Here is a 70133-nt window from a genome sequence, read left to right as displayed (position 1 = left end):
AGGCGACGACATGGGGAGAAGGCGGCCATGGCGGTTTTGGCTTGGGAGGCTGGAGGTAGGGGAAGAGCTGACAGGTGGGACCGCCGGTCCCACGTGTCAGCGAGGGGAGGAAGGAGGAGGAGGGAGGCAAAATAGACTTTGCGCGGGGAGGCAAAAGGGCCGAGCCGAGGGAGAGGGATAGGCCGGCCTGAGGGAGAGAGAGGGGGTGCGCGGCTGCGGGAGGTGAAGGGGGATTGGGCCAAAAGCGGCCCAAAAAGGAGGAAGGGGAAGTTTTAGTTTGTTTTACAATTTAATTTAATTGATTAAATGGTGTTTGTATTATTATAATTACTTCTTGAGCTCTAAAAATTCACGGGAAATTTCAGAGAGTTTATTAGGGCACAGAGAATATTACAAAATATTCCCGGACAAGATTTTTAAAGGAATTTTTAATTTCCTCTATAATTTCACTTGATTAAATTGCTTTAACTTTTATTTAATTTCTACAAAATGTATTATTTAATGATTTTTAATTCCGAATGAAAATTGGGGCGTTACAGCTAGGACGCGCATGAGCACCAATGCGGCACAACCATTATTGCCCAAGCCTAGATGGATTAGGGTTCCCTACCAGGGTGGACCAGTGGGGGTTGGAGGGGCAGCCAGAGGAACAGGGAAGGGGGGAGGCTGTGTTTAGAGAGATGGTTGTGGAAGTGTCTTACTGGGAACTGAGTGATGGTGAGATGGCAGTGGCACTGCTAGCTGTGGTCGGGAAAAGGCGATGGGCGGGGTCAACACAGCGGGAAACGGGTGTCAACCAACAGTGGCGCATGCAATGGGGTACATGGGGTACATCACGTGTAGAGGATAGGAGGAGGGTTTTGTTGTGGAAGAGGATAAGGTGGAGGAGTGTACATGTGAGTTTTGGCTTACTCACGTCAACTCACGTATTTGGAGGCCCCATTGGGAAGTTACCTGGTTGAGTGCGCTAGCCAAGCTGAATGCGTGCAAATTGTAGGGCCATGACCTAATCGGCTGATCCTATGGTGTACGCTAGATTGTACCTAGCAGACAAATGATAAGGATTTATACTAGTTCGGGACCTTCTTGTTATTTATTACGAACGTTACCAGCGTTGTCTCTTCTTCAAACATGTTCGTTTGACTCTAACAACAGCAAGATGCACCGACACTACTTCCTCTATGCCGCTCTATGCACTGCGACCGTCTCTGAGGCTTTCTTTGCTAGTCCCCTTCGACACTAGTGCAATACTCAAGTTGGTCGACAACCTCGCGCGCACAGTATTGGCAACACCATTGTGTGCATCTTCCCGAGTTGTCCCTAGGCTTGGCAAACCTGGTGTGATACCTTGTTCTCCAGTGTCACCATCTTTGTCTTCAGCACATCATTTTACACCTTGGTCCTTGGAGCCATCCTGCGCACGCATGACCACTCTACGATGCCCCTTGTGCGTCCTGTGACTCGGCTACCTCGTCATCAGCACCACCGACTTCAGCTACATCGACCGCAGCTACTCTATGCATGGCTTCATCGACCATGGCTACTTTTTACCCTTCACTTTAGCTACATCGATTACAACACAAAAGGCTATCATCTGTGTTGAGCACTCTCCTGGGATTTTTCTCTAATATAAGCGTCTGTGCTGCTCACGCTTGTATTGTGGGGGATGTTAGAGTATATGGTAGTAAAAGATATCTTATGATAGAATTGATTTGAATAGACTCGTTCCTTATATACCTCCTCTACCCCTGAGGTTTAATATAACGTGTCTAATATTTATATATTCTTCTCACCCGACACTATTCAACACGTTGGACTAACAAAATAGTATAACAAGACAAAAATAAGGGAACGAATGAATGCTTTGCTTGTTTCTTCAAAATGTTCCTTTGCTGCTTGATCTACAGATCAATTTTGCAAGTCGGGTGCCGATCTAGATCATTGAGGAATTTATAACAACGAACCAAAATCAATCGATGCGATTTAGCTAGCTAATTAGCTAGACGGGCGGCCATGAGCAGTGCAGGTAGGCGCAGAGGTCCATGGAGGAGACGCCAACGTAGGCAGCAACCTGCTCCATCTCGTTGGCGTCGCACAGGTGGAGATTCATGCCCGCGCCGCCACACATCTCATCCCTGGCCAATGACGCCTGCATTTCCGGCCACCACTCCGGCACACTTCTTGTTGGGATGATTGCAGCAGCAGCAGCACCATCGCTGAGATTGACAAGCGACGGCAGCAGCTCATGTGCAGGTGCATTATTATCGTTGCCGCCGGAGCTGGAGACGAAGCGGCCCTTCACCCTCGCCCTCTCGTCCGCAAGCCTCTTCCGGCAAGCGTACTGATCAATGAATACCAAATATTAATGCACGTACACATGATCAGCTTTGCAATGTTACAATTAAGAATACTTAATGCAGTACTAATTACGGAATTCCTAAATCATGTTATAATAAAAATTGGGACCAAAATCTTGCACATTTCTAACCTTCTGATATGCTTCACATTTCGTGCCAGGCCTCCTCCTCTTAGGCATAGGCGGGGCCTGGTCAAGCAACGAACTTCAACGACTAACACTAACCCAACGAGTTAGGGTTTAGGTTTCTAGATGAGGTTAGGGGTGGAGGGAGGGCGAAGAGGGATAAAAATCTGATCCGGTCTTAGAGGGATGACTGTGGGAGGTACCAAGTGGCAACTCGTTGACAAGGCGGCGATGGCACCGCTGAAGCCCTAGAATCGGTGGCGGGCGGTGGGCCAATAATGTTGCTAGTGAGGACAAAGTGGAGCAAGTCATTAGAAGACGGGGACGGTGGTGGTGTTTCATATAGCGGGAAGCCACCGAAAACGGGAAAGATGACGAGATAGGGACACCTTACCGCCAGCAGCTTGAGAAAAAGAAGAGGCGGGGAGGAGGGGAGGTTCAACCGGCGCCATCGAGGTGAGTGGAGGAGATGGGGGAGGATTGGAGGAGGAATGGCAGTGGCGGCGGCAGTGGGAGTGAGGAGGAAGGAAGAAGGGTTAGGGTTTAAGGTGTTGGCACGAATCTTAAAGCAATCTAAAGGTCCACAATTATCTGAGATATATATTAGGAGGTTTTTCTATCAAATAATATACACTAGGTAGTGGTGTCAGCAAAAACCCCTCGCTTAGCTCTCGATCAGTGGCTAACCTACAATCTCTGAATATTTTTCAGACGTGAACAGTAACTGAAGAACTGAAACGAAGAACAGAGTTTTTTTTTTTTGGTGCTGCGTAACCACCTGCAGCTTTTCTGATTTCTCTTCAATTTTATTCCCTCATCTTGTGAGGTTGTTACATGCATAACAAACACTGATTTCACCGGATCCAAACGACTGAACGCGCCATCCCACGCTCCAGATCCAGTTCCATCGCTATTAACAGAAAAAGGGGAAAAGCTCAGCTGCCCAAGACTGAAACTTCCTGGGACAGCCGTTACAATGCATGCAGCATCCTATGCCTAAGAATTCAAACTTACTAACTGAAAGCAAACAAATTATTGCAAATGCACAAGATTATCTTTAGGCTAACAAATCACCCCCTAATCTTGATGCATTCATACTTCAACCATTCCCAATTTCCTTCTCAGTTCTAGAAAACGATTCTTGCCGAGAGGTTTTGTCAGCACATCTGCAATCTGCTCCTCAGTTCTGATGTAATCCACTTCAATCCGTTTCTGATCTACACATTCCCGAATGAAGTGAAACCTTGTGTCAATGTGCTTGCTACGATCATGAAGCACAGGATTTTTACAAAGATTGATAGCAGATTTATTGTCAACCTTCAGAATTACACACTGAGGATCACAAGCTCGCAGCTCGCCAATTAGCCGTGCTAGCCACACACCCTGATAGGCTCCAGTTGTGGCTGCCACATACTCTGCTTCACATGAAGACAGGGCTACAATTTTTTGCTTCTGTGACTGCCAGCTGAGTAAACTTTCACCCAATTTGAACAGCACACCCGATGTACTCTTCCTATCATTGATATCCCCAGCCATATCACTATCACTATAGCCAATAAGCTGAGGAATTTCTTGTTTCTTCCTGCTAAACTGAATTCCAAAATTCTGTGTACCAGCCACATACTGCAATACATGCTTCATCGCAGCCCAGTGTTTAGAAGTGGGATTCTCCATAAAACGGCTGACGTATCCAACTGAATAGCACAAATCTGGTCTGGTATTTACCAAGTAGCGAAGACTCCCAATCAAGCTTCTGAATTCTGTTGCATCTACACACTCCCCAGGTTCTCCCTTGCTAAGCTTGAGTCTAGGTTCCATAGGAACTTGACAAGGATTACAACCTTCCATTCCAGCCTTCTCAAGGATTCTCCTTGCATAACCAGCTTTAGTCATCATGATCCCATCATCACCTTGTTTCACTTCCATGCCAAGATAGTAGGATAGCAACCCGAGATCACTCATGCTGAATAATGTCTTCATCTGCTCCTTGAACCTGATTATTTCACTCAAGCTTGGCCCAGAAATGATAAGATCATCCACATATACACCCACTACCAGTCTTGAATCACCATGCCCTCTAGTGTATACTGCATTCTCAGTTGCACTCTTGACAAAATTCAGACCTGCAAGACTAGAATCTAACTTGGCATACCAAGCTCGGGGTGCCTGCCTTAGACCATAGAGAGCTTTCTTCGGTTTCAGCACCTTTCCTTCCTCACCCTCAACAACAAACCCAAGTGGCTACTGCACATAAACATCCTCTTCCAAATCACCATTCAGAAACGCTGATTTGACATCCATGTGGTGAACCTGCCACCCCTCCTGAAAAGCCATTGCAATAAGCAGTCTCACTGTCTCCATTCTAGCCACCGGAGCAAACACTTCAACAAAATCTACTCCTTGTTGTTGTACATATCCTTTTGCCACCAATCTTGCTTTATACTTCAGAATTTCGCCCTTAGCATCACGCTTGACTTTAAACACCCATTTCAGACCAATGGCTTTGTGGCTTGGTGGCAGATCACTCAGTGACCACGTATGATTTCCTTCAATGGATTTCATCTCTTCGATCATCGCTTTTCTCCAGCAACCCTTCTTCTCAGCCTCCAGAAAGCTCGCTGGTTCCTCAACAGCCATCATCAGTTCATCACTGTAGTCAAAATCGAGGATGGGCGTCGTAGTGGCGAGCGTGTTCGCCACCGTCCTGTATCGTCTAGGCGCCTCATCAGTGCCCTCGCTTGCATTGCTTGGAGGAGAGCAGAATTCAATTCCATTAGGCAGACTTACTGCTGTTTCTTGGGAATCCAGTGCATTTTCAGATGTCACCGTCGCCACCGAATTGGGCGAGATCGACGATGGATCCTCGGTAGCTTGAGATGTCGCCGCATCTGAACTGTGGTTCACATCAACCAGCGTTGTGTAGTTTTCAACCGAGAACTCCACATAAGCGTCTGCATCCCCTTCATGCTCCTCGCAGCCGCTCCAGCTCCAGAACGTCGTCTCGTCAAACACGACATCTCGCGACACGCACACGCGCCGCGCCACCGGATCGTACATCCGGTAGGCCTTCGACCCCTGCTCATAACCAATGAAGACCATCCTTGTGCCACGGTCGTCGAGCTTCCTCAAGATTGGCTTGGCCGTCTTAACATAGCCCACACACCCAAACACACGCAGGTGTTCGACAGTAGGTCGGCGACCATGCCACGCTTCATACGGCGTCACCCCATCAAGACTTTTAGTCAATGATCGATTGAGTACGTACACCGCCGCCACCACTGCCTCTCCCCAGAAGTGAGCTGGCATTCCGGCAGCCTTCATCATGGAACGCGCCGTGGCCACCACAGTTTGATTTCGGCGCTCCACGACACCGTTCTGCTATGGCGAGTAAGGCACCGTGAGCTGGCGCTTCACACCACGATCGGCACAATACTCCATGAACTCCACGGAGGTGAATTCACCCCCGCGATCAGTACGCAGCGCCATCAGCTTACGACCGGTCTCCGTCTCCACACCGGCCTGAAACTGTTTGATCGCTGTCGCTGCCTCGTGCTTGGAAGTGAGGAGCCGAATCCACATGTGACGACTCATGTCATCAACCAGCAGGAGAAAATATTTCCGACCGCCCGGCGTCGCCGGCGAGATCGGACCACAGAGGTCACCATGCACTAGTTCGAGCACCGTCTGCGCTCTGAACTTCGACTCCGCCGGGAATGACGCGCGACGCTGCTTGCCTGCAAGGCACCCGTCGCATAGCTCGTCCGCATGATCAATCCGTGGGAGCCCACGAACCATGTCACCGTGCGCCATCCTCCTAAGTGCCTGGAAGTTCAGGTGTCCGAGACGTGCGTGCCAGCGCCACGCCGCCTCGCCACCACTTGTTGCCATACAAATCAGACTAGCCATGTTCAGCTTAAGTACGTATAGATAGCTGGAATCCCGATTTACCTTGGCCAGGAGCAAACCATCCGGGTCGCGCAGCGTGAAGACGCCGTGCCTTATGTGTGAGTCGTAGCCGCGCTCGTCGAGCCGGCCGACACTCACAATGTTCTTGCGCGGTTTAGGGATGTAGTACACCCCCTCCAGCGAACGATGATCTCCATTCTTACACCTGAACACCACTGTCCCGTGTCCCCGGATTTCAATTACTGAGCCATTTCCAAACCTCACCGTGCCGACGACGCCGGTGTCGAGTTCGGCGAACGCCGTGCGTGCCCCGGTCATATGGTTTGTGGCTCCCGTGTCCAGGAACCAGTCACCGGCCTTGTCTTCCTCACCGGCATCATCATGGTCAAGATTGACCTTCTTCTCAGTGAGGTGTACCTCTTGCACACTAGGTGTTCGGTCTAGTGTCGCTTCCCCGGCGAGCGACACCCCCATGACATGCGCCATGAGCAGAGTTGGATCTTCTTCTCCCTGCACCAAGTTTGCCTCTGCACGACGTTGGCGTCGCGGCTTGCGACATTGCCGTGAATAGTGACCAAATTCATCACAATTGAAACATTTCACCTTTGAAATATCCCGGCTACCGCTTCCGCCAGTGGCCGCCTCCTTGCCCTTGGACAGTCCGGCAGCTTTCGTCTTTCGGTTTTGCCCACCAGTCCCGCCGCGGCCCTTGCCACCACTGCCAGAGCCCTCCTGCTCCCGCTGCTTCACGCGTGCCTCCCACTGCTCTTCGGTGAGGTACAGCTTGCCGCCGCCGCTCACCTCCTCGTCGTCGCTGTACGAATCGATCATGGACAACCGCCCGACGAGCTCCTCCAAGGCCATGGTCTTGATATCGAGGAGTTGCTCGAGTGAGATTGCCACCGGCTTGTACTTCTTAGGGACAACACGCAGCAACTTCTTGTTAACATGTTCGTCCTCCATGACTCCGCCCATGTCGCGGATGTCCGCGACGACGGCAGTGAGCCGCATCGCAAACTCCTTCGGCCTCTCTCCCTCCTTAAACCGCATCGATTCAAATTGTCGGCGAAACCCTTGCTCCTTGGCCTCATGCACGCGGTCGACACCGACCCGCATGGTCTTGATGGCATCCCACGCCGCCTTCGCCGTGTCGTGCTTCTCCAGCCCGCGCAACATCTCGCGCGGAGCGGCCTGGAGTATGGCAAAGAGAACCGCGTGATCCTCGCGGTACTCCGCGTAGCCGGGGTCAATGGCCGTCCACAGCCCTTGTGCCTGAAGACTCACTCGCATCAGCAGTGCCCAGTCGGGGTAGTTCGTCCTCGTCAGCATCGGCAGCCTCGCAGTTGCGCCGCCATCTCTAGACAGCGGCACCAGCGGCATCGTCGCGCCGTTTGCGCTGCCGCTCCCCTACTCGCCGCCGCTTCCGCCACTTCCACCACGCCTCGGTGGCGGAGTGTAGCGCCCATCCGACGACATCAAAAACGGAACCGGAACCTCGCTCTAATACCAATTGTCAGCAAAAACCCCTCGCTTAGCTCTCGATCAGTGGCTAACCTACAATCTCTGAATATTTTTCAGACGTGAACAGTAACTGAAGAACTGAAACGAAGAACAGAGTTTTTTTTTTTTGGTGCTGCGTAACCACCTGCAGCTTTTCTGATTTCTCTTCAATTTTATTCCCTCATCTTGTGAGGTTGTTACATGCATAACAAACACCGATTTCACCGGATCCAAACGACTGAACGCGCCATCCCACGCTCCAGATCCAGTTCCATCTACTAACAGAAAAAGGGGAAAAGCTCAGCTGCCCAAGACTGAAACTTCCTGGGACAGCCGTTACAATGCATGCAGCATCCTATGCCTAAGAATTCAAACTTACTAACTGAAAGCAAACAAATTATTGCAAATGCACAAGATTATCTTCAGGCTAACAAGTGGAACTGCTAAACCAGTAGTAATGAAATACTTACGGTGATCCTCTTGCCGAAGTTGCGGTGGCTGCGCTTGCTCCGGTACCTTTCGATGCGCTCCCGCCGCTCCTCCGCGCTGTACCTCCCCTGCAGCTGCAGGAAATGGAATGGCGGCGAGCTGATGATGCCATGCCAAGATGAAGACCGGCTCGAATGGTGCATGCTGCTGTTCTCTCTCGATCGATCGATCGATCTCTTTGCTTCAATTCATTACTTGTGTGTCTACTGTTGGCTTTGGCAAGCTTTTATAGACATATATAAAATGGAAAATGCTAAAACCAGCTGCTTAGTACGTTTCTCGTGAATAATCATGCATGTAGCTGGCTAGTTCAATTGTCACCGAGGTAATAAGTTTAAATCTTGTTTGTTTTTTAGCCACGTACACGTTGCCGAGCTCGAATTCGATAGTCTGTTGCCAGCCCACCATGCATATACTCCTATAAGTATATATGATGAGAGAGAGAGACTAGCTGGCTCCATTTGGCATTACAGGTGTAAGCAGCTAATTAACAGTTGTGCTTGCTAAAACGTACCACATGTTCCATTCTTGTGCAGTTACTGTACAGCTAGTTGTACACACGTCACTGCAAGTAATTACCCCAAACTTCACTGCATATTTGTTGTATTAATTTGAGTTTGTAACGACTCGATCATGCCATAAGATCAACAAGAGCTCCAGGGATGAAAGAGCATGCATGAAATGTAGCATCTCATATATTATGTTTGGGAATTGGCTAATGGGTGTTGGGTGTTGATAAAAAAAATTATGAAACTTATTTTTGTTGGAGCATCCGCTATATGTTAGGCTCTTTGGTTTAGTAGGAATGATATTATTCTTGATAAATCACCATCAAAATCTTATTTGCAAGTACTTTTCAGGATAACGTATTGGCTCTGGTGTTGGGCTCAAATACAATGGTGTAAATAAGATATCAAGCTAATTAATGATGCATGTCGTAAAATTGACTCAACGATTATGCAGCTCTTCCCTAACTTTGGGTGGAGGTTCACAGATAGAATTCAGCAGTTATGGGATCTCTATTTTGTATTGGTGTCTGTTGGTTTGTGTTTGCTTAATGTTTTGTTACTTTGGTTTTAAACTCACAGTGTGAGTTTGCTTTTGTGTGAATAGCAATTTTTTTACAAACGGACCTCTTAAGTGACAGCCAGCGAAAATCAATTTTCATTGACAACTGCTGAAGAGGTACCAGCGAAAAACATCACCCCACTGAAAAAATTGAAGACATTTAAAACCACCACCTACTGCCACCTAGCTACCTCCTCTCCAGACCCACCCACCGCCTCCTCCTCTCCAGCCACCACCGCTTCCCTCTTCTCCTCCCTCCTGCCCCACCGGTGGCGGCGGGGGTTGTAGTGGCGGTGATGGGGGTCAGCAGTGGGGAGGATAGCGGCTCGGCTGAGCCCGACGAGGAGGGTAACGACTTGATAGGGGAGGAGCTGCGACGACTTCTCCATGGCAGCGTTCGAAGGCGGAGCTGGCAGTGGTGACTCCATTCGATGGCGGATCCACCGCCGCCTAGTCCCAGCTCCCTCTCCCCACTCCTCCCTCCTCCCTTTTCCCCGCCGCCACCACCCCCTCTCCCTCTCTCAGATCCGATACGCGGGGAGCGGTGGAGGCTGCGACGGGGCTCGGTAGTGGTGGTGACGACCACCACACCGCGAGCCATCTCCTCCTTGAATGACGCTATCAGCCACCGCCTCCATGATGAGCTCTAGGCACGCTGTTGAGGAGAGAGCGGAAGAGATACGAGGGAGAGAGAGCCACGGAGGGAGAAGGGTTGAGGGATCAATTGGATCTGAGCTTATATGTTGAGAGAGCGGAAGAGAGATGAGGAAGAGGAAGTAGCACGCTACTTGGTGACTTACATGGAGGTGATGTCAGTGTTGGACCTCCTTTTAGTGATGTCGACTGTTTTTGCAGGCAGCCCTGTTAGGTGACCGTCTATGAAAATTCGATTTTCACGGGTTGTCACCTAAGAGAAGCACCTGCATAAACTAATTTTCACACGCGATCCTTCTTAGATATTTTTTTTTTTTGCATATTGTGCGTTAGACCACAGGAGCTTCTCATTATCTTTACAAGTGAAATTTTAATGACCCACTTGTTAAATAAAACATGGTGTTTGCGAAAATCGTTTTTTAAGTGAAAATATACTGACATGTGGAGGGTCATTAATATCAATTTATATGGGTTCATTAATTTTCAATACCAGATAGGCTTAAACCACCTCTATATTGACTGAGGGTGTAAATTGAACCGTTTTGCGAGTCAGGGGTAAAATATCTATGGAGTAGATAGCAGAGTAAATTGAACCGTTTTAAGAGGTAGGAGTAGGTAGCAGAGTAGCAGTGATGATTGAATGGATCGATCAGTGGCCGCGGGGTGAGTAGAGATCGATGGAGGAGACGCCGAGGTAGGCGGCCAGCAGGTCATCGTCGGCGGTGTCGCAGAGATGGAGGCCAGCCGCCTCCTGCTCCTGCCTGGCCAGCGCCTCCTGCACTGCCGGCCACCACTCCGGCACATTATTATTCGTCGCCGGCGACACCTCGACTTGAGCTGCAGCAGCAGCAGCAGCGTCGTCGGAGGAGTTACGGGCGAAGCGGCCCTTCACCCTCGGCCGGCTGTCCGCGAGCGTCTTCCGGCAAGCGTACTGCAATTAATTAAAGCAACCATGCACATTAATTAGCTAAGTAATGAGAGAGAAGGATCTGTGTTAATTGATGATTAAAATGAAAGAGTTACGGTGATCTTCTTGTCGAAATTGCGTTGATTGCGCTTGCTCCGGTACTTGTCAATGCGCTCCCGCCGCTCCTCCTCCACCAGGCCTCCTCCGGTGCTCAACACCCGGCGGAGCGACGACGACGAAGATGATGATGAGCTCCAGCCCTGATGATGATACATTGTGGTAGTTAGTCCAGGTACGTACGTGAAGGTAGATACATTGATCAGGCCATTTATATATGGCCGCCTTGGCCTCCACTTCCACTGGCACTATAGCTTCTCTTCAATTTGATCTGATCTCTTCAAAGGAGTCAACTCTTAATTTTGGTTAAGCCCTGATTTGACATGAGCTGCTCCACTTTGTGATAGGGTATGATTTGATGATCGTGCATGTATATAGCATATCCCTGTATTTCCTTGCAATGTTGAGAAGGAAGCTGGCATGTCAAAGGTATGCAGGCTAGTAAGGTACTAGTACAAGCATCAAAACGACTGATAGCCACCACTGCCACTAGCATACTCCTACATGACAGACAGAATGGAAGCTCGCTGTTGCGCACAACACATACATCAGCCCAACAGCAACTAATCAATACAAGTTTTCTCGTAAAGAGAATCTATCTCATCAATCGATTAGTATAAAAAGTGCCACAATCAACAAGCTACCCGGCAATCTCAACACCAACACTACGGCCAAGGCAGCCAGTACAGACCATTCAAGGAGACATGGACAAGTTGGGTATATCTCCTACCTCTTCCACTCACATCCTTCAACCATGCATATTCCCTGCTGTACACCAGGGGATATGCCATTGTTCAACACTGGCACTATTGCTCAAATTGCTATTCACCACAAATTAACATCAGGCCCTACCACTTTGCTGCAAGAATCCAAACTCACTATTCTGGGGTTGGATATGCCAATTTGGCTGATTCCAAGGTTTTGTCATCCCTGATCATTAACGATAGGATGCTCGGATACAGTCATAAAGGCAAGGATATGCAAAATTGGATAAATGAAAATAAAGATGCGCAGGAAGCTCACTGAATGCTGATCATGATTAGATACAAGTATAAAAGACGGTCCTCGATAAGATTCTCCCTCCAAAGTCCGCAGCAATCCTATGGTAAGCTTTTTCAAAAGTGACATCTCCCAAGATTTTGGTGAGGAACAATCATGTCCCCTTTGAACATTGCAGCCTACAAGATAGAGATCCACAGGAATCTGTGTTGTTTTTCAACCATCTATTGGACAGAAGTTTGCTGCTCTAGATCCAGGACGCAGTTTTCAATTGGCAATTTGTTGGTGAGGTAACTGGAAGTGTCCTAAATCCACCACAGGTCTGCCTTCTGCTATGGCACAGCTTCTGATTAATCCCTACAGTAGCCCACTTAAGAATCGCGTGTTGAGTTGTTGACTTATCCTGACAACTGAGCTCGACCAACCTCAAGTAGGCCTAGCCAACCCGACAGGATAAAGTCAAAGGGCACCACGGAGTAACCTTGCATATAGATTCATTTTCCTTTCATGTGCAGCAAAATTCTTAAATTGTAAGTTCTTACAGTTGCTATGATTTCCTTTTGGATGTAACCTGCATTGGTTTCAATTAAGAGCACCATCACTATCAGATGAATTAAGCATTGATAATTAGGTGCACAGAAAAAGAAATTACAAGAATCAGTAGATGGGAATTATGAAATTCAAAAGGCGAGAGGGAAAGAGGAAAGGTGGGGGTAAAGATAGTGAAAACAAGTGGGACTATTATGATAGTGTGCAGTTTTTGTAGATATTACTTTTTCTTCTTGTAGGTCAACTCTAAGAATAGTCGCACCACTATAGCATGAGTGGAAAGCAATAATTGTTATGTTGATATGTATAAAGAATTTACAGAATTGAGTAACAGACTAGACAGAAATGCAATTGTACCAAGAATTGGCATTAAGAGACAAAAAGTCAGCAATTTCACTAATTTACTCCTACAGGTATCTTAAGGTACAACACTATTCGTATGTAGTGTGAAGTTAGGAACACCCAATGAGTCAATTCAAATGTCATGATCTTAGGCAAATGAGACCCGACATTGATGAAGGCTGGTAAGACCTCAGTCTAGTGGCATGAATGATATAATTATTTGTTCAGTCTCCACATCTTCATTTGGGTGCATCTGTGGGGGTGAGGCCTTCTATTGCTTTCATGGTCTCTAAAACCTTTTCCATATCAAATCTGAAAGATTGAAACTGCATACTGAATTCATGCTTCTATTTCTTTTGGCATTAAATCAAAAAAAAAAACCTTGATCAAGGGGGAAGGACGACCCCCTTGACTTAGCTTTTAAGAAGGGGTCCCATCAAAACCTAGCCAGGCAGGAACCTCACCAGCACATGCTCTTGCTAGCCTGGGACCCTCTGCAACTGTAGCACAGGGAGGTGAGCACAAATGTGGCTCCCAGGATTCAATCCCTAGGCGGGTGGCACTTCTACTGGGTGCTCTACCAGCTACATGTTCACCCGCTTCGGCCTTAAATAAAAATTATCTTTATTCTAAACAAGCCACACCAGGTCTACACTGTCTTGAAAACTGCATCCATAAAAATTAGCAGAAGGGAGGGAAAAAGTAGTGAGATCACGAGATTCATATTATGATCCAGATGCCATATTTTCAGCATCATCAGAGCTTTTTTTTCTAAGATTTCGCGTACTAGAATCCAATTTTGTAGGTAACAATAGGGCAGTACCACGTCCATAATCAATACGTGATAAAATATGATTTGTCAGTCCCTGGAACAAAGAACACAGCACATAGTTGTGGTCTCTTGACATGATGAGCAAGGACCAGGTTGCATCGGTCTTGTCGGCTGTGGCTAGGAAATCATGGGAGGGACAGTATAAGGAACAGGGAGACATAATTGTCTGATTAACCTTATACTTAAGATTAAGCAAACACCACCCTTTGAACACTAAATAAAGGATGACTTAACTGGAACTTTAATGCTACTAATCTGATATGGTCCGGTTAAACTTTTGGTTAAATAAAGGATGCATTCCTCTTGGGCAGGGCTGTCAAATGAGCGTTCAGACTTCACAAGCATTGCGAGCTTGACTCAGACTCAGTGGAGCTGAGCTTGAGCCCAAAACAGGCTCAAGCACTCATTGAGCTAAGCATGCAGTTCGCTCAATAAGTCTTCAATCACATGTTTATACCATAACACTAATATATACTACCTCTGTCCCAAAATATAAGGGATTTTACCCAAGTAATTATATGGGAAAAATCCCTTATTTTTGGACGGAGGTAGTACTGTTTTATAGCCTTGTGATATGCTCATGCATGTGTGTTTAAAGTTGAACTATCCTTACAGAGCTGAACTCAAGCCTATGTATGCTGGAGTACCTAAAACTTTATAGTTATCAAGTCTCATCTAGTCCACCTCAGGCTTATGTAAGCTCAAACCTCAACTTAGGCTTGTTCAACTCTAGATTGGCTCAAGCCTGCACAGAGCTAGAGCTAAGGTTACCTAGTCTTAGCCAAACCTGACTTTCGAGAGGCCTACCTAAGCAGACTGGCTATGGTTGTAGAACAGCTCCCACGTGACATCATGGCACATTAAACTTATAACTACATGAGTTTGTAATTATCTAAATAAAGAGTATCCTGTCACACAGTTCAAGCAACAATATCTCTATCAATACAATATAAAAAGAAGTCAAGTACCAACTCTTGTTTTTCATTATTCATATCACACTGATAACAGACAAGGAATTCGTGTTTAGCGGTATCCTCAAAAAACCATACCTGATACAGGATTCAGCGTGCACATATGTTAGCAATATCCCTCATAACTCAACATAATCTATAATCTGGTATAAAAAAACGAACAGGCTTCTTACCTTGGATGCTTTCTTCTTAAAGGACACAGACTTGAGGAAGCCCAAGAAAGGAACATAAATCGGATGTTGCGACCTTAATTTTTTGGTTCGCTTTTCTGCAAAACCAACAAAACTTCAGATATGCTTAAAAGATATGCATAAATCTCAATTTTCTTTGATTGTCTTCATACTAAAATCAATGCTCAATACTTCTAATATAAACTAATACATGTTAAGCTAAGTTCAAACACAATGAAACAATAGATCCCTTAAATTGATCTTCCTCAAAACCTAGTGAATCATTTCACTGTTGACTTGATACTAGCTGCAAGCATGAAAGGACATGACAGAGAACAAAATAGCCTTCGTAATTAGAAAAATCTCAAGAATAGTCACCAGTAAACACAAAAGGTTACAAATTCAAACTGTTTAACAATGCCTACTTCATATCTTACCTGATCTAGTTAGGGATATCTCCACCTCACCACTAGCATAAGAATAGTTTAGTAGTTGTTCATGTATTTTAGCAACATCTCCCTCCAGAGAGTTTGAGTTTTGCTTTGCCAACTCATCAGTTTTACTGGTTGTATCAATGGATCCTTTATCATAAAGAAAAGCAGTCAAGGCAGTCTCTGGACCACAGGGAGTATGTTCCACTAAAATAGTTGCTCCTCTGTCAACTGGCTCTACTTCATCGCTTATAACTTGCGGTGGCATCATAACATCCTTGCATGAATTACAGTGCAATTGAGCTGCAAGATCTGGTGGCGCCTCATCATCTTTCCCACATGGAGGCAACTCTAGCGGTTCTGCAAAATCTTTGTGAGTCTCAGAAAAAACTGAGATGTCACTGTAAGAGTAGAGGTCCTTATTCTTAGAGTAAATACTGGAACCAGAAAGAATGTCATGATCCTGTGATATCCTATCAACCCTCTCACAGGAGGTCAACCCAGAGTCACATTCTGTACAAGCTTTAGCATAATCTGGGAAGCCAGTAGACTGGTGAGGGCACTTATTCACGACACTCGTGTCAGAAAGTTCCATACTACATGGAATAGCATAACACACCAAGCTATCATCAGAAGATAAGGGAGCGGTAAAATCTGCAATGAGGTTCATTTTACTTGACTCTGTACCATCTAGTTCCATAGCATCATGCAGAGATTCAACATGTTTCTCAATGCCTTTCAGATCAAAGGAAGAGACAGCAGCAGTCTGCACATCATGAGCCATAACAGTTTCATTGTTTCCAGGATTATCCAAATTGGTAGCAACACTATGCTGCTCACAAGATGCCGGCAAGGTAGACAATACACAAGTCATAAGACTTTCACCTCTGCTAACTTGCACAGGCCCTTCTTGAGTTTCAACTGGGAATAGGATTTCGTTGCCATGGCTTAACTGCTCTTGCTGCTCGACAAAGAGGGACTCATCACCATCATAAGGTACATGACTTGATGCTTCGGTGAGAGCATTTATGGGTAAATACAGTAGTTCATCTTTATTGGCAGAAGGTTCTGGATTTATATCAAGAGATTGCGGTTCTCCTTTGTAAGATAGCAATTCATATTTGTCGGAAGAAGGTTCTGGATTAACGTCCAAAGATAGCAGATCTACTTCATGAGGCATAGGATCCCAACCAATCCAGTCAGCAAGCTTGAAGTTTGCTGAATTCAACTGCTTATTTGGTAACAGCCTGTCGATTCTAATGGTTTTCTTGTAGAAGTGCTTTTTCCTCAGAGCCTTGGAAATCAGTGACCTGAGAATGAACAAATGGCTTAGAATACATGGCACAGCATCATGATTCAGACTAAACTGCCTAGCTTTCTAAAATAAGCTCCGGATATCATATAAGAGATGTGCAAGTGACCTGCAGTTGCCGGATAGAGCAGCTTTGGCTCGTTGGGTAGAAAGGCCAAGCAAATAAGAAGATAAATTTATGGCATCATAGGGTCCTCTAATTTCAGAAGCAGTGTGAGCAGCACTTGAGATGATGAGATTCTTTCCTTTAGTCCACTCCACCAAGAGCTGAAAAAAGATGAAAAGGCTTTGGTTACTAAGGAACTAAGTATTAGTGTTACGATATAGAGAGATATGCGAAGATAATAAGGAAGAGCAAGAGATGGCCAACCTTGGCTTCGGCTACGGCCTGTCTCCTTGAAGCAGCATCGGCGATTAGGGGAGAATAGGCGATCTCCAAGTGCAGGCCCCTCTGCAGCGCAAGCTTGAGCATGGGGAGCTTGAGGCGAAAGGGCAGCTTGTGGGAGAAGTCGATGGAGACGATATCAAGGTGGTCAAATGTGGCCTGACAGAGGTGGTCGAAGGCGGCTTGGGTGAGCGGCCGCGCGGCAACGATGTCATAGGTGCGAAGGAGGCGGGCGGCGGAGGGGGCTAGGGCAGAGGTGCAGGCGGCGGCGGAGTCGAGGGAGAGGGTGATGCGCGTGTACTGTAGGAAGGGATGTCGGCGGTGGTGGAGGGAGGCAGAGGGCGGCAGCAGGAGAGAGGAGGCAATGGGTGCATGGGAGTCAGCGAGGAGGCCACGGTGAGGGTGATCGAGCGCGACGGCGGAGTAGCCGAGGTCAAGGGCACGGGCGACTATGCTAGTGTTGGTGGTGGTAGATTTGGAGTCGTCGGGGAGGATGCTGAGGTCGAAGAAGCCGGCAAGCGCCATGGCAGACAGTGGTGTAGCTAGGAATTTTTCCTTGGGAAGTCCTACTTCAAAATTGCAGGTTAATACAACATACCAAAATTTTATAAAAAAGTTCAAAGTTAGTGATAGGGCGATACAAAATTAGAAATATAACAATATAACAATAGTGTTATAACAACAATAGTCAGCTAACTTAATAAGCAAGTTAAAATATGCAAATATTACAGAGGTTTTCTCCCATCCTTGGAGAGGTATATACCTCCTCGTATTTGAGATATACCTATCCATAAAAAGAGTTACCAAAATTAATCTTACATGTTGGAATAGGATTGGAAACTTATCTTTATAGAAATTTGTGACATTTTCCTACATTTTTTATAGGTATAGATATTTGTGCTAATTAAGAAGAGGTATATACCTCCGGACTAACACTATGAGGTATATATACCTTTATATACCCCACAACAACTAGAATAGTCTCGTCGGTGCTAATCATAAACTTAGTTTTCTAACCAGTTAAACAGGTTTAATTTTTACCTCTCAAATTATGAGGTATATACCTCTCCAAGGATGGAAGAAAACATCAGTACTACAATATAGATAGTTCAAATACATAAGATCTTACAAATAAATAGAAAACTACAATGTCATTGCTTCAGTATACGCTTACGTATTGTTAGCCATGATGTCACAAACTTTGGAGAAGAAGTCACAAATCACAGTTCATAGTTCTAATTCACCAATTGGCACTACCATCTTCACAGTTCATAGCAAGTCAGCAGAACATTCACTGATTCACTTGTTCAAAAATCAAAGTTGATAGAAATATAGATTCATTTGATTTCATAGTTCTAATTCACCCATTAGCAGTTAGCACTTCACCTCACATAGCCGGAAGGGGCGGCACATTCACTAATTCACTTGTTCAGGAATCATAGTGGATAGAAATATAGATCCATTTGATGTCATAGTTGTAATTCACCAATTAGCACTTGACCTCACATGAGCATAGGCCGGCAGGGGCAGGGGCAGGGAGCAGTGGCGGGCCCAGCTTTTTTAACTTGTGTATTCGAAATGGGAAGAGGAAAAAAAATTTGTTCATACACCTAAAAGCCTAAAAATTAGCTTGTATAGTATAACACACTAATAATTATAATATATAGTGTATATAACATAAAATTGGTAAACATATCAAAATGCCAACATATCAAACATATGGAATACAAAAATGATAGGAATTGATAAATTGGGAAGAAATCTTACAATTTAGAGATTAACTTTTCGACGCTTGATATTTTGAAAATAAGCGATGATGTCCTTGTCCTTGGCTTGCAAAAAGAATTCCCTTTCAATGAATGTAACTAGACAATCATTCAAATATTTTTGCCCCATCTAGACCAGTAGACCACTACTCAATTACTCAAATACTCAACTAGGCAACTACAATTCTACAAACTAAGCAAGCAAGCAACTATACTAAATCACTGAATTGTACTAGCTCCCAATCCATTTCACCAAACAACAGTCAATAGGAAGCTGGGTAATAGGGGAAGGAGGACGAACCGGACTACCGGAGCTCCTCGCGGTCGTCGACGGTGAAGGAGGCCAGGAGCCCAGGAGGGGCTCGGCTGCAGGCTGCTCGCCTCCTCCTGCCGCCGATGCGACCGCGCACCCCGCAGCCGGCAGCCGCCGCACACGCCAACGCCGGCAGCCGGCCGTGCGGTGCCGCCCGAGGCCCCGAGCCGCCGACGCGCCGCTGGCCGCCGCTCAGCCGCTGCCTGCCGGCCTGTCCCGCGGCTCGCCGCGACGCCGCTGACGCGGACGCCGGGACGCGCCACCTCCCTGCTGGCTGCTGCAGCCGCCAAGCCGCGCCCGCGCCCCCGCACAGTCGCCGGCTTGCCGCCGCCCGCCGCCGCACACGCCGGTCGCCGCGAATCGGCCGCCCTCCGCCAGTCCGCCGCCGCTCCAACGCCCTCACTGCACAGTCTAGGGTTTGGGGAATGGGGATGTGCCGGCTGTTGGGCCGTCGGGGAGCGAAAAATGGGAATTGGGCTGAGTTAAGGCCCAAAATGAGTGTGGGCTGAGAGGAAAGGGGGACGGGAGTGGGAAATTTGGGCCCAATATAGGAAAAAATGGTGAAACAAGGCCCAAATGAAATGAATAGTTAAGGCTTCTTCTTTAATTTTTTTTGAATACATATACGAAGTATAGCGAGAATGCTCAACTTCGGGCGCGCGGGGGAGGGGGAAAAATTGTCTCCCCCCATCACGTGCGCACCTGGGCTCCACCACATATCCCCTATCCTCACCTACCACTTATCCACACACACAACTCCATTGCAACAAATCACCCACATATTTTAAAAACCTTCTATTAAGTAAATTTGGTTTATTTTTTGTTCCACCAAAAATGTTTCACCTAGTGTATTCACAATGTTTCACTATGTATAGATCTAATGTTGCAGTGAACTGAAATACTCCATTACAAAAAAAAACCCAAATATTTTGGAAACCCCCCTATTAAGGGAATTCGGTTTATTTTTTGTTCCACCGAAAAATGTTTCACCTAGTGTACTTATAATGTTTTATGGATCAAATGTTGCAGTGAACTGAAACATTCTTTCGCTATTTGCTGAAACATTGTTTTTATATAAGGTAAAACAACACCCGATCTAAACGAGTGAAACATTTTCGATCTACCTAGTGAAACAATTCCGATATACCTGGTGGAACATCGTGCAACATTTAAAAATAATTCAATAATAAGCTAAAAAAATTTTTGTCGGAATATATCCATGTGTGGTCTTGTTTTGAAGATTTAATTGCAACGAATTTAATGGTACAATTGGATAAGTAATTTAAGAGAAAAATCAGTTTAAAATAGTTTTGCACGTAAATTGAGCGTTGACGTCATGCTGACGTCAACGCCCAATTTTTCTCCAAACCAATCAGACGCCCGAGCCGTAGACTCGTTCGAATTATAGAGCATATATACCTATTTTTTGTCCAAAAATCTTGGGTATATATCTAAATACCCCTTGAATCATAGCTGGCCCGCCCCTGGTAGGGAGGCCGGAGGGGCAACAATCAACTAGGGCGACCAACTATGGCTCTGTTTGTTTCAGCTTAAGATTATTGTAATCTAGATTATTAAATTAGATTACTCTAAGCTGGATTATAATAAGGTAACATAAAATAAGCTACGAGTTGTTTGTTTCTCTAGATTATTAGAGGCATCTAAGGGTAAGGGTAGTGGGTCTTTAACCACTCAATAATCTGAAAAAAAGCTCCTTTAGAGGAGATTATTGGATTATAGAAATCTGGCTTATAGATTATAATAATCCAGCATAATAATCTACTTGTTTGTTTCAGCTTACTTCTAATAATCCAGATTATAATAATCTTAAACTGAATCAAACAGGGCCTATGTTCCTTCCTTCCTTAAAAAAAGAAAAGTTGTGTTCCTTCCTTATCAGGGACGGGTCCAGGACTTTGAGGTTGGGTATTCGAAATGGGAAGGAATAAGAAAAAATTACAACCCAAAGCCTAATATTTGAATGAATAGGCCTCTTTTTTATCTTTTTCTATACACATTCTAAATATAGGCTTCATATATATAATCTTTTTTCCAAGATCTTGGATACTCATTTGAGTATCCATGAATCATGGTGGTCCCACCAATGTTCCTTGTGTTCATCAACCAACTCTTTTTATTATCATATACTTTTATCGTAAATAAACCAGAGATACTCTCTCTATTCCATATTGATCATCATATAAGTTTTTTCACCAAGGCTAAAAAAACTAAAATACCATACATATATAAATTATATACTAAAAGTCTATTAACATTCCTATAAACGCTCTCAAACTGCCACGTGGCGCTCTACAAACACTCCTAAGCCATCATGTGGTGCTCTAATAAATTAGAAGCAAAAAGAAAAATAGCTCGCCATTGGTTTTCGCTTAAATCAGTAGACCCATTATTTTTAACTATTAGATTAATTTTTAAGGAATACTAGCTAGATAACTCAAACCAACTGGTGGGCCTATTAGATCTATCTCAAAAAAGATTGCTCCCTTCCCTTCTACCTTACATGCCAATGTAACGTACATACATATGTATTCCCTGCTCTCTCCTTTTCTCCTATTTTCTAACTTATTATAAAATAATATAAATTTTAAATAGCTAAATAATCATGATTCTCAATTTATATACAGCATTAAATTCGTTTGTATTGTTTTTATTTGTAATTAAATAAATACTTCAAGACCTGTATTGCGTATATTTTGCTAGGTAAAAAAACTGAAATACTAGCGTGGCAGTCGAAAAACACTATAAAGAAAATTGACTAATTATGCCATCTTAAATCATTCCACGTATCTCTACTATTATAAAAATTGAATATGTTTTTACCAATATTTTGGTACGTCATCCGTGTATGAGTCGGGTTTTAAGTTCGTTTGCTTTTAGAAATACATATCCGTATTAGAGTCGGTTTTTAAGAATGTTCACTTTTGGTAATACAGAAGGATTTTCTAAATATATACTCCCTCCATACTCATAAAGGAAGTCGTTTAGGACAATGTTTAAGTCAAACCTTGGGAATATAAATCATGAATAACTCTCAAATTGTTGAGTTTGAATATGTAAAATTTATATGAATAGGTTTGTCTTGAAAAATAATTTCATAAAAGTATACATATATCACTTTTCAATAAATATTTTTATAGAAACAAGAAGTCAAAGTGGTGTTTTGGAGACCGTGTCGCTGTCCAAAATGACTTCCTTTACGAGTACGGAGGAAGTATATATCCAAGCGAACTCCCACAATGAATTTTATCTTACTTAAATCATATAACAATAATAACATTAAAATAGACATCACCCGTTGCAACGCACGGGTATTTTTTCTAGTAATTATAAATATGTACGTTAAATATCCTCTGAGGTGCAAGCCATCACCCATCACATCTTAAAAATTAAGAAATGTACTTGAAATTCTATGAAAAAACAAAACATCTAACCATCATTTTGCACTTAAATCGATAGACCTGATTGGATCTATCATTCTACACTCATAAGCTGCTATGTATCACATCTTAAAAATGAATAAAACTCATGGAAATTCTAAAAGAATGAAACATCCGACCTCATTAAAACCATTATTTCAGCCCCAAGATATATATTTAAAAACAAACTACAAAAAACAAAGTAACATCCCGCTCCCCGTCCCCCTCCCCCTCACATAGATTAACAAGGCACCATCTTTGCAAAGCCGGTTAAACATTCTCTGCTTCAAAAGCACAAATGATAAGATGAACTAGCATCATGAAAGTAACATGACCAGAAATGAAATCTACAAGACTACAACCACAGCCATAATATACTGCCATTCTCCCGTGATTTTAACCAACAATCAAGCAATCAATCCTTAGAAAAATGAACCAAATCCGAGGGAGAAATTCATGTCATTATCTGAACAATTTCAGCATAATATGAAATTGTCATTATCTGAACTTGGATATATATCTATTTATCTAAGACAAAACAACAGGACAGTGACAACTACCTGAATAACCAAAGTTCTCTACTTCTGGTGAGGTGTGTGCTTTCAAATATTTGCACATACACCGTTGGAAAGTGCATAATTATCCAGAAAATATAGTTAGTATATATAAAGATTATGATACATAGTATTGAGTGAAAAGATTAAAGTGATAATGTATGGACCAATAATTTTTTAGATTGAAGTGATATGGTCTTATGATGAACTTTCAGTGGTATATAGGGGATATTTTTTTGATAACAAGTAACATATATAGGGGATTTAATTTTCTCTTTTCATTTTCTTCCATGTCGAGTACATATGTATTTATTCATGTTCTAAGTCTGAACTATCACACAGGTCGAAACTAGGGTTTGGGATACCTTCCACACAGATCTGGAAAACCATGCACACTGCCGCCGTCGCCGTGCAGCGTCACCCCCGCTGCTGTGCGCCATGCTGCCGCCGAAAGCCGTGGCACCGCCCCAACTGCCGTGTTGAGAGGAGGGAGGGAGCAGCCTCGCGCCGATTTCTCTCGCCTCTCCTTTTGCTCTCTCCTCCCGAAGGGCTGTGCCACTACGGGTGGGGAGAATGGGTTGTGCCAGTTCGGTTCGGTTGCCTCCCAATCCCAGTGGTACCAAAGTATAGATGGCCAAATGGGCCGCCCAGCACGGCCCGACCTACACGCCGAACCGTGCTGTGCCAACCCACAGTCTGCACACATGGCCCAGTAAGACTCGGTCCGTGCCGGGCCGGCCGGAAGTCACGACAGTTTATTGTGCTTCTCCACATAATAAGTTTATGTATCCTCCCTAAACTTTGTGGGCTGTGTCCATATGGCTGGAAAGTAAGTCTATTTTGTACTCCTCTTGTCTCTGGGCTTTGTCTTATATGGTTAATTAACTCTACTTTTACGTCCCTATACTATTTTTTCCGATCGTGCCGTGCCGGGCTGGCCCACCATGCCGAGGGAGCGGCCCAAGCACAGCCCGGCTGTCGGGCCGGGTCGGCACGAGCACGACCCCAGAGGTGAAATGCAACCTAACAGAGGTGGTCGAAGGTGGCCTGGTGAGCAGGCGCGCGGGGACGATGTCATAGCACTGTTGGGGATACCCTCTTTAGTCCTGGTTTGCAACCCCTTTAGTCCCAGGTTGCAAACCAGGATGTCCAATCTGGGACTAAAGATTCCCAGTTAAAATAACCGGAACTCACCAACGCCGAACTAAAGGTATTTCTCTTTTTTTTCATTGTTTTTTCTGCTTGCATATTGATTTCGAGCCAAACTCACTAACGGCCCCACATTGAGTTGCTCCCGACATCGATCCCCAAATCTCCACATCAATTTGACATCACAAATCGAAAAAACATACTCAACAACAAAATCATCCACAAATTCACAAATCAATTGCATGAACATACTCAACAACAAAATCATCCACAAATTCACAAATCATCATAGATCTACCCGACGTCGCTCCACATTATTGCCGCCTCCAGTTCCCGCCGCCTCATGTGCCACCACTTGCCGCCTCCCCTCCCGCCCCATGGTTGAGGTGGTCGATGGTGAGGCGGGTGCCCCATGGGTCAACGAAGAAACGGTGGTACCTCTCCAGCGTCAAGGGCCTTCCCTGCATCTCCCTCCCTCGCAACCTCGGTGCCACGGTAGGTTCTTCCCCTCTGTTTCTCTCCTCTCCTTTTCCTCTTCTCTCCTCTTCTCCTCCCCGATGTAACTCTGCTTTACCTCTAGTCTCATCTTGTTTCTTTCCACTACCTTTGCTCTGCTTAGCGCTGCACAAGAGAACCAGGGGGAGGGAGAGGAGTGGGGAGGGCGAAGAAGATTGGACGAGGAGGCCGTGCGACGCTATAATTAAGGGTGTGACGTGTGCGTCTCTCCCTTCTCCGTGCACAATCTTTAGTCCCGGTTGGTATAAACAACCGAGACTAAAGTGTTTATCTTTAGTCCTGGTCGGGGACTAAAGATCCTCGGTAGCCTGACACCTCCTAACAACAATTGAACCGGGACTAAAAATGATCTTTAGTCCCGGTTGGTGAAGATCATAAAGTGGCGTTGGGCTTTTGAACCGGGCCTAAAGATATTCTTTAGTTCTGGTTTAAATGGTTCTTATTAGAATCAGGACAAATGTGATTTTTGCCATCGGGACATAGATCAGTTCTCCAGTAGTGTAGATGCGAAGGAGGCAGGAGGTGGAGGGGGCGAGGGCAAAGGCGGAGTCGAGGGAGAGGGTGATGCGTGTGTAGTGTCGGCGAGGGTGGAGGGAGGCGGAGGCAATGGGTACGTGAGAATCATCAGCAAGGAGACCATGTTGAGGGTGATCACGAGCATGATGCCGGAGTAGCTGAGGTCGAAAGCGCAGGCGATTGCGCTAGTGTTGGTATGTTTGGAGTTGTTGGCGGGCAGGGCGGGGGGAGAGGGGAGGATGCTGAGGTCGAAGAAGAAGCCGGCAGGCGCCATGGTGGACAGTGGCGGCCGGAGGGATTCCATTAGATATGTACTCCCTCCGGTTCCATATTAATTGACGTTTTGGACAAGATTGAGGTCAAACTTTTATAACTTAGACTATCAATAACTTTAAAAATATTTAGTTTAAAGGAACTAGAACAACATATATAGATTTGTCTTTTAAAGTACTATAATAAAAGTAAATATGTATTTATTTATTATATATATTATAATAGAAAAATAAGGTAAAAGATGTATCTTGTAGACCGTGTCATTGTCCAAAACGTCAATTAAAATGAAACCGGAGGGAGTATATAGGCAGTGGGTAGAGAAGCCCTTGGGCCTTTCCCTATATGGACAAAGTCCACCTTGACTCCCTCAATGAACTCGAGATGGAAAGTTGACTCTTTCCTCCCGATAACAGCCATCAGGCCTAAGCTTGTAATGAAAATGAGTCCTATGCCTACTCTGTTATTACTAGTTTGTGTGTATGTTGTAATGAAATTTAGGGCAACCAACTGTGTTACTTTCCTTCCTCGTGCTTATCAACCAACTCAACTCTTTCATTCATCATATTGTGTAATATATTTTTGTCGTAAATAAACAAGAATTAGTAATTAAGAAAGAAAAAAAAACACCAAGTAGCAGCATCGGAAAGAATGATCCTTCGCTGATTGTTTGTTAGGTTGTGTTCTTGCCGTTGCCGGCCATATAGGAAAATAAAATTCTTGAGCTTGACCCGATCAAACAACAAGACCAAGATAACAAGAGGGCTACTTGCAAGAAACAAATTTGCTGACTGCAAACACGCTTGCTATCGAGGGAGTACCTGTCTATCTCGAGTCGAGTATATAGCTGGTAGCCGCCACAACAACGGAGCAGATGATGAGTCGATTGATCGGCGATATGCAGCGCCACCGCCGCACGCTGTCCACCACCGTCGTCGAGGAAACCGTCGCCGCTGCGGCCACGCTGGTTTCCAAGTGGCATCCTGATGACCACCACTCCTCTCTCTTCCTCCATGACCATGCCTCCTCCCCGGAGGCCGACCACTTCCTCCACGCCGCCGCCGACCTCCACCGAGCCATGCTCTTCTTCGCCTCCGACCCTACCAACGCCCACAACGGCCACGGCCTCGTCCAGGCCCATCATCTCCTCGACACGGCCATGCGGAGGCTTCAGCTCGAGCTCCCACGACTCCTCCTCGCACCACCACCTGCAGGCAGTCGGGACCGCCTCCGTGCGCTCGCCGACACCATGATGTCCGCCGGCTATGGCAAGGAGTGCATCTCCACCTTCAAGGAGCAACGCCGCGCAGCGCTGGCCGCCACGCTCCGCCGCCAACATACCGTGGTGCAGGTGCCGTTCCACAAGCTTACCTGGGAGCAGGTCGACAACATACAGTCCTGGCTCGCCGCGGCACGAATCGCCTTCTCGTCCGTCTTCCCTGCGGAGAAGGAGCTCTGCGACACCGTATTCGCCGGTGACGCCTCCGTCGGCGACGCGGTGTTCGAGGACGTGGCCAACAACCAGGCAGCAAATCTCCTCGCCGTCGCTGAGGCCGCGGTGGCGCGAGCGCGCCGCGCGCCGGAGCGGCTGTTCCGTGTGCTGGACGTGCACGACGCTCTCACCGAGATCCTGCCCGAAATCATGTCGGTGTTCGGTGACAGGTCAGAGGTGGCGAAGCGCGCCTGCTCTGCTCTGTTCAAAGCCGGTGAGGCGGCGCGGGGAGCGCTGGCCAACTTGGAGGTGGCCATCGAGAAGGAGCCGTCCAAGGCCACGGTGGCCGGCGGCGGAGTGCACCCGCTGACGCGCTACGTGATGAATTACCTCGTCTTCCTGGCCGACTACGAGGGCGCCCTTGACCGCATAAACCAGCAACAGGGATCGCCGGAGAGGTCGTGGTCCATCGGTTGGTTGGTGCAGGTCCTGATGCGCAAAATCGAGGCCAAGGCGGGGAGCTACCGAGAGGCGGCGCTCAGGCACCTCTTCATGGCGAACAACACGCACTACGTGGCCAGGAAATTGGCCATAATCCCATCTCTCGGGGACGACGACGGTGAAGCCCAAGATGCGGCGCGGCGGCACGTGGAGGCGTACGTGCGCGCGGCGTGGGGCAAGGTGCTCAAGGCAATCGCGGCGGCGGACGGCGTGGAGGTGGAGGAGGCTGTGATGCAGGCGGTGGCGAAGCAGGAGAAGTGGGTGGCGGCAGACGAGGAGATGGGTCAGGTGCTGAGGGCGGCGGCGACAGCGGCGGTGGTACCCAAGTACAGGATGTTGTACCGCCGGCACGGGGCAACGCTGCGGCTGACGCCGGGGGACGTCAACGCCATCATCGCCGCACTCTTCGGCGGGATTATTGCAACGCCTAGCTCATGCTGACTCTTCTTGAGTCTTGTCTTGCATCAGTTAGTTTCTGGAGTAGCTAAGCTAGCTTGCAAACTAATTTTGATTTCATATATATGATGATGCATGATTGTGCTCTGTTATTATTACTCCTACTTACCATTATTGTACCAGCTAGTAACATTATTAATATAAGCAGAACGAACCATCATATTTGTACTCCTAATTATATTGTGTACCGCTATAACATTAATTTCCTTGGGGTTGTTGCAATGACAATAACTGTACTATGTAACGGGGCGTATCCTATATACACATGCCCTCGCGTGTACACACCGTTTACACCAACTAAAAATTATCACAAAAAGTTCCAATAGTATTACATCTACGTGTAAAGTCGGATCTTCAAATTCATTCTACGTATAGAGTAACAAAAAAGACAAAATTCTGACAGAATTACAACCCTAAAACTATCAGATTTTTTTTTGTTACAGCTAAAATATAATGAATTTGAGGTTAAGATTTTATCCTTAGGTGTAATACTATTGAAAGTATATGTATGAATTTTTCTAGATTTTTTTGTGATATTTGTTAGTTGGTTTGTACGTGTATATACGTGAGAGTTTGTGTGCATAGGATATGTTACCATACGTAACAGAATGCTTTGCTTGTTCTCACAATCAGGCTTGAAAATAAGCCTATAGATTGTACTAACTGAATTGCTAGCTCCTTTGGGGTTTTCAGTCAACAAGCTAATTAATTAAGCTAGGAGTTTTCTTCCCATTTCAGTTACCAATTCAACCGTCTGAAGCAAAAAAGAAGTAGCAACAGGACTCCTTCATTGTTGGACTCTTAACTATTTCGTTTTGACTACCCAGATTACATTGAATTGTCAACACATCGATTGCTAAAATAGTCATATTATATTCTCTGTATGAGACTGATTCTTAATTGCCGTTACTTAAAAGGAGTTGTAAGGACATATACAATAATAATTAATAGTAGACTATTAAAGTTCTTAACCAAATAAGTTTACTGACTGACATGAGTCATGAGAGAGAGGGGAAAGAGAGAAATTAACATCATTCTTATGTATGAAATGGTTTAAATTCTTAGCATTTATAAAATGAAACTTTGCTAATTCAGGATAGAGAAAAGAAAAGAAAAATAATAAAATTTATTTCGGTGCATTAATTATTAGAGTATTTTGTCGTCTCAACCGTTGTAAGAGAGAATAGTATCTAAATGAACTAAGAGTCTATATATTTCATATATCATAGGCTACCTTTGAACATGCCCTAGGGTGTGTTCGCCAAAACCGGTTACCAGCCGGTACAGTAAATACAGAAAACGGAGCGATCCATTAACGCGTGATTAATTAATTATTAGCTATTTTTTTTTCAAAAATAGATTAATTTGATTTTTTAAAGCAACTTTCATATATAGAAACTTTTTACAAAAAATGTACCGTTTAGCAGTTTAAAAAACGTGCGTACGGAAAACGAGGGAGATGAGTTGGGAAAAGAGGCATCCGAACTCACCCCTAGTAGTGAATCAAAATCAGTCTCTTGAGATGTTGACTTGTTATCATCAATTAGGATTATTAAAATAAAATAAAGGTGGGGCTCCACAAGAGCACTATTAGGTTCTTTATTAATTACCTCTTCCCAGTGAGCTCGTGAGCCCATCTAGAGGAAAAGAATGGCCCACTTGTGTTTTCCTGTTCTACGGGCCATCAGCCCATAAGCTAACCCTGTTTTTTTTTCCCATTATACATATATTTTATTACACCGAAACGTTTATATAAATATATAATTTTGAGAAGAATCAATTTTCTGAGGAAACTCTGCATACATAAATTTTATAGTTTGTATATATGAAATTGAAACAAACAAAAATGCAATTTGGAATAATGAAACAAACGTGCATGTGTGCTACAAGGCCCAAGTGTCTGGGCTGTCCCCGTTGGATTCGGCATGCTATAGACAAAAGGGACTATATAGAGAACTGTCGAAAGTTTTTTAGGGAGAAAACTTTCAAATCTAACTATAGTATAATTGCAATATAATTTCACTATAGCTATAATGTAACTCATATATAAGTATTAAAATAATATATGTAACATTATATCTAAATTATATAGATATGATAATATAGTTACAGTGCAGTCACATAGTAGTTACAATGTAGTTACACTGTAATTACAATGTAACTACATAACTAGGGTGTAACTGGAGTATAATGTAACTATATAACTAGGGTGTAACTGGAGTATAACTAAAATTTAACTCATTTAACTTTTCAAATACATGCAGCAGATCAAGTGGCTAGCACGCGTGGCTTCCAGGATGGAGACCCTAGGTTCGAGCCCCTACAAGCACACGCGTACAGACACATCACTCACCAACACGGTTGATTGCGCATCAGCCATTTTCATGGAAAAGGTATATGGTTCCGAAGCTTTCCTTAATTGTTAAAACCAGTTTACTTTGCATCCCCGTACAGTTTCGACCATGGTTTTATCATACTGTTGTAATATTGCCACAGCATGGACCGGTGATGAGAGGATGCTAGGCATGCAAATCGACATCGGGCCAAGCATATTGATATCAAGGAGGCAGTTGGACGCTCAGATTGACGCTACCTAAGAAGGTTGATCTCGGGGAAATGGCTGGGTACTCAGATTGACAATGAGAGGACCGAGATGGGGCAACACAGAGGGCATTGGAGCCCTTCCTCATGTAGCTGTGGCCGCTCACATCTCCCTGATTATCATGTGGAGCTTAGGCAACAACTGCTCATTCTCCAATGCCAAGCCATGGCAGCCCCCACAACAACGATGAGCGGTTGTTACCGGTTCAGGGTCTAGGATCCCTTTCCCCTCTCTCTCTCTATAATCTTTCTCAACCCCGACGGTACCCTCACTAGCCCCCCTCGATACCACCGGCAACCTCGTGCTGCCTTAGCCCTAGAAGAGGCCCATCTGACATGCATGACAAATGGCATTTTTTGTTTGCCTCACTACTGCAGAGGGAGAGAGGAAACAGTACCCTCATTCACATATGGGCCCCATGATCATTTTTTAAATAAAATTATACCACATTAGCTATGGTGGTCAAGTCAACATGTCATGTCAAATAAAACCGTAGCACAAACTAGCCAAAGAAGTAAATTGATTTGGTTCTAACACTTACACCCCCAGGGTTTAGTATTTCAGTTGACAAAATTGTAGCGGGGACAAAATTCTTTTAAGACGCTCATTTGACATACTAGATGAAACCCCGCGGGTTGTTGCAAGAGTTTAATATGATAATAGTAGAAATAACGTGTAATATAGCTAGATGATGTAAGCTTATAGAATTTGTATTTCTGATTGATCATTGGAAAGGCTATAACCACTTAAGTTGATGTGGTTTATGATAATTTAAATAGTATATAGATTGATATGTAATTCAAAACTGAAAGTAATGTGTGTTGAAATATTGTGTAAATTATGTGGGATGATAATTTAACATGCTTGTATTTTAAAGCTTTAGAATATATTAGAATATAGATGACATAGCATGTTTGCATAAGAATTATGATGTAATAATTGCTAACGGATGATGATACGGTTTTTTTTATATATTTTGAGTTTTAGGATGCAGTTGGTTAGATACGTAGCTTTGGACAGCTTGGACCTGGACTAGTTTGACATGTATCTTTCTCTTCTAGCCACAGCCGTGGCTGATTTGTCCGAAGCAATGGGACAAATATATTCAAAGTTCAATCTTGGTCATGGTGCCTTACAAACACCCTAGTGGGCGGCGGCTACATAGGTTGTTTCTAATTTTTTCTGTGGTCACGTAACCGTAGCTTCAACGGTTGGAATAACGAGATGTCGATTTGACTTTCTATTGTTGTAGAATTTTTATGAACATAATACCATGTTAATTATAGAAAAAATCTAATTTACACTGAACTATTTCATTGGATCACTTAACCCTAAACTATTTTTCGGTTCATTTTATTCCTAAACTATTAATTTTTTTCACTTTACTGGTTAATTATATTTCTTTTCTGTTACGTCCCAAAACGACCCTAAAATATATCCTTTAAATTATGCTAGAATAACTAAAATCCTTGTGAAAGCCTTCAAAAATTAAAATGTGCAAAGTTAAAAGTCAATTAAGGCTTGGAGGATTTTTGTATATTTCCTAAAAGCCTAAAATGTGTAAATAAATTTTAGTGGAATTTTCAGAGCACAAATAATAATTAAGAAGAAATAAACAAAGTTGAAAAGGTTTTATAAAAAGAAAAACACCCTAAAAACCCTCCCTCCCTCTCTTAGGCCGGCTCGGCCCACTTCCCTCCCCCTCTCTCCTCTTTCCCCGCGGCCCACTCGGCCCCTCCCCGCGCGCGCGCCGCTGACGGGCGGGCCCGCCCGCCACCCTCGCTGACGGGTGGGGCCAACCCGTCATCTCCTTCCTCCCGCCGCCTCGCCCGCGCCTAGCGCCGCCGCCGCCGCCGCGAATCCCGCCGCCTCCCGCCGTCCCCGCGTGCAATAAAGTGGGGGGAATCATTCCCCGTGATCCCCTCTCCCTCTCCCCCCATTTTTCCCTCTCTCTCTCGCATTCAAACGGGCGGATTTGCTCCCGCAAATCTCGCCGGCGCCATTGATGGCGGCCGGACCTCCCGGCCGGTTTCCTTCCTTCCCCGACCGCTCTCTCCCCCTTCCAACCCTATTTAAACCCTCCCCGCGCCTCCCTCGCCCGTTTCCGCCCTTGCCGCACCGTCTCCTCGCCAGAATCGAGCTCGCGCCGTCGCCCTCTCTCTCCTCCGTCGCCGACGACCTTTGGCCGGCTCTCTCCGCTCGCCGGGACCGTTTCCCGCCCCGGCGTCGCCTCCTCCGGCTTCGCCGCACCGTCGTCGTCCCCGTCCACCCCCTCGTCGAGCTCGCCGACCGCCGGAGCGCCGCCGTCCCCGTCGACCCGAGCCGCGCCACCGCCTTCCTCCGCTCCGGTTGCCTTTTTCGTCGTCGCCGTCGACCTAGGGTGAGCCGCGGACCGCCGCCTCGTTTCCCCCTTTCCCTCCCCTCTCTCGGCCGCCGCTCCGCCGTGCCTATGGCCGCCGCCGGCGACCATAGGGGCGCGGGCGCGCCGCCTCCTGCCGGCCGTGCCGACGTGGTCGCCTTCGGGCGCACCGAGCGGCTGTCGCGTGGGGCCCGGCCGTCAGCCGCCCGCGCCCTCGGGTGCTGCTGACGCGTGGGGCCCACGGCGCCGGCCGGTGTGAGCCCGGGTGCACCCGGTCCACCGTGGACCGTGAGGCTGCCGCGTGGGCCCCACTCCCGTGGACCCGGTCCGCACGCCCTCTCCCCTCGGTTGACGCAATAAACCATTTTTTAAATTAAAATTTAAATGAAGAAATTCATAAATATTCATTTAAAGAGCATATAAACTTCAAATGGCCATAACTTGGCCATTTGAACTCAGAATTGGACCGTTCAAGTCTCTAATTTTCCCTTAAGAAGTCAAGAACCCATTTTTGTGCTTTGTTCCTGCTTGTTATATGAAGTTTATTAGAGTAAAAGCCTTTTTCCTTTCCATTGGTCGTGTAGACGCTGCAACTTCGGAAGATCCGCTCTACGTGGAGGTTGAAGCCGACGTTTGGGAAAGCGAGCAAGGCAAGTCACATCATCCTTGAACATATTGAATCCCAGTTTATAAAATTATTTTGATTTAAATTAATGCATTATCGCTTTATTTAAATTCCCGCTTTATCACTGTTTTATTTAGCCATGCCTATTTACCTTTGTTATGACCTTATTATTATTGTTATTGTTATTATTACCTTGTTCACCCTAGAATAAACAAAACCCCAACTAGTGGATACTCTATTTATGGTTCCACTAGTATGAACTTAGGTAGATGCTTCGCTGGTTAATTAGGCAACATTAGGTGGTTTTACAACTCTAGACTTTGGGAATATTCATATCACCTGGGCACTATGGAATGGTTGGATTATTGTGGAATTGGATTCACACCTCCCCCTCTATTCAAAATCCTCAAAATGGTTTTAGGCTGGGCTCGGGGTGCATGGTTTTGATAGTAGCACCTCGGCCATATAAGGACCGGTCTTCGGGCCTCTGTTGCAAAGCACTACCGTACTTCCACATGTCTAGTGGGTAAGGCTTAGTTTGTGGCTCAGTCTGGTTATAAACAAAAGTACACGGATGGAGATGGACGAAGTCGGGGGTCGATGGACATCTCTAGGGCAAATGAAGGCTACACGAGCTGCGGCCCGGTAGTCGAGATGTCATGGCACAGGGCTGGTGTCCTGCTGCTAGGGGCTCAGTCCTGCCTACCTGTCCCGGAGGTTCCGGCCATAGGTGGGGTTGGGTTGGTACTCTTGTCTATGGTTAGGATGGGTTGGAAACTATGTCACGTCTTCCGTCCGTATACCGTGGTGGTATGTGGCACGTGGTTACACGTGAGGAAGATGTGTCTTGTGGGTAAAGATGTACACCTCTGATCAGAGTATAACCTATTCGAATAGCCGCGCCCTCGGTTATGGGCAAGCCGAGCAATGTACCCAAGTTAGTGTTTTAAATTCTTAAAACCTGCTTAACAACTAAAATGTGGAATGGTTGGCCTGGGTTGGCTTGGGACGAGCTGGGACCCAGGTTCGGGTTGCCAGTTCGGTCTGAATCATCGTAGGCCTTGGGTTAAGGCAGGTTCATGTGGGTTCACGGCCTTGATTAATAATCTTGTATAGCTCTAGGATCGTGTTTACCAAATCGCTTTGGGCAACTAAGTGACTTTTAAATGTTGTTTACTGCAAAACTTAACCCCTATATTATAACTCCCTTGTACTCCCTTGCATTTATTCTGCACTTGTGGGTGTGTCTTGTTGAGTACGGTAGTTGTACTTAGTCTTGCTCAATTTTTCCCAAACCCAGAAGAAGAGTTCCTGGAAGATGAAGGCTTTGGTGTCTAGCTCGTGCCTGCCGTCAAGCGCCTGTGGTCGTCGCCCTAGTCTTCTGCTGTTTTTCGTTTGTCTTCTTGTGTGCTGGGCCTTCGCCACCCATGTAATAAATTAATTATTTACGCTTCCGCTTGATAAACTCTGAAATGTATCAACTTTTGGTGTACCTTGCCTCCTGGGACAAGGAATAATACATGCACGTAAGGAACGCCCGTTGGGTTATTTCCAGTCGTGACATTTTCTTTGTTGCTTAAATGTTGTACAGCCATATATGAGACCATTATCAAAGTTCTAAAATAGTTTGAAAATTTTTCTTGACTATTTGCTTAAAATTTTAAATCTCTATGTTTAAAATGGTCTCAAAGCTTCCAACCTATATAAACAACGATTAAAAGATTCTAGAAAATGCTGAGAGATAAGTTATAATGCATATGTATCAATCTCACCAAATTTCATTGTAAAATATGACCTATATAAAGAGAAACGAAACAAGATAAATATCATTAGGGAGTAAGGTAAACCATTTTTAACAATTTGGGGGTAAAAATGAGCCATGAAATTGTGTAGGTGGTTAAGTGTTTCAGTGAAAAAGTTTGAAAAAATATAATGGACATTTTTTCTTAATTATAATTATTTACAGGCTGGCAGGCGATCGATGTTGATAGGCATATATAACAAAGGTAGTTTACGTATAGAGATGTTTATGGATGAGAGATGCATCAAGTGTTAGCTCTATAGTGTGACAGGTCGACGTTATATTAGGCGGTTAGGGACGTACATGTTGGGATGGTGCAATATGCATACTAGAATATGTATAGTTTGTTTGTTTGTTTTTCTGGTGAGAACCAGCAAGGTAATAAGTATGGAGATATTAGCTAGGTAGAATTGTTTTTTTATTTGTAATATCATATTATCGAGGATCGGAATACTATCAGATTATCAGATTTTCGAAAGTGCATATTTTTTTACATAATATCTATAGATAATATGTTATATAAATTAAAGCATATAATATTATTTTAATCCACCTTATTTTAAATAATATTTGGTGGGATTATAGAGATCGTAGTTTTGGGATACTACCTAAAATTTCGTAAAATCATGCGAAAATCAATAGTAAGATCAAGATAGTATGAAAATTCGAATACTAGGTGGGACCAGTATCGTTTTGCTTGTAGTATCAAAAGATGGATCGGGATACTGATAATGTTGTATAAGGGAGGAGTAGTTGATTAATTTGAGAGAACTGAATTAGGGGTTTGAGTTGACATGGATGGATCGCGTGTCCACATGTTGCACGTGACGTGTGCATGTTTAGAAACAATGAGAGTCAATACTGCCGTGTGAGTCATTTTGCACCGATTTTAATAGTTAGCGTGAAACACCATGAGTAGCAGGATGTTGAGGTCCGGAATTCGAAGTAAAATTCTTGATTTGCCCATTCCTGGTCTTCATGGGAAAGAAATAAGAAAGAGATTATTCCCCTAGAGCTTGTCCACTAGTATATTATAAGAATTATCCACCCTTGTCATTTTACTTCTTACGCGGGGTTTATGGACAAAAGTTAGCCCGGATTACTAAAGATCTTTGTTGAGGGAAAAGGAGGGATTTGCTGAGTTCAAAAGCAAGAGTACTTCAGTGAAAAAGCAAAAAAATCATTCCCAGTTTAGCTACGGGTACACATGGGACTAGGCTAACAAGTATCTTTGTTTGACCCTGGATTAGGGTTAAATTTCCTATGTTTAATGGAGGGAGAACGCCTGGACTTGAACTAGAGACCTCGCCCGTGAAGTAAATCATTGCCCCTACGATCCAACCAATTGGAGTAGTCGTTATACCAAGTTTACGGTTGATGAATACGAATCATACCCAACGAGTTAAAATGGATTTTTTTCCTTTGTGAATCAGGGCAGGGCAGTATTGGCAGTTGCATTTGTTAACGTGGCGTCCACATGGTAGCCCAATTATAATTTCTTTTTTAAACAAATAGTGGGGCCTACAAACCATCCTCCCACCTCTCTCCCTCCTTCCTTCTCTATCTGACTACCCCCCCCCCACTCTTCAAGTCCTCTTAGTGGCAGCAAGGCGGTGGACTTTTTCCTTTGGAGGTAAAGATGGGAACTTGGTTCAACCTTTTGGGTTGGGCATTAGGGGTGTATCTTCACGTACAGGGTTTCGATCGGCATCGACGCTATCATCTTCACCCTCACCACCCGGTACGATGTGGCTCCAGGTGTTTTCGGGCTTCGGCACATCACCGTTGGAGGCCACTGGTTTTGCACTCTATGCACCCTCGGTCAAGGACACCAGCACCATGGGTAACAGGCATAGAATAGAATCTGAGTTGGACTTTGTTCTATGCTCTCTTAAATAGAGAGACACACTAGCTTTTCTAACTGCATGACGATAGTAGCATAGTCGAGGGACGACTGGATGCCGGCCTGATCGAGGGTTCATTAACACCCTGATACACTATAGTATAGTTAGATTGGATCAGGGGAGGAGTGTTCTTAATCAATGTCCTAGAAATATACGTTTCGACTTAACCTCATTAATAAATATAGTACCTCGATGTTGTTATAATGTTTGGAATTTCTATGATGTTGTTATTCGTGCGGTGAAGGTGGCTTGCATTTTTCAATCATTTGTGTTTACTAGAAAAAATGGCCATTGCAACGGGTAAAACCATTTTTGGATCACATACATTATACTCTTTGGTTTGGGCTAAAAGCCTATTTCCTTACTTTTCAGCCCAGACCAGCCCGGCCACTACCTCCTTCCTTTTCAGTCTCACTTTGTTTTGGGCTAAAAGTTCCTTTCTTTTCAGTCTCAGACCAGCCCGGCCGCTACCTCCTTCCTTTTTCAGTCTCATCCCAACCCGTTACCTCCCTCTGCTTAGCCTGTCTCTCTTTGACCTAGCCCACAAGTGAAAATGTAGACCCAACTCGCATAGTTGACTGCCGTCTTCAATCTCGGAAGACGTCTCATGCCCGTAAAATGCTAGAATCGATCCTTCCATCAAATCTGATTGAATCTTTTTCGATCTCCCAAAATTGGTTGAGAGTTTTTATATAGTCAATATGCTCTTTCCGTTTTTATCAAAATTGGAGCGAATCTATCAAACACGGGATAAAAAGGTGACTTTTAAATACAGAATCAATCTAGTAAATAAAAGCGGAATTGAAAGTAAAAATAAAATCATGGGAAATAGTGAGGGGTAGTGGGGAATCATTTTTGCAATCAATTGAAGGAGGCAACGTATGGGTAGAAAGATTGTTGTGGCCACGCGGGTGCTAGTGTTTCGTCCAGCAAAAAAAAACCGTAAAAAATGAATCCTTACCCGCGTGTAAAAAAACAACGTAGAGTGATGGAAAAAAAGAAGTAAGGCCAAAAAAAAAAGAAAACGAAAAAAACAGAAAAAACGAAAAAACCACGGACAGAAAAAGGGCGGATGGAGAAAATTAAGGTGAAGAAAAAAGAGCGAGTGGAACGGAAAAAAGGAAAAAGCGGCGAAGAAAACGAGAGGCGAAAAAAAGAGAAAAGTGGCGAGGAAAAAGAGATGACCAAAATAATTACGGGATACGGGAAACATTATGTATTTTTTATTAAGTATATAGAATTATTTATTTTTTAAAAAAGTTTGCACTTGGCCAGCCTAACCTGCCTGTTTGCACAAATAGATTTTCGGATGCGATCTCAGATACGCATGCGAAAATGGATTTTCACGTGAGAGTGCGCTATCCGATTAGGAAGATGCCAATTTTTACAAACACATAGGAGGGGCGGGCCACTTAGCCGTTTGCGAAAATATGTTTTAGTTGTTTGTAAAAATTATTTGTATAGTAATAATTGATTTTAGGGGTTTCAGGGAGAGGCATTCAACTTGCTCATGGCGTGTGCAAAGTGCAAACACCCCAGTGAAGTCGATAGGTGAAGTATAAAATATTTTATAGATTGTTTTTCTTTTGTGCTAAAATTTTGTGAGCAAGCTGGGGGGCGTTAAGCGTACAATCCATCGAGCTATCGGACGGAGACCTCTTGTATGTGCTCGTGCTACTATTGTGCGGTTGCAAGAACGAGACGTGGATTTGATTTTCTGTTGTGGAAGATACGCATCAACCATATACAGGCCGGCGGACGATCGATGTTGATAGGCAGGTATACAGAGGTGGAGTAGATAGTTTACGTATAGAGATGTGTCATAAATGAATGAGAGATGCATATATCAAGCTAGCAGTCTGATGTACGTGTTGGGATGGTGCAATATACTAGAATACGTCCGTCCTATAGCTATATAGTTTTGTGGAGTAGATTGTTTTCTGAGGGCCAAATTAAGTTAATTAAGGAAGTAAGAAGAAGAAATACCAATAAAGAGCGAGATCGATAATATATAGAAGTCGTTGATTAATTTGAGGGAATTATATATGGATCGGTCGTCGCCCCCAAAACGTACGTGTCCACATGTTGCACGCGACGTGTTACGTGCACGTTCTAAAACGATCAATTAATTAATTGATTATCCGCGCGCGCGCGGGCGGGTTCAACGAAGGATTGTAGATTATTATAATTACTCTGTTTCAAATTCGTTGTTCAATCCTCGGCTCGGCCGTGGCTGCTAGCTGCCTGCCTTTAAATTCTTCCTTCCTTCCTTGGTAGTACTTCTGCCCTCTACAGCTGCATCTGCTAATTAAGTTGCTAAGCCAGGTGCAGGTCCAGGTGGTGCCGTGGTGGTAGTAGCAGTAGTAGCCAGGGCAGGAATATCTATCGATCGATGAGCAGCAGCGGCGGCGATGGGGGTGGGTACGATTACTCGGAGGATTGGGTGGTGAATTCGCGAGGGATGCGGCTCTTCACCTGCGCGTGGATTCCCAAGGAGAGCAGTAGAGGCGTGGTTTGCCTGTGCCATGGGTACGCGGTGGAGTGCAGCGTGACGATGCGCGGCACGGCGGAGCGGCTTGCGAGGGCGGGCTACGCCGTCTACGGCATCGACTACGAGGGCCACGGCCACTCCGACGGCCTCCAGGGCTACGTCCCCGACCTCGACGCCCTCGTCCGCGACTGCGACTCCTTCTTCTCCACCGCCACCGCCTCCTTCCCCCGCCGCAGATTCCTCCTCGGCGAGTCCATGGGCGGCGCCGTCGCCCTTCTTCTCCACCGCTTGCGCCCTGACTTCTGGACCGGCGCCATTCTCGTCGCCCCCATGTGCAAGGTCCGTTCAACTCCATCTTAACCTTTGACTCTGACTTTTCCTTTTTCTTTTTGCCCGCCTATGCCACATGCTTCCACGAATCATTCACTCTATTCGTCCCCAAGATTAGATTAGATTAGATTAATTAGATAACAGAACAGACTGTCTCTTTCCCATTTAAATATAGATACGGAACATGTGGTTGCAGATCGCGGAGGAGATGCGGCCGCACCCGATGGTGGTGAGCGTGCTGAAGGTGATGACAAGCATCATACCAACGTGGCGGGTGGTGCCGACGAATGACGTGATCGACCTGGCATACAGGATGCAGGGGAAGCGAGACGAGATCCGAGGGAACCCACTGTGCTACAAGGGCAGGCCCCGCCTCAAGACCGCCTACGAGCTGCTCCGCGTCAGCATCCTCATCGAGTCCACCATCCTCCCCCACGTCTCCCTCCCCTTCCTCATCCTCCACGGCGCCGCCGACCGGGTCACCGACCCCTCCGTTAGCGACCTCCTCTACCGCTCCGCCTCCACCACCGACAAGACCTTCCACCTCTACACCGGCATGTGGCACGCCCTCACCTCCGGCGAGCTCCCTCACAACATCGACGCCGTCTTCCGCGACATCATCGACTGGCTCCACCACAGGACATCCCCCACCTCCGCCTCACACGACTCAAGTACGTCTTCCGAGGCAGAGCGCAAGGCCAAGCATGACGACACCACCCATGATTGCGGCAAGCAAACATCATAGTGATCACCTACTACTATATAATATGGCTAGCTAGCTGCTATACCTACTAGCATGTATGTCTTTACTATACTACATATATCCTTTTAAAAAATATATATAATGCTATTGACTTTTAGACGTCTTGTTTGATCATTGTCCCATATGTTGGTCAAATTGAGCCAAAGTTTCTTGATTAAGGTTTTGCCTAGCTACACTCTATATGCCTTGTCATACTTACGATAAAGTTAGCCACCAACCAGCTAGACCTGAAGCTAGTTAAGGTCATAAATTTTAAAATGGGAGAAGTACAAATTATCCCCTGAATTATCGTGGTCGACCGAATTACCCTCCTAAACCCAAAAACCAGACATTACTCACCCTGAACTTTCAATACCGGACGAATTACTCCCCTCGACCCAATCCAGAGCGGTTTTGTCCTACTTGGCGTACGCGTGGCAATCCAGCCAGCATTTTATTTAGTAAAGAAAATGTGGGTCCCATCTGTCATACTCATCTCCCCTCTTCCTCTCTCTCTTCTCTCTCTCACGGGGCAGTGTGCATGGGCGGGGAGGTGGGCGGCGGCGTGAGGACGGGCAGCGCTGGGCTGGAGCAGGCGCGGCGCCGGCACCTGTAGCCGGTGGTGTCGGTGGTGGAAGGTGCCGCCGGGCGGCAGCTGCATGCCGTGGAGGCCAAGTTGGGGCGGAACAAGGAGCTCGACGAACTGGCATGCCGTGGAGGCCAAGTTGGGGCGGAACAAGGAGCTCGACGAACTGGCACGGGAAACGGAGGCAGGAGCGACGAACTCTGGGAGATAGCCAGAGTTGTCAGGCGTCGTCGTCGCGAGATGAGGAGGGTGTGCGTGGTGAATGGGTGCTCACCTAGATGCGGCGGAAGCAGACGACGGTGGCGCCCCCTACTCAGCTCGCGGGATGGAGATCGGCGCAGCCTACTCAGCCCACCGCTAGCCTCGGCTCCTCGCCCGCCGCCGGCAACCGCTTCCGCCCCCGCCTGCCATCGGCCTCGGCTCCTTGCCCATCGCCCGCAGCCGCCTCCGCCCCCGCTCGCCGCCGGTAGCTGCCTCCGCTGCGCCCTCCACCCGCCAGCTGCCTCTGCCCCCCGCCCGCCACCGACAGCCGCCTCCATCGCCACCCGCCTGCCGCCGGCAGCCGCCTCCGCCCCCACCTGCCCTGGCCTAGCTCCTTGACCGCCGCCCGCCAGCCGCCTCCTCTGTTCACACCGAGAGAGAGAGAGAGGGGTGAGGGGCAGAGAAGGAGAGAAAAAAAAGCACTGACAGGTGGGGCCCACCGATTTTTATTTGTTTTTGCTGACTGTATCGCCACATGTGTGCCACGTAGGATAAAAACTGCTTCGAATCGAGTTAGGGTGGTAATTCGTCCAGTTTTAAGAGTTTGGGGCGTTAAATGTCCGGTATTGTAGTTTAGAGGGGTAAATCGTACTACCGCAATAGTTCGGGGGGGGGATAATTCGTACTTTTTCCTTTTAAAATTAACACCCTTTTTCCATACTAGGTGGATAAACTAACGGGCTGGCCCAACGCTATATGGGTTCTTTTTGTACTGCTAATGAAATGGGTTGTGTTGTGCTAGCCCATGACCCGTGGTCAGAGCCTAGACATGGCCTAGTAAGAAGACGGGTTGTGTCGTGCTAGCATGGGTCTATTTTAGGCATATGGGCCAGAAGGGACCATTAGTCCATTAGCCTTATATATGGCTCAAACAGTTTAAAAAAGAAAAGAATGAGAAAAAAGTGCTCGCATAGACAGTCGGAGATGACTAGGGTTAAGGTCTGGTTAGGATATGCTCGGCTTCCTCCTGCATATGTCGCCGTTGCCACCTGCGTGCTTAACAGCCTCCTGCATGCTCTGTGGCCTCTTGCTCCTCGTTAGTGACCACACCGCCTCTTCCTCCTTGTTAATGACTATGTTGGTCTCCGTGCTCATCGCCAAGAAGCTCCTCGGGCTCCACTCCTACACCAATGGCTGATGCTGCATCGCCATCTCTTATCTTTGCTCGGTCATCAGCGCTTGAGACCATCGGTTGATGCCATGCGGTGCCGACACGTTAGGCGTCGGGATGGTCCATGGACAAATGGATTGGGCAGTGCTCGAATAGTGCTCGTATTTATAACTAATTGTTCTTTAAACAGTTAAGCTGGATTGAAATTAAAAGAGTTCATATGTATATACCTAAGTGATTAGTGCATGATAAATAATGAATAGTCTATAACTCTAAGGCCCTCTTTCACTGGTGGAGAACTGCTTTTTAGTCCCGGTTCGTAACCCCCCTATAGTCCCGGTTTTCTAACCGGAACTATGAATCCGAGACTAAAGATCGCTATCTTTAGTCCCGGTTCAAAAAACGGGACTAAAAATCGATCTTTAGTCCCGGTTGGTAACACCAACCGGGTTACCAACCGAGACTAAAGATATTTTTTCTTTTTTTCTCTTTTTCATTGTTTTTAACATTGAATATTGATTTCACACCATCCCCTCCTAAATCCAAATCATCACATATCACAGAACATCTCCAAATCCTTAAATCCTCAAATAGATCATCTCCAAATACATCACAAACTCTTAAAAAAATTACATCACAGGGTTCAAAAAATTCATCACAGATTCACATCTCGCAAAAAAAACACATCACAGATTCACATCTCAAAAAAAAAGGAAAATCCGGCCGACGGCCACTGTCGCCTCCCCACCTCCCCTCCGCGCCGGCCGGCCGGCGCCGCGCCGCCGCCGCCGCGCGGGCCGCCCACCGCCGCCGCTGCGCAGCCCACCTCCGCGCCGCCCCTTGCGCCGCCTCCGCGCGGCCCCCCGCGCCGCCACCCGGCCAGCCCGCCCTCGTGCACGTTTGCTTCTTCGCTGTGGAGTGAAGGAAAAAAAGGAAGGAGAAGCTTGGAGTTAGAGATAAGGAAAGAGATAAGAAGTTAGAGAGGAAAAAAGAGATAGAGGGAGGAGTTTGTTGTGTGGACGGGAAAAGAGGATCGGTACTAGGGATTATATAGTGTGTTTTGATTTTTATTCCCGGTTAGTAACATCAACCGAGACTAATAATAGGTTTTAGTCCCGGTTGGTGTTACTAACCGGGACTAAAGATTCTAGGGCCCTGACACGGCCTGACATGGAATCAAGCGGGACTAAAAATGAACTTTAGTCCCGGTTGGAGTTACCAACCAGGACTAAAGAATAGTCCCGGTTGGTAACTCCAACCGGGACTAAAGATCTTCCTCTTATTAATCGGGACTAAAAATCATTTTTAGTCCCGGTTTTTAATGGAACTGGGACTATTGTGGATTTGGGTCGACCGACCAAAGATGGTTTTCTCTACCAGTGTTTGTTTAGGCTTATAAGCCAACTTATAAGCCGAAAAGTCTTAAGCTTAAAAAAACAAGCAGCTTATTCGTTTGGCTTTTTTTAAGCCATAAGTCACTCTAACACTATTAAGCCAAAAGCTAGGTTGGAGAAGTTTTTTTTGGCTTATGTAAGGTAGATGTATGACTCTACCACTAAACTTAGGATATTAAATCCCCCGGCTTATAAATTATATAAGCCAATAAGCTGACTTAAAAGTCTAGGCCAATAAGGCTAAGCCTAAACACGCTGCAAATTAAATTGCGATGAGATCAGCAGAGCTAGCCACAATTAACATGTCTATGGGATTTGCACTAAAAGTGTGGAGCTAGCATTTTGTGTGCAAGTTGCACTATGGTAACAAAACTAGCAGCTGCTTGTATATATGTGTGTGGGTGTGTGGAAAATTCATGGAATCGATGCTCGATCGATCGATAAATAGCTTTAACCAACTTTTGTTCTAGGTATGCCGGCCAACATGCGTGCAAAAACAAGTATATGTAGTGTAGATGATGCAGGCGCGCGCCCGAGCGCAGTGGAAGAAATTAGGTACCAACGAATTGGGCATTCACAAAGCATGCCCTGCCCCTTCCACGCACTTCAAGGGCCAAAGTAAGCTGCCTATACGTACGTACGTGCGATCGATCGATGCTGTCCATGCCGTTCCGGCTGCAGCTAGGGCCATCCGTCACCGATCGACCGTAACGTACGTACTACTTGCAGGGGTACTACACCACGCACTACTGCTGCACGTACGGCTAGCTAGGATATATAGTGGAACATTCAGTAGATGATATTGCTCGGTCACTTTTCTCACCGTGAGATTGTGGTCACTATATATACCACAGAGCACGCCGAGGGATCGGGGAGAGATGACGACTGACTCTGTGAGCTAGGGGACTGAGATGATACTTGAGTATTTTTTTATTGACCCTTAAAAATGCTGTAATTAATTAAGCAGGTCTAGCGCTAGCTCTTTAATTAACCTTGCAAGATTTGATAATTAATGCATGGTGGAGTATGACTGTGTGAGATGCATATATACCATTTCAACCTTTCATGCCCTCCTGCGGCCGTGCATTGATCCTCAGGAGTCAGAGATGCATGGTCTCTAGCTTACAATGTTCCGGTGTTCCGGTGGTCTTCTTGTTTGGATTATACTGTATTGATCGGCGATCTTTTCGCCGCATCGCAGTTGCGCACTACACTATAGAAGTACCATATATGTATCGTGCATGACCTGCTGCTAGCATCCACACGTACGTTTCTTTTCTTTTCTTTCCGGCCGTGCGCGTCCAGGTGGAAGGCACTGCACGGTTAATTTCCTTGTAATTCATACACTACACAAAATAAAGTATACGGAGATGACCGATCGACATCAATATGGATGCATGCATACATGTCATAGAGGATCGATGAGCTCAGCTAGCTCCAAAAGCAGTGGAGTGGCAAGAGTGGCCACTAATTATGGTTGAAAGAAACAAACTCCTACTTTACTCTTGTTAATTTATTTATATACGCTGCGGGCTGATTTCCATTTTACTATTTATAAATTGATTTGGAGCACAGATCGATACGTGCAGAGACCTAGCAGTAACAGGTCGATCAATAAGATGGCATGCATGCAGTTGCAGCTGACGCGCACCGATCCTATATATATACGTACGATGCAAACGATGCATTGCATTGCATGCATGGGCCAATAAGTAACTAATAAGCCAGACAAGCCAAGCGACTAATATATAGTTAGAATCAGAAAGAATGCCACCGTCGTCGGCGGCCACCACCGGCGGCGCCGTCCATAAACCAATTATCATGCCGCCCGAGTCGGAGAGGCAGATCAATAATCTTCCAGACGTACTGCAGCCCCGCCGGCGGTGGCGGTCCTCGCTCGCCACGGGCTTCCGCTCGGCCCTGGCCTGCACCATCGTCGGCGTGGCCTCCATCTACGCTCCGCTCGTCATCCGCCGCCACCTCACCTTCCCGGCCTTCTCTTACGTAGTCACCGTCATCGTAGTCACCGACGCCACGCTGGGCAGCTCCCTGCGCAGCGCCCTCAGCGCGGTCCACGCCACGGCCATGGGCGCAGTTCCATCGGTGCTGCCACTCTGGCTGGCGCACCGCACCGGCGCCGGGGAGTCGGTGCTGGCGACGACGGCGGTGGTGGCGCTGAGCACGTTCGCGGTGGCGGTGGCGGGGTCGGCGGGGGCGGTGGCGAAGCGGATCGCGCTGGGGCAGATCATCATCATATACGTGGCGAGGTTCAGGGAGGAGAGAATGCGGTCGGAGGCGGTGCTGCTGCATCCGGCAAACGTGGTGGCGTGCACGGCGCTCGGGGTGGTGGCGGCGCTGCTGGGCGTGCTGCTCCCCTGCCCAAGGCTGGCCACGCGCGACGCCACGGACAAGAGGCTCGCCTACTTGGAGGTGGCGGCGGAGAGGGTCAGGCTGCTGGCCGACGCCTTCCAGTTGCACTTCTCCAGCGACGAGGCTGCAGGTGATGATGAGGAGAGAGCATCATCTTGTCGTTGCCGCAGACGGCGGCGGCAGTGCGTGGCCGCGTGCATCATGTCGCAGGCCGACCGAGCAGCCTCCGCCGGCGCCCTCCTCCTCCGCCGCATAAGCTCCGCACAAGTATGTATACTATATGCGTTCAGCAAATCAGTATACTCCAGATAGTAGATGCATGCATGCAGATGGCCCGATCAAAGAAGAGTCGTCGGAATCTAGTAGTGCTAATTAGTTACATATGAGATATGATGATCGAGTGATACTATATGAGATCTTACCCCATGGCCCTTGCCGAAAAGAGATGCGAGTCACACTAGCTAGTTAGTGCAGTGAGTGACCCCACGAGCTGCAAGCCACTAGAAGCCACTAGGACGTACTAGAAATCTAGAATGAATTGAATCCACTAGAAGCCAAGGAATCCGGCGCAGTCAGAAAGCAAGCGTCAGCAACCGCACTAGCTAGGATACCGATACCCAGCTAGTAGGATTAATTACAAGTTAATTATACTAAAATTAATTAGTATTAACTAAGTAACTATATGCATATGCCATTATATTGCAGGGTGACTTGCAGTGGGAGCGAATGCCGGCGCTGCTGAAACGGTGGTGCAGCAGCAGGTGGGATGACGACGACGAACAAGCTTGTGCGCGGCTGCACGAGTTGATCGAGATGCCTCTGCGAGGGATGGAGATGGCCTGCACCCACATGCTGCAGCAGCCATGTTGGCCTAACACTAACACTATCAGCAGCATCTGCACGACACCAACATGGCTGCAGCACGCTACCGACCATGTACGCCTGGCTTTGCTCACAAAACGCATTCCCAGCTGCAGCAACACAGGCACAGGCAGCATGGAGATGGCCAAACTAGCGCCGGTCTCTGTTGGTGCTCTGGAGCAGCAGCAGCAGCTGGCTCCTTTCCTCTTCTTCTTATGCTTGGATCTCCTCCTCCAAGGATCTCATCCGGCGCCCCAACGTCCACCTAAGCTGCTGCTGTCTGTGTCTGCACACTCAGACGCTGCTGCCTCCCAAGTGAAGGTGATCCCAGCAGCAACAACAAAAGACGACGATGAAGAGCAACCGCAGCAGACGAGGAAGAAGAAACACCAGTGCCCTCGGCAAACGACAAGAAGCACCATGAGGAGGAGGCTGGTGGCCGCGGCCAAGTGCAGCTTCTCGCTGGGCCTCGCCGTCCTGCTCGGCCTGCTCTTCAGCAGCGACCACGGCTTCTGGTCGGGGCTCGTCGTGGCCACCACCATGGCCAACGGCCGCGAGTGGACCTGGGCTCTCGCCATCGCGCGTGCTCACGGCACCGCCCTCGGATCCGTATATGGCGCGCTGGCCTGCCTTGTCATCGATCGCATGGAGCTGCGCTTCCTCGCCCTGCTCCCCTGGCTCATCCTCACTGCCGGCTTCCTCAAGCGCAGTCGTGCCTACGGCCCCGCTGGCGCTGGGGGTGTAGCAGCTGCGGTGTCTGGCATCATCATCGTTGGCCGCCGCTACGACGAGCCGCCCATGGCCTTCACCGTCGCACGCCTGGTGGAGACCTTCATAGGCCTCGCCTGCATCATCGTGGCCGACCTCGTCTTCCAGCCCGCCGCCAGGCCGTCCACCAAGGCCACGGCACAGCTCGACCGCTGCCTCGCCGCACTCAAAGGCTGCTTCAGTCGGGGACGACAGACGACGACCAAAGTGAAGGTGAAGGCGGTGCAGGAGCAGGTGGCCCTGCTGGAGAGATGCGTGGCAGAGGCTGCCGGCGAGCCCCATTTCCCGTGGTCGCCGCCGTTCCCGGCGAGCTGCTACCACAAGGTGGCGGGGAGCCTTGGCAGGATGGCGCAGCTGCTCTACCTCTACACACAGGCACATCCAACTCCAATACCAGCAGCAGACGAGGATGCAACGCAGCGCTTCCACTGCCTCGTCTCCGCATCCCTGGAGCGAAGCGCCGACCTCCTCCTCCGACTCAGTCGTATCAGCAGCAGCAGCAGCAGAGACGAGGAGGACCTGGAGGCCGGCATCCGGGTCAGCAGCGGCAGTGACACCTGTTGCTGTGACGACGAGGATGCACCAGAGATGCTGGTGCGGTCGTTCCTGTCACAGCAGCAGCAGCAAGATCAAGGAGTAGCATTAGCATTGGCTTCCATTGGGTTCTGCATGGGAGAGATGGCCAAGGAGGCCCTCCAGCTGGAGGCCTACATGCTCGACCTCATACTCCTCGCTCATTAGCATCTACTCTACTGTACCTCTCTATTCTGTTTGTCTACAACAGCACATAATTCAATCCTCTTGCCAGGCTGCCAAGCTGCATGCATGCTTTGCTTGTGTGTCCATCAACCCACAGTCCCACACTAGCTAAAAGTTCAACACTAGCTAAAAGTTCAAAGTTGTGCTCCCTCCGTGTTACATATTATGAGCTAGCTTCTACCTACCAGGTTAAGCGTAACCATTCCCTGCTCAAAATTATGACACCATCTAAACAGAGTATGCATATGTTGGTCTGCATCTATCCCTACAAAATACTAACAAGGAGACCAAGGAAGGCCTACTAGTTTGTCCCCCTGTCTCTACCTAATTCAATCAAGGCAAGGCAACAAAGCGTGAGGGTCATCTAGCTCATTTGCATTCCTTCCGCATGGTACTTGTCCAAGTCAGCATCCAGGTCTTCAGCAGAAATCTTCCGACTTCCACGGTCTCCCCTCCCTCGCCCACGACCCACATGACCCCGACCACGCCCACCAAATCCGCCCCTGCCCCGAGGCCATCCTCTTCCACCCCTGCAGGTCCACTGAAAATTTCAGCACTGGACATGTTTTTCTCAGAATCTTCCTGACAAACTAGGCTTAAAAAAACACAGTGCAATTCTGTTGATTCATAATATCATATAACGAAACAATTTTAAATGGTTCCCTGGAAAAGTAAACAGTTTAAAATGGTATTTGGATATACTCAAGTTCAGTCTCACTCCACATTTGATAGACACTGTAAATCTGTAATAGGGCCAGGGCATACTATCTGCAGGTAACATTGAGGCAAGAAACAAGGTTTCCAGGTGATTCTTAATAGATAAAAGGGATACATGTCTCAGGTGATCCTGCCCTGCTTGGACTTTCAAGGCAGTCCAGTGGCACTCTATCCACGGTTCAAAATATCCCCTAGTTTCGGCAAAATTTGGTTATCTTGAATTCAAGACTACCTACGAAGACGACCTGGCCAGTTTCTTCAGGATTTATAGGTAGTTCAAGTAATTTAACAAACAAACCATATTGCAAAATCTAACGCAGATTGGTGGTATGTGTCTATCATGCTGAATGCGAGCTCACAAATTTGAGTCCCAGGAGAACATACTTCGTAAACTCAAATTTTGTCTCAAAAGTACGGCAAGATTTTCCACGAAGAACGGCTTTTGAAGTTCAGTCTTGTCAAAACCCCATTGTTAACTTTTTTTTTAAAAAAAGTCCAAGCAAATTAGCAAGAACAAGAACCCTGACTAACTGTACAAACTTTACTGGTGATCGGGGAACCTCTGTCTGGCAGACATTATCAGCTGCTACTTATTTGTGCAGATAAATAATCAAACTAAATGTACTACTATAGACTATGCCTACAGAGCAGAGCAGGTCTATCTTAGGCCCTCATTGGCACAACTCCGGATCCAAGATTTCTTGGAGTTGGGTATTCCTAGCTTCACAAATTTGGATCTACGATTACGTTGATAACATTTAGTTAAATCATTTTGTTCACATTTTGGATGAATTTTAAAATTTTAAAACACTATAATTTATCATACAAACTTCAAATCTACTGTCTGGAGCTGTGCCAAACAAGGCCTTAGCAGTTAATTTTGAGAGTTAATTGTTTCATGGGGAGAGAAAAACAATGCTGTATATGGAAGCTACTAACCTTTTGGGAGGAAAATCGAAGTATCCAGCTGGTGCAGCGAAACCAAAAATAGCAGGTGGTGGTGGCTCAATATTTATACCAATGAGCTCAAGTTTCATAGGTTTGCCATCCAGCTGCACATTGTTGTACCTCTTAACAGCAGCCAGGGCGTCAGATTTTCTGGAAAATACAACCTCTGCAGTTCCCTGGCAAAACAGGGTATGAGTAATGAGCATTTTAACATAAAAAGAGTGACACATATTAAGTAAAAGAAAAAAGAAAGGTGGGGTTTGGAACCTTGGATCTTCCACTCCTGTCATAGTTAATAGAGTAACGCTTGACATCGCCAACCTCAGAGAAGAGTTCCTGAGTAAAGTAAGCAGCAAATTGTAGAGCAATTTAGTGAGAATGAGACAATAATTAAATTGTGAAAAAGGTTAATGAGTGCTCTAAATGTCTGGAAAGATACAAAGCTGAGGCTTTGTAGGTGGGCTTAAGAGTATAATAATGAAGAAAGCTGTGGTTTTCCTTTCCATAAGAAAAGGGTAAGTTGTGAGTGTGTGTAGGGATGTACCCTAAATAATAAGCAAAATTGGTTTGGTGAAATGAAAAGATGGGGGAATTGAGGAATATAAAGATGACAATTCAATAAGAGTTTAATGCAGCTATCCAGGTACGGTGAGTTGAGATTATAGTAATTTTTTTTGGGGAAAAAAGAAAAAGAAAAAGAAAAAGAAAAAGGAGGAGCGGGTGGTGGTACCTTGATGTCCTCGTTGGAGACGGCGTAGTCGAGGTTGGAGATGTAGAGCTTGGTGCCGGTCTCGACGTTGGCCGCGGGCGTCGGGTGGACGTAGGCCGTGGGCGGCGCCTAGGAAGAATAGATCGTGGTCGTTGGGTCAGGCGAGAAATCAAGAAAAAGAAAGAGAAACTATACCTGAAAGGTGATGGCGTGATAGGGAGCGGCAGCGGAGCGGGTGGCGGCGCGGGAGTGGGAGCGGCGGGCAGAGGGCGCCGGACCTGGACGGGAGCGGCGCTTGTACTTGTTGGTGATGAGGTCGTCGAGGGACATGTCCAGCAGCGAGTCCGCCGCCATCTTCTTGATGGTGTTGCGGCGGCGGCGGAAGGCGGAGTGGAGTTGCTTTCTCCTCCTCCTTGTTTGGGTTGGGTGCGGACTGGGGAAGACGACACGACATGGGCTGGGCTGGGCTGGGCTCTTCTTCCTTTTTGTTTTGGGCTTTATTTTGCTCTTCTCTCTTCTTCTTCTTCTCGTCCTTTCCTCTTCTTCTGGAGTCTATGGACGACGGAATTGTTCAATTCAAAGCCAAACCAGCACGCAAGCAACCAGCGAACCCTAGCTACAGAGAGATTCGCATCAAGGAAGGGAGGAAGAAGACGAGAGAGAGACTCATTTGAATTAGAGATAGAGATGAAGCCCAAGCCCTTCAAGGAGGAGTTCACCCTGGGTTAGTTCTTTCAGATTTAGTACTATTCATGTTCATGGATAGTATTGACTTGAATCGAATTCTTGTTTACAGAGGAGAGGGCCAAGGAGTCGGCCTCCATGATCGCCTCCTACCCCGCCAGGATCCCCGTATGTGATGTGATGTGATGTTCACAATTGTTTCTCTCTCACTACTTGTTTCTCCTACCAGTTTCCCCTTCCTTCAAGTTCCTCATGCTGCTACAGTACCACCTATACATAACTCAGCCGCCATGCCATCAAATTTTGCAAACTCACATTCTTCGCACGCACTCCAATCAACATTATATCATCACTGTGCCACAATAACCTCGCTCCTATATTTTTTTTTTGGAATTAATCAGGGGGGGGGGGGGGAGATTCCCCACCTGAATTATATTGGAAAAAAGGAAGAGGGGGTACAACCGGAAGCATTACAGCATTAGTCGGAGCGAATAGAAGAAGAAAGAAGACTTTTCCAGTTAGTCACAACCGGCCTATCTTCTCTACTGAGGCGCTCAGACCACAAAGTAGCGTCCTCAATACATTTAGCCACTAACCTTGTCCAGGAGTTAGGAAGCCCCCGGAAAACAACGTCGTGTCTATGGATCCAAAGTCCCCAGAAACAAAGTAAGAAAAAAACTTGGAAGTGCTTGACAGGCAAGTGGCAGGGAGCAGCGAGGTCAGCAAGATCTTGAACATTTGAAACCACAGATATACGCAAGGCTCTCCAGAATTCCTGGGCGAATTGACATTGGAGAAAGAGATGAGTCGCAGTTTTGTCAGCACAGTTGCAGACGATGCACCTCGCTCCTATATATGTCGTCATGTGACTGAAGATGTTATTCAAATCCCTTCATGTTTCTCTTGAGCTGTCCAACAACTCTAGCGAAACTTTACTGAAAAGAAAATCAAATAGATGCTGCATACATGTTCTGTTCTGTTGATTCTCCGCTGTGTTGGTTAGTTATTTCCAACACAAGTACCCATTTGCGTGCGGCAGTTTCTTGTCAATGGTTTGGGTCAACATTTTCAAGCACTTAATGAGAGGATAGAGGTGCTGACTGAATTACCTATTCCATTTTTATTCATCTAGCAAGTAGACTGTGATCACATCATTTTCCATTATCTTAACATTGTGCAAAAAGAAATTAGTTGGGCTCTGTTATTCGCAAGTTATTGGCCATTGTATTTCCTACCCTGTTTAAATGTTGCAGATTGAATCAGGGCTCAGGGTCAATCAGGGCTCAGGGTCAAACTCATGGAGCATTCTTGGGGGTATTCCTAGTCCTAGATAGAAATAGTTCAATTTGCACTACCTACCCTTTTGTCTCTGCACGTTAGCTTCAGTTAACTCTGTTGTGAATCAGTTTTGCAAGTACTGGATCCTGAAAACTAAACCAAAACCAGAATTCGTACCTAAACCATCTGTGTCGTTGAATTCCACAGGAACACATCAAAACTGATTACTTTTCATTTGTGCATTTTCTTCTGAAGTGTGTTTCTTGAACATTATGCTAAGATTCTAGTATCTATGATTGCAGGTCATTGTTGAGAGGTTTTCAAGTAGTCTTCCAGAAATGGAGAAGCGCAAGTGAGTAGCTAATTTCATGTTCTTGCTTAGAAGCTGATTGAATTTGGAGGGCTGAAAAGCAGTGGTGATTGCAGGTACCTAGTTCCATGTGACATGCCAGTTGGGCAGTTTATTTTCATACTTCGTTCAAGGTTACATCTGTCTCCAGGAATAGCACTGTTTGTGTTTGTCAACAACACGTTGCCCCAGACTGGTGAGCTTTGCATATTGGGCTGTTTTTGTCCTGCTTGATTCCCCTGTTGAAGCTTCAGATATGCAATTTTGCTGTGGCTGCAGCTCAGCTGATGGACAGTGTGTACGAGTCATACAAAGATGAGGACGATGGCTTCCTCTACATGTGCTACAGCAGCGAGAAGACATTCGGCTGACCAACTCATCCGTGGAGATCTGCTTTCTTTTCTTTCATGTGTATGTGTTGCTCGAACATAAAGATGCATGCATGTGCATATATTAGTATCATTAGAAAATGCATGAAGTGTTATACTGTACACTGATTAATGTGAAATGAAATACACTAGTTATTTCATCCCCTCGTCTAAGAAATATAAAAGAGGAAAGGTTCATAACGATCTTTGTCCCTCAGTTTCCACCAACATGATGACTGTTCATAAACAGATAAACGCACAGATCCTTTTAACAATACATAATCCAAGGACCCTTTTTTGCCAATACATAATCCAAGGAACATGGTTGCCACAATTGTGCCAACCTCTCTTCCTCAGATTGTTTTCTACCCTTAAGAACAAGTCATACAAAAATCTTCATCTTCCAGATATGAAAATCTTCAACTCTAAACTGTTGTCTAGAACAAATATCCACATAGATTTTAGTTTCCAAAGAGCTTATATTCTCTCCCTCCAAAGTCAGTGAAAGTCAAATTATAATGCCTAGGGAATTGCAAAAAGCCTAAAGAGACCTTCAATACAAATCCTCTTAGCAAATTAAAGCAGAGTATTTTTCCCGTCATCTACTTGCTCTTGACATCACCAATACATGCAAACAGTGGATCCCAGGTTTGACCTCAACGTGGGAAATGACCTCCAATGTGGTATGTGTCATGTGTGTTTGTGTATATATATAGTTTATCGAAATTTGAATAGTCCAATTGTATCATTAGTTTTATTTAGCTTCCAGGCAACTGATCGATGTACATATATGAAAACTATACCATGTGTCTATAGTTCAATTGCAACTAGCAGCTAGGATTGAAGATAAATACTGTTATGTATAATAAGTACATATATACTCCATAACTAAGACTTTTATGTGGTATAATTGTGATGATTAGATGGATCTGGGCAGGCCTGGAAAATGCAATAGTAGGAATCATATGCCTGTGCGAGTGGCGTCATTGCTTAGCTTAGCTTGTACTGGATTAGAAAAGCCAAAGCCAGGTACATGTAGTATTGAGATGAAGAGGGCTTAATTGCGTATGACGCCATAACTTGGTTGACCTGTCAATTCAAGGGCGAGTAGTTTTGTGTCCACTGCACACAATATGCATGTTCTTTATTGTGGTTTTGTCAACAAAAGGAAAGGAAATTCTCGCGGAGAAACAAGCAAAGCAGAGTAAAAATTGAACAGATTGTCAACGTCGATCAGATTAATTGTTGTTGATGAGCTAGAATCAAAAGGGGCCGCCGGCGTTGAGCAGCACTAGCTAGCTAGCATGATCAACGAAGAGGTGGAGATGGAGGACAAGATCAAGAAGAAGCAGCAGCAGCATCAAGAAGAAGAAGAAGTAGAAGAAGAAGAAGAAGAGGAGAAGGCGGTGTCAGTGCGCGCGCTGTCATCGTCGTTGCGAGCTGCGGCAACCAGGAGCCTGTCGTCCTTGTCGTCGTCGTTGCGCTGGGATCATCGTGGGGACGACGAAGAGGAAGCTGAGCTGACATGGGCGGCCATCGAGAGGCTACCCACCTTCGACAGGATGCGCACGTCGGTGCTGTCGTCGGAGGAGGTGGACGTGCGGCGGCTGGGGGCGGCGGAGCGGCGGGTGTTGGTGGAGAGACTGGTGGCCGACATCCAGCGCGACAACCTGAGGCTGCTCCGCAAGCAGCGGCGGAGGATGGAGAAGGTGGGCGTCCGGCAGCCGACGGTGGAGGTGCGGTGGCGCAACGTGCAAGTGGAGGCGGACTGCCAAGTGGTTTCCGGCAAGCCGCTGCCCACGCTCCTCAACACCGTGCTCTCCCTGCAGCAGGTGCTCACCACCGCGCTGGGGTTGAGCCGCCGGCATGCAAGGATCCCCATTCTCAACGACGTCACCGGCATCCTCAAGCCTTCCAGGCATGTACTCCAGGCTCCAGCTCGATCGATTGATTAATGCATCGATGCCAATACATTACATGGTGTGCAGGCTGACTCTCCTTCTTGGCCCCCCCGGCTGCGGCAAAACCACCCTCCTGCTCGCACTCGCTGGAAAGCTCAACAAAAATCTCAAGGTTGTTATATTAGCCAATTTCGATTCATCCACCAATTCATTACCTAATCATAAGCTGCCAATGTACCAGCAATATATATATTAATTGTATATTACAGGTAACCGGCCAAGTGGAGTACAATGGTGTGAATCTCAACACCTTTGTTCCAGACAAGACATCAGCTTACATTTCTCAATATGATCTTCATATCCCTGAGATGACCGTTAGAGAGACGCTCGACTTCTCTGCTAGGTTTCAGGGCGTAGGCACCAGAGCAGGTTCAGTTACTGAATTGCTTAGCCTGGCGAGAAAAATAAATTATCTTTATTTGTTAACATTCCCTCTACTTAACAAGTGTCGTTATTTTCTTGTGCAAATTAGAAATCATGAAGGAAGTCATTAGGAGGGAGAAGGAGGCTGGGATTACCCCCGACCTTGACATAGATACATACATGAAGGTAAGGACTAACCCCCTTTTTTTTACGCGAGACTAACCCTTTTTTCATATATATTTTTTTCCAGTCTTTTTCATATATATATTTTTTCCAGTCTATGTGTGTGGATTATACCAACATTTATATAAACATTTTTATGGTCACATATCTAAACAAGAGTGTGCACTTCTCCCCTTTTCCTAATACAATTTATCATTGAGGATTCTCTCGCATCGATTCTAGAAAAATGTCTAGTTCATTTCTAGCACTCTTCGTTTTATCAAAACGGCACAGGTTCTGCATGCCTATACAATTGCTACAATCCAGTCAAGTATCTTTGTAGGCAATATCCGTGGAAGGCTTAGAAAGGAGCATGCAGACCGATTATATTATGAAGGTAATCGATTCGATGAACAATTATCAGGGTCTAGCACATAACTTTTAACCTTGTGCATGATTTCTTACCTTATAGATTATGGGGCTTGACATTTGCGCTGACATAATAGTAGGAGATGTCATGAGAAGAGGTATTTCAGGTGGTGAGAAGAAGAGACTAACCACAGGTGATTTAACCAATACATATATATTGAATAATTTTAGGATGCTTCCATGTCATCTCAATTGTAATATAGAAATGGTTAGATCAAAACACTGCAATTCAACATCTAAAATTCCAAATTTATGTATGAGAGGTTCTACCCTCTTGTCAATCCCAATTCTATTTGAGAATGTTGTTTTTAGTAGATCTGTCAAAAACATGCTTATAAAAGAATTATGTTGTAACCAACCCAAACAATGCAGGTACTGATATAGTGTATACTTCCTTTTTCATCAAAACATGCAAGCCACCTAAATATATGTATCAGAACAGATTTTTTTGTTTGTTTTGCAAAAGACAAAAGAGTGTGTATGGCTGAAATGTTCTTTTTTTATGCAATGGCTAGCTAAGTTTATCTTCTAGGGGTCAACTGAAACAAGTTAATTAATTCAACAAAGAAGCTTATTTTCCTATTCTTTTTATTGAAAGTTTCTTCTTGTAATCAGGGGAGATGATAGTTGGACCTTCAAGAGCACTTTTCATGGATGAAATATCAACTGGGTTGGACAGCTCTACCACCTTCCAAATTGTTTCTTGCCTCCAACAACTGTGTCATATCTCCGAGTCTACCATACTAGTTTCACTCCTTCAACCAGCACCAGAAACTTATGAACTTTTTGATGATATTATCTTGATGGCTGAAGGGAAAATTGTATACCATGGCTCAAAGAGTTGTATTTTGAGTTTCTTTGAATCATGTGGGTTCAAGTGCCCACAAAGAAAAGGTGCCGCTGACTTTCTTCAGGAGGTATGTGTAATTCAAATAGTTCGAGTAATTTTTGAAATGGATGTTTGAAGATAAGGAGTTAAGGACTAGTAGTATATTTAAATAGTTTGGCAGGTCTACTAAGGGCATAATTGAGATTCAATAATTCTAATAGAATCTCACATGTCAAAATTTCTACCTAAGGATCAACTTATGTAGTATGGATAAAATAAATTGGACAATTGGTGTTCTATAGTATTTCTAGCAGCCATTATTCCATTGTTTTGAGTTTTAGCATTTGAATAATGTACTTATAATTTTGTACAAATTCAAAATACAACTTTTTAGTATTAAGGAGTTGAATATAGGTCAGTATGTAGTGTGTTTGACTTGCTTTTTAGTATTCCTCTTCCAAATTTATGTATAGGTTTTGTCTAAGAAAGACCAACAACAATACTGGAACCGTAGTGAGGAAACATACAAGTTTGTTACAGTTGACCATTTCTGTGAGAAGTTTAAAGCATCTCAAGATGGTCAAAATTTTGCCGAAGAGCTTTCAGTGCCTTATGATAAATCAAAAGGGCACAAGAATGCTTTATCCTTCAATATCTACTCACTATCGAAATGGGATCTCCTCAAGGCTTGTTTTGCAAGAGAAATCCTTCTCATGAGAAGAAATGCCTTCATCTACATAACAAAAGCTGTTCAGGTAAATTAAAGTAAGTAAAAATTATTTTATCTTTTGGAGAAAATGCAATTAAATAATTCATACACTGGGCATTGATGAATACACTCTATGATATAAAAGGCCAATCTTTGACACCTAAATTTACAATGCTATACCTAGTGTCACATAGATTGGTTCCCACTATGGTGGATGCAATCAAGAATTTCCATTGAACATCTAGAAGTTTAAAATCTTAATACGACCTTAGCTTTAATATTGTGTCAGATAAAGGAAAGATAAATGCAGTATGTACATATAGTCGTTTTTGAATGCAAAATATTGATAGAGATTAGGTGTTGATTGTATTCAACTCTCAGTACATAAGCTTGATAACCATTTATGGTGCATTGTTGATTGTGTTAGTAATGAATATTTGGACCATATGCATTTAGTTCTTAGTAGACAAAAAAGCTAGCAGCCTGAGATATTTCACAATCCTTATTCTTTTCAGTTCATACACGGCATGCAATTTAAATACTTCAATGCCCATGATTAATTGTACCCATATACCACATTTTTTTGTATTTTTGTTGAAAGAGTATTTCTTCCAGAATTTACTAATATTTGGTTGAATTTATAATTTATATGAACCAAAATTCAATTTATTTTGGATTTTCTCAACAAATCAACATAAGGGATATTCTTACTGCAGCTTGGAATACTCGCCATAATTACTGGGACAGTATTTTTACGCACGCATATGAGAGTTGATAGAGCTCATGCTGACTATTATATGGGTTCCCTCTTCTATGCGCTCCTTCTTCTTTTAGTGAATGGTTTCCCTGAGTTGGCCATGGCAGTTAGTAGACTCCCTGTGTTTTACAAACAACGAGGCTACTATTTCTATCCTGCATGGGCTTATGCGATACCAGCTTTTATCCTAAAGATTCCAGTTTCTTTAGTTGAATCAATAGCTTGGACATCAATATCATACTACCTCATTGGCTACACTCCGGAAGCATCCAGGTAAATTTGCATTTATTGTAAAGCTTAGGTGGTGGTTAGTACAGAGGAAGTACTCATTCAATTACACTAGAATCTTTTATTATCAACTCTTTTAGGTTGTGCTAAATGGGTGAAAACCTTTTCATGCCTGAGAGGTCACCTATGCAATCTGGCTCATCTAGCCAAGACACATAGGTGTATTTGTTGATACTAGTTTGCAATGATTTTGTGAACCAAAGTCAACTATAGGATTACTTTGTATAACACTATCTTGACTTTCCTTTAGTGTTTTGTTCACACAAGAGAATTGCGTATTAGTGCATTAAGAAGTACTTAAATATTTACAAGACACCCACACCATGGTCAAAAGGGAAAAAAAAAGAAAACCACTGACCAAACAAGACGCAGCCAAACTAAGATCAACTCTAACCACCCGCTACTTCCAGCTAAGCCAAACCTCTTGCTCTTGCTAAACACCAGAGATGCTCTTCCTCCAAAATTTGCCTAAAGAACCAGCAGCACATAAGGAGAATCTCCATTGAATACACAATCATTTTGATGCTTTTGAAGCAGCCACACTCCCAAAGTGATTAGCGGATTTAAACCACACTTAAGAACATTTGGACTGAAAAATTGATCCTGAGCCACTACTCGCAAACACTCACATCCACTGATCGTGGTGAGAAATCCGCCTGACCATGCCAGTGAAAGAGGAGATACCATTGTCTCGAGAAGACGCAACTTTCCTTTTAGTGTTTATTTGCATGACATGTATTTAAGATGCAATTGACTAATTTGTGTTATTAACATGCTCAATTCTTCTATTTAGATTTTTCCGACAGCTCTTTATCCTATTCCTCGTGCACACTGGAGCATTATCATTGTTTCGATGTGTTGCTTCATACTTCCAAACAATGGTGGCTAGTACGGTCGGTGGTACAATGTCATTTCTAGTTATCCTTCTATTTGGGGGCTTCATAATTCCTCGGTGTAAGCTATTTCCTTTGTTTCCTCAAACTCTACCATGACTTTCCAATAAGGGATGATTTTGCAATTACTACTAAGTATGGTATACTTCATTTAGTACTACGCAAAAGTGCTAACACTTTATGTGCCATTTTTGTAGCATCTATGCCAAATTGGCTAAAATGGGGGTTTTGGATCTCTCCATTGTCATATGCTGAGATTGGCTTAACTGGAAATGAGTTTTTAGCACCAAGATGGTTAAGGGTACACATTGCCATATTCCTAACCTATCTTGTGAAATGTACATTTTGTTTCGATTTCAACATGAAAAAACTAATTTTTCCTAAGTTTGTAGATCACAGTAACCGATGTAACACTTGGAAGGAAGATACTGATGGACCGAGGGCTTGACTTCTCAAGCTACTTCTATTGGATCTCTGTTGGAGCATTGTTTGGGTTTGTTTTTTTGTTTAATGTAGGTTTCGCCATCGGTTTGACCATTAAGAAACGTGAGTACAATGTACATGAAATCTTATTAAATTAAACATTTGGAGAAATTCACTTTTCATGTTTAATAGTATTAAAAATCAAAGTATATGCTGATATACATAGCAACAACAGAAATGTTATTATATACTTACATTCACTTAAACATTATTCTAACCCTGTGTAATATGGAACTTAATTTCAGCTATAGGAACTTCTCGAGCAATTATATCTCGTGATAAGCTTGCCCCACCTCATGGGAGTGGCAAAGATATGTCAAAGTACATGGACAATAAGATGCCTAAATTACAAGCAGGAAATGCTTTAGCACCTAACAAAACAAGTTAGTTGAGTTTATACATTTTATCATTAAATATAGATCATGTTAAATAAATCAGCAATGTAATCTTGTGTAGGGAGGATGGTGTTACCTTTCACACCACTGACAATATCATTTCAAAACGTGAACTACTATGTAGACACCCCTGCGGTAATTCTCGAGTAACTCCCAATAGTTAAGACAATCAATATACGTTATGCTTAGTTGAGCAACACAAGGTTTGATATTCTTATGATTTTGAATGAAATCAAAAGAGAGCAATATTCAACTCCTCCTATCAATGCATGCTTAGGAGCATATCATGTTTAAATCATTGATGATTGTATCCTTGATTCAGGAAATGAGGGAGCAAGGTTATATGGACCGGAAGCTACAATTACTCCACAACATCACAGGAGCCTTCCAGCCAGGGGTTCTCTCGGCACTTATGGGAGTTACTGGAGCAGGAAAAACAACCCTCCTTGATGTTCTTGCTGGAAGGAAAACTGGTGGTTATATTGATGGAGATATAAGAGTGGGAGGTTATCCGAAAATTCAGGAAACTTTTGCTAGGATATCTGGGTACTGTGAACAAATTGATGTCCATTCTCCACAAGTCACAGTGGGGGAGTCTGTTGCATATTCAGCCTGGTTGCGCCTTCCAACAGAAATTGATTCGAAAACAAGAAAAGTGAGTTATTTCGTTGTTGAGACAAAAAAAATAGTAAAAGAATTATAATGCGTGCACTACATAAAGAAGATTGCATGTGTTGGATTTTCATGATTGTATTTTAGCCTCATAGTTTCTAGGAATAGTTGAGATAAAAATGTGACCTAACACACTATTTTCCACTGTAGGAATTTGTCAACGAAGTTCTTCGAACAACTGAGTTGGACGAAATTAGAGATTCTTTAGTAGGATTACCAGGGGTAAGTGGACTATCTACAGAGCAGAGGAAACGGCTCACTATTGCAGTTGAGCTTGTGTCCAACCCTTCGATCATATTCATGGATGAGCCCACATCAGGATTGGATGCACGGGCAGCTGCTATTGTGATGCGTGCTGTGAAGAATGTTGCAGAAACAGGTCGAACAGTTGTGTGCACCATTCACCAGCCAAGTATTGAAATATTTGAGGCCTTCAATGAGGTATCTTACAAGTAACTATGGTACACATGTAGCTTGGTACTCTTCTCCAATAATCTTCATCCCAAAATATAACAACTTTTAGCATTCAAAATTTGTTCCAGAACATAACAACTTATTCATCTACATTCTCTTCTCAACCATTCAAATTCTTTACATACTTTCTCTTCAGCTAATCACAACCCTCCTCGATTTAATTCCACCTACTTTCTTAATACCCATGCCCAACTCTAAAACTCCTTATATTTTAGGATGGAGGCAGTAGGTATTAAGGAAATATAAATGATACAGAGTAGCTTTTGAGGCCTAAACTTGAGATATAAATTGATTATACCTTATATTATTCCTTTTAGTAAATTTCATGGAAATTGATTGTGTTTTCACACACCCGCATATATATATATATATATGTACATATATATATATGTGTATATATATATATATGTATATATATATATATATGGCCCTCTGTTACTATAGAAATATGATGATAAAACAATGATAGAAATTTGCACATAAACCTATTACACCAACAATACATGCAAGCTGATTATAATGCCTAGAATTGTTTCACAAATCTGTTTTAGCTGCAAGCTAGAATTAATATAGGTATTTGTTGGCTTTCCTACGATAGCATAAGGTTTACATGTGTTGATTATCAAAAGTAGAATAAATTATATGCTAACTCAAATAAAACTTTGTTGCTTTATTTGCTGGACTGGAAAAGCGTCCAACTATATTAGTTGGCTACTTAAAATAGACTAACATTTTTAGTGTTCACGGTGTCGGAGACGCTAAGTGTGTAATTACCATTTTTTTAGAGAATTTTCAGTGATATTTCGTGTTATATAAAACTTAAGTACTTTGCCACTAATTTATTTATAATACATATGTAGTTGATGCTAATGAAAAGGGGTGGAGAGTTGATCTATGCTGGGCCACTTGGGCAGCATTCATGTAACATCATCCAATATTTCCAGGTAATTAACAACCTAAACTTGTTTTTATCTTTATGCTCTTTATATAAAAGTGCTAGCTAAATAAAACATGGTCCATATGTTTCATTCATACATGTTGCAAACTGATTTAAACAAACCTAGCTACATCCGATTTTCATTTTTTCTCAAAGAAGTCATATAGTCATGATATTCTCAAGAGATGATTTATGATGTAAATATCCCATCAATTATTTTATATGGCAAGTATCATGTCCGTGTGTTACAATGGGTTTTAACTAAATATACTATAAGTCTATAATTGAAATCCATTGAGTAATTCATTACTGATTATATGGGAGTAATTGACTACCAAGAATCAATGCATACTCATGAGAAAAGATGCAATATTTTCCTATAAATATTTCACATAACACACTCATGCAAAAGAGTATGTATATTTGTACAACACACTGTTTTCCTATAGATCCATTCTCCAGTAATTGCACTTTTCAATGTACAAAGTACATGACAGTGTGATCCTATAAATATTTTATACATAGTACACATGTGCAAAGAAGTTAGTATGTTTGTACAACAGAGCAAAAAAGTTAGTATATTTTATACATAATAGACATGTGCAAAGAAGTTAGTATAATACACCGTACAACAGATTGTTCTTATAAATTCGTTATGCAGTAATTGCACTTTCCAATGTACAAAAGTATACGACAGAGCAAGCAGTGTAAATTTTCTATATTTCTCAATAAGTAATATACAAATTAGAATTACACTCATCTAGAACTGAAAAAAAATGAATTCACCATCAAGTACCTGACCTTTTGTCTTCCATTTTTTCAGGCAATACCTGGGGTACCCAAGATCAAGGATAACTATAACCCATCGACGTGGATGCTAGAAGTTACATCTACCTCTATGGAAGCTCGATTGGGAGTAGATTTTGCACAAATTTATAGGGAATCATCCATGTTCCAGTAAGTTTTGAAAATCACTACACCTAGTTATATTGCTATTTATAAGCCCAAAACAAATTGCATTTCAAGTGCGAGGTGGTATGCTTTTACAATACTAGAGGAATAAAAACAAACAAGGGTGTCAAGAGCAATCTTGATAACTAAAGTGACCAAATGATATTTAAGTATGTGTCACCATACAATTGTAGTTGATGTTACTCTCTCATATGTAATAATAACATTTTTTGTGCAATGTTGATAGTAATAATAAGTAATTGGTGATTGAAGGGACAAGGACACTCTAGTGAAGTGCTTGAGCAAACCACCTGTTGGCACGAGCGATCTCCATTTCCAAACACGGTTTCCACAGAAGTTTGGAGAACAATTGAAAGCCTGTCTCTGGAAGCAATGTTTATCATATTGGAGAAGCCCTTCCTACAATATGGTGCGAATTTTATTCACGACAATCTCCTGCATCATCTTCGGTGCATTGTTTTGGCAGAAGGGCGACATCAAGAACATGTATGTATTGAAAACCGTTATTGTGTCCATCATTAAAAAAATACTTGTAGAGAATGTATATGCATATACATATGGATGAAGTGATTTATGTTGATCATGGTTTCCATTTCTTTTGCTTCATTGGTGGCAGAAACGACCAACAAGGTATATTCACTATAATGGGATGCATGTATGGAGCCACTGTCTTTGCTGGCATCAATAACTGTCAATTGGTGATGCCCTTTGTCTCCATTGAGCGTTCTGTTGTGTATAGGGAGAGGTTTGCTGGAATGTACTCCCTTTGGGCGTACTCCTTAGCACAGGTATCTCAAATCCTCAACTATATATGTAAAGGACCTAATTGTACTACTTCCGCTGTTTCACACTACAAGACGTTTTAGGTTTTGAATAGCTTCATGCATAGATCCATGTATGTGCTCATACATATGTCCAAATTCATATGGATGTTAATGAATCTAGATGAGATATGAAGAGGCCAAAACGTCTTATAACGTGGAACAGAGGAAATACTATTTAGGCTTAGTATGAATCTGTATTTGCATTTCATATTGCATCTTTGGGTTCCTGGAGTAGGTTGCTATGGAGATCCCCTACGTGATGGTGCAGATAGTATTATTCATGTTCATTGCTTACCCGATGATAGGGTATGCATGGACACCAGTCAAGTTCTTTTGGTTCGTGTACACCATGGTCTGTACACTGCTCTACTTCCTCTACATAGGAATGATGATAGTGTCGCTTACCCCCAACATCCAAGTGGCATCCATATTAGCATCCATGTTCTACACCGTGCAAAACCTCATGTCTGGTTTTATCGTGCCTGCACCAGTAAGCAACTATTCATCTCACCTAATTATTGCTTCATAATGTAAGTATGTATTTACGAAATACATAAATATATGGTTGATTGATATGGCAGCAAATACCGAGATGGTGGATATGGTTGTATTACGCATCCCCCTTGTCATGGACACTCAATGTTTTCTTCACCACACAATTCGGGGATGAGCATGAGAAGGAGATTATCGTATTCGGAGAGACAAAATCTATTGCTACCTTCATCAATGATTACTTTAGTTTCCGTCGTGACCTACTGCCATTGGCAGCCATCATGTTGGCCATGTTCCCGGCTATGTTTGCCATCCTGTTTAGTCTGAGCATATCTAAGCTGAACTTCCAAAGAAGGTAGAAAGTAACTGGCATCGAACATGCTTCTTTCCATTTCACATATATGCTTACTCAAAAATTATGTATGAAACTTTGGATCCAATCATCAAGTGAGAAAAAGGAACATGAAAGTTCAAAATATGTAGATATTGGTTGACAAAAGTGTATCGAGAATTACTTTATTTTTTTAAAAAAGTATGTGCTCCCTCGAATTGTGCCGCAAATATAACAACATAATATCTGATTTTTACCACTGAACTATACTCTCTCCATCCCATTTTAAGTGCAGTTGTGAGTCTCTGTATCCAACGTTTGACTGTCCATCTTATTTGAAAAAATTATGAAAGAATAAAAAAAATAAATCACTCGTAAATTATTATTCATGTTTTATCATCCAATAACAATAAAAATACTAATCGCAAAAAAAAATTCAAATAAGATAGACGGTTCAAACGTTAGACACAAGAATCCACAACTGCACTTAAAATGGAACGGACTGAGTACATACTACCAATATACTTCATTATCACCCTAACCAGCCTAGCCCCACCTTAACCTAGTCCGAGGAGGCAAACAAGGCTGTTAACAATCTTCTTAATACTTATGCCAAGGTTAAAAGTTACATATTTTGGGATGGAGAAGAATAGTATAAATTTTATTTGTTATTAGTGGGCCCATAAAATTAGTACAGGTGCATGTACATAATTCGAAGACTAGCACATTATTTTTTTTATACTGGATTTTCGTTTACACGTTTACCAAACTCCTAAACAGTATTTTCTATGCAAACATATTCTATAAAAATTATATTGAAATACTTTTCTAAAGCAACTTTTCAACTTCGTAATAGTTAATTCTGTTAAATAGCTAAAAAAGATTCAAATAAACCATCAATCCATGAACTTAGGCCATCTCAAACAGGTCCTAAGTATAACTAGATCTTACAGTTAGGGGTTTAGGGTTTAGGGTTCATCGGTCTTTTGAAAATTCGGTCTTTAGAATATCAAGACCGATCGGTCTTAAAAAAACTCAAGACCGAGCACTTCGGTCTTTGGTCTTGGCCATAGACCGAACTAACCGTAACAGAAGTTCTAACAGCCAAAATATGACAAGTAATCGGTACAAGATCAATGAGTCAAAGAAAACACATAGATGACACACTACAATTTGATGCCACTAGCAAATCGAGCACAATTCTAAAGAAAAAGAAAAAAAAAGCAGATCGATGGGATTCTGAAGAAAAAGAAAAGAAAAAGCAAATTGATACTCCCCATCGATCTCTGCTATCACTTTTTCCATATGGCTCCAGGGACCAAGATCCCATCCATCCCATCGCCTCCTGCCATTGTTGTTACTGTGGCTCCCATCTCTTTGCTCATGGCCGACGTCCTCCGTCGCCGAGGTCTCCAGCTCCCGCACACGGCTTCCTTGAGGTGTGGCCGGCCGGCATGCGCCAGAGGGCGCCAAGACACGCGGTGGCGGCAGGGGTTGTTGGTTTTGGGGTGAGAGGCGAGATGCGGCGGCGGCAGGGGCAGCACATTGCAGTCGCGGATCGTTGCGGCGCCGCACGGTGGGGAAATTTGCGGTCTTCGGAGATGCGGATAAGGTGGGGATTGGGGATGAAAAGATCGTGTGGTGGTGCAGCAGGGAGTTGGTTTCCTTCGGATGAGATTTCCCCACCTTATCCGACGGCACCCCCAACTCCTTCGGTCAATTCGGTTAAGGGCAAAGACCGAATTAACCGATCTAAATTCGGTTAGTTGAATGCAGACCGAATTTTTCTGTCTCGGTCTAGGTCATTTCGGTTTGGTTTTTAGGTTCGGTCTTTTTCTGTCCATCTCTACTTACAGTTTACCTCATGAAATGAACAGGAATATATGGATGTGGCTCCATAAACATCAAATAAAATGAGAATGTATTGAGCACTTGCCGTTATTAAAAACAACTCTCGATCAATAATACTAGTACTATACTTCGTAAGTCAGTGCATTTTTAAATCAGTACAGACATGTATGCTGAGTTATGGCTAATCATTACTTTAAAAAAATTACGAACACATCTTATGTTCAATGCCGCAATGGCTATGGTTCATCTTAAGGACCTTAAGGTTACTTTTTTACAACATTATGGTTGCCCTTATCTCTCAACTCGTCTCTCTTTCTCACCTCATCTCTTCCTTGCGCGTCCGACGGTGGTCCAGGTGGGTCGGCGGCTGGTAGCCAACAACGGGCTCAAGAGCGTCGGTGATGCGGGATTCGTCGGTGTGACCTCAAGTGGGCAGCGGCGGGCTTGCTTGGGAGTGGTAGTGGCAGGTACGGGAGCATCGGAAATGCGTGGATCCACCGACGGGGACCTCAGTGATGGCGGATCCACCAGTGGTGACCTCGACGGCGATGGATCTGGCGCTCGATTTTTTGGTGGTGGGGTGGGGTGGCTAGGGTTTCAGGATTATAGGGTTTTGTAATTTTTATAATTTTCAACATTTCTTTTGTAGACGAGCGGCATAACGTGCCCGTCTGTGAAAATCCCCTTTTTGCACGCGGTTGCCATGCGCGTCGGAAAAATTTCTATTTTCGTAGACATTTGGGCACAAGCGGCTGTTTTACCTGTTTATGAAATGGGTTCTAGTCAGGGCTATCTCAAGGAATTTGAGGCTCCGGAACGAAATGTAAATCAGGGCCCTAAATTTTGAAAAATTCATAGATATAATATAAATAAGCATATTTTATGTCAACTATATAACTTTAATGTTTTATTTCATACAATATTTAAAAATACATCAAATAAATATTAATACTAGAATAACAGAGAGTAAAGGTAGTACGGACCTATTGTTATACTGAAAAGCATCATCCGTATAGTGTTTTTAAATGAAATCTTTGATTATATGTTCATAATTAATATTGTCCAAGACATCATTTTCAGCACCCAAATTATCCTTCTTATTTCTAGAAGACATGCGGGGGCCTCGTCGCCGGATGGAGCAGCCATTTCATGGCCGCTACACCAGTCGTCACGGAGGAAGGAGAAGCGGGAAGGTGGTAGATCGAAGTCCCGAAAGCCATCGACGGGCTGTAGCGGCAACGACGACCACCAGATCTGGTCGGTGATCCTCCAAACGACGACCGATAGTGAAGTCGTGGTGGATCCAGAGGCTACCGCTGTTGCTTTGTATTACAACTTAGCTCTACTGCTTCTCTGAAATCTTGCACAACCTTTTTTGTTCCTTTCCTTGTCTCGATTCAGTTTCAGACTCTCGCTTGTCTGAACGGTTGAAGGATCTTGTATTCTCAGTTCAAATGGCCATTTCAACTGAGAATTTTTGTTTTATTTTGCTGGCAGAAATTATTTGGTTGTCTGTTCCAGTCCTTGTGGTTTTCTATTCCTTGTACATCGACTGAGAATTTGGGTTTGTTAATCATTGCTAATGCAGTTGCCCCAAACTCGTCTCCCATGTGTTGCCGAGCGAGTTCTGAAACGTCCGATGCAAAAAAATCATGCTCCTAATGATATAACTTGTTGAATGGAGATATGGCATATCATTCTGTAAAATGCCATTATGGACTGTGTAACGAAGATACAATTTTTTTCGCGAAAAATTTCAGCATCAAACCACATGCTTTAGCTAATGAAATGAGGAAGAAATACTTGAGCATCTCTACTCATATAATCAGCACTCCCTTCGAATCAATGCTGTTTTGGAAAACATCTCTCCAGTTCAACCTCTACCTGTTAAATATGTGATCCGAATTTCGGATTAGTTTCCTAATAAAACTTGACTATTAGGATTAGTTTCCTAGTATGACTATAAGTTTTTATCCACTAGGACTCCTAAATTTCTCCTATATATATTCCTTATAAGCCGCATGGGGAGGGTGTGACAGACCAATGTATCCCCTATCCAATTCCTCTATAGTGATCATTGTCGGTAGACGTCCGTGGTTTTTTTTTTGCAAGGGTTTTTCACGTAAAATTCGTGTCTCTATTGTGCATCTATTTTTATAACAAATAATATCAGAGGAGATCGATCTATAGTCCCAGCCACCGGCGTGATTTCCTGATCGAAGATCGATCTGATCGGCGGCGGCGCGCGTCGGTCGTTCTGGTCGATTTCT

General features: G+C 44.5%; 7 protein-coding genes across 14 annotated transcripts; 5 read left to right on the top strand and 2 right to left on the bottom strand.

Moving 5' to 3' along the window:
• Positions 1–10595: 10595 nt before the first annotated feature.
• LOC127754334 (uncharacterized) lies at positions 10596–19587 on the bottom strand. 8 transcript variants are annotated; one of them, XM_052279823.1, is made up of 8 exons: positions 19182–19587; positions 18882–18946; positions 17100–17680; positions 16839–16996; positions 15424–16727; positions 14990–15084; positions 11123–11266; positions 10596–11030 (listed from the first exon to the last, which is right to left on the bottom strand). In XM_052279823.1, the coding sequence occupies exons 3-8, from the start codon at positions 17637–17639 to the stop codon at positions 10749–10751; spliced, it is 2523 nt and encodes an 840-aa protein (XP_052135783.1). In that variant the 5' UTR covers positions 17640–17680; positions 18882–18946; positions 19182–19587; the 3' UTR covers positions 10596–10748. The 8 variants fall into 8 exon arrangements, with proteins under 8 accessions (XP_052135783.1, XP_052135785.1, XP_052135782.1 ...); XM_052279825.1 differs by having other exon boundaries at positions 17100–17683; positions 18882–18941; XM_052279822.1 differs by having other exon boundaries at positions 18882–18941.
• Positions 19588–26509: 6922 nt separating this feature from the next.
• LOC127755450 (exocyst complex component EXO70B1-like) lies at positions 26510–28184 on the top strand. Its single transcript, XM_052281130.1, has one exon. The coding sequence runs from the start codon at positions 26510–26512 to the stop codon at positions 28007–28009; it is 1500 nt and encodes a 499-aa protein (XP_052137090.1). The 3' UTR covers positions 28010–28184.
• Positions 28185–39497: 11313 nt separating this feature from the next.
• Positions 39498–40996, top strand: LOC127754166 (caffeoylshikimate esterase-like). The gene is made up of 2 exons (XM_052279639.1): positions 39498–40145; positions 40333–40996. The coding sequence occupies exons 1-2, from the start codon at positions 39708–39710 to the stop codon at positions 40879–40881; spliced, it is 987 nt and encodes a 328-aa protein (XP_052135599.1). The 5' UTR covers positions 39498–39707; the 3' UTR covers positions 40882–40996.
• A 5001-nt stretch (positions 40997–45997) lies between these two features.
• On the top strand, positions 45998–48970 carry LOC127754071 (uncharacterized). Its single transcript, XM_052279535.1, has 2 exons — positions 45998–46867; positions 47306–48970. Exons 1-2 carry the CDS (start codon positions 45998–46000, stop codon positions 48968–48970), a joined length of 2535 nt encoding a protein of 844 aa, XP_052135495.1.
• A 234-nt stretch (positions 48971–49204) lies between these two features.
• LOC127754739 (THO complex subunit 4A-like) lies at positions 49205–51818 on the bottom strand. Its single transcript, XM_052280301.1, has 5 exons — positions 51558–51818; positions 51384–51491; positions 50921–50989; positions 50645–50829; positions 49205–49518 (listed from the first exon to the last, which is right to left on the bottom strand). Exons 1-5 carry the CDS (start codon positions 51714–51716, stop codon positions 49353–49355), a joined length of 687 nt encoding a protein of 228 aa, XP_052136261.1. The 5' UTR covers positions 51717–51818; the 3' UTR covers positions 49205–49352.
• A 93-nt stretch (positions 51819–51911) lies between these two features.
• Positions 51912–54260, top strand: LOC127754741 (autophagy-related protein 8D). The gene is made up of 5 exons (XM_052280302.1): positions 51912–52086; positions 52159–52214; positions 53627–53676; positions 53751–53869; positions 53953–54260. Exons 1-5 carry the CDS (start codon positions 52050–52052, stop codon positions 54042–54044), a joined length of 354 nt encoding a protein of 117 aa, XP_052136262.1. The 5' UTR covers positions 51912–52049; the 3' UTR covers positions 54045–54260.
• Positions 54261–55031: 771 nt separating this feature from the next.
• On the top strand, positions 55032–66229 carry LOC127753860 (ABC transporter G family member 41-like). The gene is made up of 22 exons (XM_052279311.1): positions 55032–55959; positions 56030–56114; positions 56212–56371; positions 56475–56551; positions 56871–56924; positions 57000–57090; positions 57572–57873; positions 58259–58540; positions 59211–59524; positions 60333–60493; positions 60630–60733; positions 60825–60978; positions 61161–61298; positions 61372–61445; positions 61633–61965; positions 62133–62423; positions 63317–63400; positions 64217–64350; positions 64618–64851; positions 64982–65153; positions 65425–65679; positions 65771–66229. The coding sequence occupies exons 1-22, from the start codon at positions 55346–55348 to the stop codon at positions 66038–66040; spliced, it is 4383 nt and encodes a 1460-aa protein (XP_052135271.1). The 5' UTR covers positions 55032–55345; the 3' UTR covers positions 66041–66229.
• The last annotated feature ends 3904 nt before the right edge of the window (positions 66230–70133 follow it).

This window comes from Oryza glaberrima, chromosome 11 (assembly GCF_000147395.1).
Source record: "Oryza glaberrima chromosome 11, OglaRS2, whole genome shotgun sequence".
Classification (NCBI taxonomy): Eukaryota; Viridiplantae; Streptophyta; class Magnoliopsida; order Poales; family Poaceae; genus Oryza; species Oryza glaberrima.
The sequence above is the reverse complement of the archived record's forward strand: the minus strand, read 5'-3'. Positions and strand labels throughout refer to the sequence as shown.

Coding starts and splice junctions, on each gene's coding strand:
- LOC127753860 (XM_052279311.1), top strand. CDS start 55,346: ATGATCAACGAAGAGGTGGAGATGGAGGACAAGATCAAGAAGAAGCAG. Junction 56,552..56,870: donor ACATAGATACATACATGAAG/GTAAGGACTAAC, acceptor GTATCTTTGTAG/GCAATATCCGTGGAAGGCTT. Junction 60,494..60,629: donor GGGCTTCATAATTCCTCGGT/GTAAGCTATTTC, acceptor CCATTTTTGTAG/CATCTATGCCAAATTGGCTA.
- LOC127754071 (XM_052279535.1), top strand. CDS start 45,998: ATGCCACCGTCGTCGGCGGCCACCACCGGCGGCGCCGTCCATAAACCA. Junction 46,868..47,305: donor GCCGCATAAGCTCCGCACAA/GTATGTATACTA, acceptor ATTATATTGCAG/GGTGACTTGCAGTGGGAGCG.
- LOC127754741 (XM_052280302.1), top strand. CDS start 52,050: ATGAAGCCCAAGCCCTTCAAGGAGGAGTTCACCCTGG. Junction 52,215..53,626: donor CCTACCCCGCCAGGATCCCC/GTATGTGATGTG, acceptor CTATGATTGCAG/GTCATTGTTGAGAGGTTTTC. Junction 53,870..53,952: donor CAACACGTTGCCCCAGACTG/GTGAGCTTTGCA, acceptor CTGTGGCTGCAG/CTCAGCTGATGGACAGTGTG.
- LOC127754739 (XM_052280301.1), bottom strand. CDS start 51,716: ATGGCGGCGGACTCGCTGCTGGACATGTCCCTCGACGACCTCATCACC. Junction 51,492..51,557: donor ATCACGCCATCACCTTTCAG/GTATAGTTTCTC, acceptor TATTCTTCCTAG/GCGCCGCCCACGGCCTACGT. Junction 50,830..50,920: donor ACAGGAGTGGAAGATCCAAG/GTTCCAAACCCC, acceptor CTGTTTTGCCAG/GGAACTGCAGAGGTTGTATT.
- LOC127755450 (XM_052281130.1), top strand. CDS start 26,510: ATGATGAGTCGATTGATCGGCGATATGCAGCGCCACCGCCGCACGCTG.
- LOC127754166 (XM_052279639.1), top strand. CDS start 39,708: ATGAGCAGCAGCGGCGGCGATGGGGGTGGGTACGATTACTCGGAGGAT. Junction 40,146..40,332: donor TCGTCGCCCCCATGTGCAAG/GTCCGTTCAACT, acceptor ATGTGGTTGCAG/ATCGCGGAGGAGATGCGGCC.
- LOC127754334 (XM_052279823.1), bottom strand. CDS start 17,639: ATGGCGCTTGCCGGCTTCTTCGACCTCAGCATCCTCCCCGACGACTCC. Junction 15,085..15,423: donor GATATCCCTAACTAGATCAG/GTAAGATATGAA, acceptor TTGGTTTTGCAG/AAAAGCGAACCAAAAAATTA. Junction 11,031..11,122: donor ATTTCGACAAGAAGATCACC/GTAACTCTTTCA, acceptor AATTAATTGCAG/TACGCTTGCCGGAAGACGCT.